The sequence below is a fragment of the Lethenteron reissneri genome, chromosome 67, assembly GCF_015708825.2.
Source record: "Lethenteron reissneri isolate LAM-NWPU_2019-01 chromosome 67, ASM1570882v1, whole genome shotgun sequence".
Classification (NCBI taxonomy): domain Eukaryota; kingdom Metazoa; phylum Chordata; class Hyperoartia; order Petromyzontiformes; family Petromyzontidae; genus Lethenteron; species Lethenteron reissneri.
Genome location: NC_083845.1, coordinates 888,165 through 949,112, shown reverse-complemented (window position 1 = coordinate 949,112; position 60,948 = coordinate 888,165). Strand labels below are relative to the sequence as shown.

The 60,948-nt window shown below is 50.3% G+C and overlaps 3 protein-coding genes across 3 annotated transcripts in view; 2 read left to right on the top strand and 1 right to left on the bottom strand.

The window, feature by feature from the left end:
• Window positions 1–1,390: 1,390 nt before the first annotated feature.
• On the bottom strand, window positions 1,391–19,325 carry LOC133360028 (uncharacterized). Its single transcript, XM_061578596.1, has 8 exons — window positions 19,147–19,325; window positions 15,297–15,447; window positions 12,611–12,678; window positions 9,027–9,764; window positions 8,674–8,762; window positions 7,383–7,583; window positions 5,947–6,016; window positions 1,391–3,967 (listed from the first exon to the last, which is right to left on the bottom strand). The coding sequence occupies exons 1-8, from the start codon at window positions 19,249–19,251 to the stop codon at window positions 3,761–3,763; spliced, it is 1,629 nt and encodes a 542-aa protein (XP_061434580.1). The 5' UTR covers window positions 19,252–19,325; the 3' UTR covers window positions 1,391–3,760.
• Window positions 19,326–34,684: 15,359 nt separating this feature from the next.
• On the top strand, window positions 34,685–42,459 carry LOC133360092 (uncharacterized). The gene is made up of 2 exons (XM_061578681.1): window positions 34,685–34,751; window positions 40,913–42,459. The coding sequence occupies exons 1-2, from the start codon at window positions 34,685–34,687 to the stop codon at window positions 42,361–42,363; spliced, it is 1,518 nt and encodes a 505-aa protein (XP_061434665.1). The 3' UTR covers window positions 42,364–42,459.
• A 10,879-nt stretch (window positions 42,460–53,338) lies between these two features.
• LOC133360091 (uncharacterized) overlaps window positions 53,339–60,948 on the top strand; it is a 13,046-nt gene continuing 5,436 nt past the window's right edge. The window contains exon 1 of the mRNA XM_061578680.1: window positions 53,339–53,468. The gene's annotated coding sequence lies outside the window, so the exon portion shown is untranslated. The remainder of the gene's footprint in view (window positions 53,469–60,948) is intronic.

Here is a 60,948-nt window from a genome sequence, read left to right as displayed (position 1 = left end):
CTCGCCTGGTATACAGGTCGTAGGTTCGATCCCGACCCGACGCCTGCTGCTGTGTATTTGGAATTTGCAGGTCTCTCGCTCTCCCCGTGGTCGTGTGGATTTTTCTCCGGGTCCTCCGGTTGTTCCCTCCACATTCAGAATCAACATCACGCGTTGAGAGTATATTGCTGCTATATATTTCCACGTGATGATGATAAGCCAATTCCTTGAGCTATCATTTCTGACAGCCAGGTCGCTTCTGAAAAAGACCCACATAGCTCAGTAAGGCCTTAACCTGGTAAAAGAAAAACATGTTTTAGTTTTGAACATCTTAACACCTGTCCCGTCAGAAACACTCGGCTGGCTGAACAGTTTACACCACGAACGTTCATGAGCGACGTTCACACGGAGGGCGCTCCACCGCACCGTGCGCCACAGCCCCCACCCACCCGTGTGCATTTATTATTTACAAACGGTACCCCACGTAGCCACAGACAACACTGAACCTCGACACACACACACGCGCTCGTGCTGGGCCTGGCACAACTTCCGATGGCTGCCAAGGAGCTACAACTTAATGCTGTCAGAGCGTAGATCATGGCCAAGTGGCCATCCTGGCGAGACAGCCAGTCAGGTCATCAACTCCGATCTTCTCGGGGATTGTTGGCTCCGTGTATCCGACGTGGCAATGAAGGACCCGATGAGGGAGATCGACCTAACGCTTGGATCACTGGAGTGCTGGGTCAGTATTTCTCTTTCTCTCTCTCTGACACAATCACCGACATGGCCATTGCAAATCTCAAAATAGACACTTTGGATCCCGGGTTTGAACCCAGGATATGTGGTGTCAGTTAAATAATCTGAAACAGAATCACCGACATGGAAATTGCGAATCTCAAGACATAGACAACCACAGGGCCCAAGGGTTAGAACCCTGGATATCAGTGGTGCCAGTTCAATCATCCGATACAGAATCACCGACATGGCCATTGTGAACCCAGCATCTCAAGGCGTCTCCGACCACGGCCGTTAAACGAAGCCCCAGTCCATGATCACGAGGGGACCCCGCGCGTCACTCCCGACAACATTGCCAATGGCTTTAACGTCCATCGCTAAAAAACCACAACACGGTGCAAGTCGCAAAAGGGGCAAAAACAAAATAACACCGCCACGCAACACGCCTGTAAAATAAACGCGCCCTCGCGAGTCAGTTGAGCGTGGCCGGGCTGGTCTTCCTCTCATCACCGAATCGCACGGCTCGCACGCTTCCCTGCGGCCGCTTCGTCGACCTCCAAGCGAACAGAAGGCGGCGGAGGGCTTCATCTCAGTCGCGTCCGGTCCTGGGTCGACCGACTCCAAAAATATTTTACATCCTGCAACCTCCCAACGTCCGGTATTTTTTGTGCGTTTAGTTTGTTGTCCTTTCCCCCGCACCTCCGCTTCGCACGGTGGCTACGTACGTCGGTGCGAAAGAAGTTCAACATCCATACAAACATATCCTGTCTCTGGGGGGTGGGTCACCACCTGCGGTCAAGTGACGCCTGCACTCCCAACTACCATACCAGCAACCCCGAACGCATCTCCACGCCTGGCGTGTACCCCCGGCTGACAAGTCTGAGACCCCACCCCGGGTCCGACCACTCGCCCCCGTCAACTGTCATGATTCCTTGTCGCGATTCGATTCAAGAAGAGCATTGCAGTGAATGCTATGGCGGCCTATAGCGGTTGGAGGGAGGGAGGGGGGGTCACGATGAAAATCGATTACCTACACCTGTGTGCGATACCCTGTGCGCCTTGTGAACTTAATCAATCACTGATTATAATTTATGCATCTACATAAACGTGCGCACACGCACACCTTCGCCTGACCCGGTAAATTGTTGTGGGCCGCAAGCACCAGGTGAAGGGCAGTGGAGTCAGGTGGGTAACGTGGAGGTTGGAAAGAATCGAGACCAAAGGGGGAAATGGGAAAGGGAGAAACTGGAGCATTGGGTCAGGAGAGGTGAGGATGGATCGGAAGGGGCTACACGAAGACCTCGACGCGGCTGATGCCCCACGGAACAGAGGAGCAGCGTCCATTTACACGGCGGACGACGGGGAGAGGGGGACAATTCAGAATGATGTTGACCATTCATAGAAGCCGCGTGGTTTACGGGAGGCTTTAAGCTTGGAGATATATAGATGAGAGGGGATTCAGTGTGGGGGTAACCACACGGAAGCCGCGTGGTTTGCGGGAGGCTTGAGCCGATTTAGATTATAAAGTGACAATGCAAGAGCTGCGCTGCGATTGGCCGTTACCAGGTCACATGGCTTTTGTCGCCTCCCGTCAGGAGCAGCCGTGTCTCTACAGGACATCGGAGCGGTGGGCAGGCGGGCGAGTGGGTAGGTCGAGAGTTTCGAATCCTGGTTGTTGACTCAGCCCATCCCTCACTCTGGGGTGGATAAAATTATCTACAACTTTGTGGAGAAGTCATCGTTTTTTTCTCTCCCCTCCCTGTGAATGGGTTTGCACCCGCCATGAGAATGTGGAATTTTCCACCAAAGCCTCAAAGCTCATTTAAGCAGAAAATCACTTTGCCCCTTTTTAAATTTAGGATCACGACACTGGCAACACTATTTTATCGTTCAAGGAAACTAACTTCACGATTTTACATTCATTCATAAACGTCGGCCTCCCACGACACGTTCAACTTCTTAATTTTCCACGGCTTAAGCAGGCCGCAAATCCTCGCCTCGACATCCTGCTTGGCTCGAGTGAGCTCCCTGGGTTGTGGCATCCAAGCAAGAGGGTAGGGCGGAGGGGGGGGCGACAGGCACCTCGGCCTAAATCAGTCCTGCAACATTAACGGTTAAATAAAAGGTGCACATAGCCTGGCGCTATCGGCTGCGGCTACCAGTGACCCGGCAAATATTCAGTCATAAATAACGTTCTGGTCACAAGTCACTCGTGGCTGCGCCTCAACTCAGCGTATGACGTACACAATTAAGATCCTCAGTTTTAACCTCCATAGTTCTGGAGCAGGTGTTGTTAGTGAGTACCAATTAAGGCGGTCTGCACAGTGCTCAAAGAGTCTGGCTAACACCACCCACCTTCCTTTCACCAGTTCCGATGTTGAAAACCGGTTCCGATGTTGACAACCAATACCATTCAAGAACTGATTCACGTTTTAATATTGTGGTGAATGGTAGTGCCTCTGGTGGCTGCAGGAACCCAAGCGGGCCCACCGTACATGAACTTGTACGATTGGGAAAAATATTTTGACGCATGTGACACGAGGCTGCATACGAGTATATGTGTTGTACTCGTGTGCCAAGTAGATCATTATGGGGAGCGGTAGTGTAGCCGATTCGCTGATAGCGCGCTGCACTATGAACCCGGTGACCTGATTTCGATTCCCACTCACGGCCAATACCAGTGATGATTATCTTTAACCGGTCCTGGGCCTCCCCTAGGTTGACTCAGCTTCAAATGAGTATCCGGTGCGGTGTGTAAATACATTGCGAAACAAAGGCGGTCAGGCGTGGTGTTCATAGGTGCTCTCTAACAGCACTTGCCCCAACAGTCTGTTCAGGCTATATGGGGGTCTTTGTGTGTCACGTGCACATATGTGTGTGCGCGCGTATGTGTGTGCGCGCGTATGTGTGCGCGCGCGTGTATGAGCGAGTGCGCACGTGTGTGTGTGCGCGTATGTGTGCACGTATGTGTGTGTGCACGTGTGCGAGTGTATGAGCGAGTGCGCACGTGTGTGCGCCCGCGAGAGGAAGCCGGTGACCGCTGCGCTCATGAGTGTCCGGCGCTGGCGCAGGATGGCGGTGGAGAGGAGGAGGAGGAACAGCAGACGGAGGGGCAGGAAGGGCCGCGAGTGAGCGGCGCCAGAAGCGGGGTCAGGAAGCTGAGTGCCGGCCGCTCTTCCTGCAGCCCCAGCGCCCCCAGCACCCCCAGGGTGAGCCCAGTCAGCTTGTGCTCCGTGGGGTTCACCGGCATCAGCTGGGGTGCAGGCACACATACGGACATGTCATCGTGGGCAAAGCCTGCGATGCCACCTCCACCACACCTCCTCCACCACCTCTCCAGACTGAGGAAGAGACACTCAGATCTAGATTTTTTACAAGGCCATAGACTTATCGTATAAAGACTCATTGATTCACACGAGACCCACAGATTTGGCTTATCAGTCTCCCACCATCTGCTCTTAGGCCTGCTCTTCCCCTCGGTCGCGGGACCCGTGAAGACTGCTCCTATGATACCAGGGCTCACCAATCGACTCTCATCCATCCTGCTCAATCGCATCACTGCCACTCACCCGCCACACTCTTCCTCAACCTCCAAGTTGCTGACACTATCCTCCCCACCCTGCACGTGTCCCACCCAGCGCAAACAGTGTTTTGCCGGATCATGTCTACAGCCCTCGTCTGCTGTTTGTTTCTTTCGTACTTCTGCAGGGCTTACCCTAATATATATACACACACACGTGCACATGCAAAGACCCCCACAGACCCATAGCCTTCACAGACTGTTGGGGCAAGTAGCACCTAGAGAGGCCAGCACAACACACTAAGTGGTAGGTGGCCATGCTTACTACACACCACACCTGGTTCTCATTTAAGATCGAGTCGACCTAGAGGAGGCCCAGGACCGGTTCAGATAATCATGACTGATATTGGCCGTGAGCGGGATCGAACTCGGGTCCCTGGGTTCGTAGCGCAGCGTGCAAACTAGGCCTCGGCAAGGTAGGGTAATTTACCCTTTTTACCGGGTAAAAGAGTAAAGGTGGCGCCATGCCAAGGGGTAAGGTAAAGGGTAGGGTAAAGGTAGCGCAAAGTATTTACCCGGTAAATACCTTGATTACCGCTCGCTAAAAGCTCCGTGGCGCAGTCCGTGGCCTCCATTTAAAATTGGAATCGAGAGTATTCTAGACTAGCTTGACTACCCGGCTTCGCCCGCGACTTGGATTCTTGTCTTGGATTAACACACGGCCTACGCGGAGGGTGGGGGGGGGGATGCGTGACGTCAGCAGGCACACTGCGTGACGCTGCCGCGTGCGGGTGACATCACAGATGTGACGTCACCGCTCACTTGCCGTGCAAAATATATGCATTATTGCCCCCCCCCCTTCCCCAAAATATAAAAGTCTAATTTTATACTTTTTACATTGTGTACAGTCTGGAAGCTGCCCACGTGTCAAATTTCAAGTTTGTTGCATGTCGGGAAATATGCTAAACATTTCGAACAGACACACATTCACAAATTTCCCTTTTATATCTATAGAGGAATAAAGCGCTCTACCTAACATTTACCTGTTGTAAACCTTTTTCATGTGTAGTACCCCAGTAATTACCCTGTAATCGGGTAATTAGTATGGGGTAAGGGTAAAAGGTAGGGTAGAGTGATTGTATTGTGGTAAGGTAAAAGGTAGGGTAAAGATAGGCTCGTTGTTTTTACCTTTTACCTTACCTTGCCGAGGCCTAATGCTAACCACTACAATACTGCCCCCCACACACACTACTACACAACAGACAAAGACCCCCCTCTATCCTTGAACACTGTTGGGGCAAGTGCTGTTAGCGAGCACTTATGGCCAGAACGGTTTACGAGGGAGTGAGTGGCCAGTACCACGCCAGACCGCCTTTGTCTCCCTAGTGGCGATGTTTACGCATCACACCAGGTACTCATTTGAGGCAGTGTCGACCTAGGGGAGGCCCAGGACCAGTTCAGATAATCATCACTGGTGTTGTGGCCGTGAGCGGGAACCGAACCCGGGTCGTCGGATTCGTAGCGCGGCGCGCGAACCGCTACACTACCGCTCCCCACACACAGACAGACAACTACACAGGGGAGGGAGGGAGGACACGGGGAGAAGACGGGAGGCGTAGGCAGAGGAGGATGGAGGAAATAGGCAGAGCGAGTGAGAGCGAGGGAGAGCGAGTTGGAGCGAGGGAGGCTGGCCATTGCAAACTCGTTCTCACCTTGGCCACCTTGTGGCAGTGTATGAGTCCGTCTGGCCCCACGTAGAAGGTGGAGTGTGCATCATAGTACCTGTGCGCGTCACACAGCAACGGATAAAAAAACAATAAAATGGGAGTACACCGCGAGCGTGGCGAGGGGCGCAATCCTTCCCCTAGCGACGGGCCGACGGTGACGTAGGAAGGCGCCACCGCGGCAGTGAGACGCAGGCTGCGGTGGTTCCGTGGTTAGAGGGCGATGATTGTTGCCCGCTGCTGCTGCTGCGTGCGATCCCAACCGAGTGATTTGCGGAGTCATTTTTACAATTTGGCACGATGGCCAAGCGTTCTTTTAGGATCTGTAACCTATGCGGACTCCTTTGTTGCCACCGGTAACAAGATAATGAATAAAACGTAATCGGCTTTAACTTTTTCTGGCAAGAATACAGGTGTTAAATGTTAAAATACATAGTCCCGTATATTAAACCGCCCTACCCGAGCCATTAATGCTTTGCGTCGTGTTTGTGCCCTTTGGCCTTCTCTGGTCTAACACCGCTGGTGAAACAAGGCCATTAAGGAGGCCGTCTATGGTGTCGGTCAATCGGTTCCGAGGACAATGTGTCCATTATTATCAAAGCACATTTGTTTGCATGTTTTACCAGAAGCATGCAGGCTCGATGCCTTGCGATGGGTGTTTATTTGGCGTCTGAATATCTTAAACACCTCCTTAAACACCTCCTATATTCTTGCCGGGGGCTATATAAAGCTCGTAAATTTTTTATCCTTTCGGGATCCGCTGACGTCCGCTGCAGGGTGAAGCGGGCGGCGTGCGGGCATCTCGCGGTAAACGGCGCGACCGCGGCATGAACCGGGACGGCCTGCCGGAGTCAAACCGTGAAACCTCCGCAACGAGCAGCGAACGCGCCACCGTTGGGGTCATCACCCCAAGCAACGAGAACAACGCAACCGCCGACGTCACGTCGATGTTACGTTGGCGACGCGATGTCGACGTGACGTCGCCAGCACAACCCTCATCGAGTGCGACCTCACGTCACCATCCTCACCCCCTTGCGCCAGCTCGTTAGCTTTGACTATAAACTATTTTTAATTTTACCAAGTAATGCCCACCGAGCTATGTAGCTCTTTTTCAGAAGTGACCTGGACCACAAATGATCGCTCAATGAAGTGGCTCATCATGTGGAAATTTAAAGCAGGAGCCAAATACTCCGAACCTCCGATTACCAAGGTTGGCTCCGTGCGGTGCGAAACAAGTTCAACATGTAGACATACGTAAACGCACGATGATTCTCAATGTGGTGGGAACAACCGGAGGACCTAGAGAGAAACCCACGCGACCACAGGGCGAGAGAGAGAGAGAACACGCAGACTCCAAATAGACGACAGGCATCGTCAGGGTGAGGTTGTTAACATCTCGCCGCCCCGTAACGAGCGTCGAGCACCTGTAGAGCGTGGATTTGTCGCGGCGGTAGAACCGCAGCAGGAAGACGTGGAAGGGCAGCCCCCGCAGGCGCCAGCGCGCCTGCACGCTGGCGCTGTCGTCGTGGCGCGTGAGGCTGAGCACCTCCATTTGGGCGTCCACGAAGTAGAGGGAGTAGAGGAGGTTCAGCAGCGAGAGGGAGAGCTGGTACAGCACCACGCCTCTGCGCAAGGAAGGCACGCACGCAGCACACATAGCCCCATCAATACACACACGGCACCGTCAATACATTCACACAGCGCACACACACGGCACCGTCAATACATTCACACAGCGCACACACACGGTACCGTAAACACACACACACACACAGCGCACACACACGGTACCGTAAACACACACACACACAGCGCACACACACGGCACCGTCACACACACGGCACCGTCACACACACATACGGCGCACACACACGGCACCGTCAAAACACACACACGGCGCACACACACGGTACCGTAAACGCACACACACACAGCGCACACACACGGTACCGTCAACACACACACACACAGCGCACACACACGGCACCGTCAACACACACACAGCGCACACACACGGCACCGTCAATACACACACACAGTGCACAAACGCGGCACCGTCAATACACACACACAGCGCACAAACGCGGCACCGTCAATACACACACACAGCGCACACACACGGTACCGTCAAAACACACACACGGCGCACACACACGGTACCGTCAATACACACACACGGCGCACACACACGATACCGTCAATACACACACACGGCGCACACACGGTACCGTCAATACACACACACGGCGCACACACACGGTACCGTCAATACACACACACACACACAGCGCACACACGGTACCGTCAATACACACACACGGCGCACACACACGGTACCGTCAATACACACACACACGGCGCACACACACGGTACCGTCAATACACACACACACAGCGCACACACGGTACCGTCAATACACACACACGGCGCACACACACGGTACCGTCAATACACACACACAGCGCACACACGGTACCGTCAATACACACACACAGCGCACACACATGGTACCATCAAAAACACACACGGCGTCGTCAACACACACACAGTGCACACACAGCACCGCAAACACACAGGTGCAGTGTTCCTGCATTTTTGAATTCTGCATTTGCGAACGTTTTCAAGAACGGGAACCCCTCGCAGATAGAGACGGGGGTTTAACGTACGCACAGCGCGCACACGACAGAGGGGAGAGATCTGGTGTCACCCCCACCTCGTCTTGAGACGGAGGAACTCGACAATGAAGACGACGTTTGACGAGTAGAGTTTGAAGTTGTGCCTCTTCATGAAGAAGTGGGGCAGCTGCAGGTGACACCAGGGCAATCCACCATTAACCACGGAAAACCATGGGCAACCACTGGCACCCACGGACACCCACGGTTAACCCACGGGCAACCCACAACCGCGGGCAATTGTAGAGCCCTGCCCGAGCGTGTCGCAACATTTACAGCAACACGACTCCCCGCCCCACTGCTTACCCTCCCCCCCCTTCACCCTTGCCCCAACACTACAATCTGGAGAGGACAACGTCGCCCAAGGCTCCTTTTCCCCCTCCCCTTCCCCCACCTCGTGCTGCAGGGCGCTGTGCACGTTGATGAGGTGCTCCTGCATGTCCCCGCCGCGGCCTCCCCCGGCACGGCCGCTCCGTGCCGACGACCCCCGCGGCGCCGTCGCGGCGGCAAAGCTCAGCCGGTGGCGGCCGTGGTCGCCAGCACAGCTCCCGGCGCAGTCGGCAAAGTCGGTGAAGTCGGGGAAACCTGGCTCTACAACGCCGTACGGCGAGGGGCCGTATCCGTTGCCGGCGGCAAGCAAAGCCGAGCGAGAAGAGTCGAGTTCCGAGCCGCTTGGCGTCAGCTCGAGATGGAGAGGGGCGGCTGCCCCCGCGGCCGTGGCCGCCGGCGAGTGCCGGGGGTCGTCGCGAGCGGAGAGCGCCGATCGACGATGCCGCGGGGACGTGGGGGGTGGCGCCACCTCGGCGGGGTTGCCCCCCGAAGGAAATTCCATCCGGGCCACCGGTCCTCGCCGCGGCTCTTCCGGCGTCAATACCACGGGCGGGCACGGCGACACTTTCGACGCCGGGCCGGGCGGTCCGTGCCAGAAGCCGCCCACAGCCTTCAGCGCACCGTCCCGCCGCGGACCGTCGAGGGAACGGGTCATCGGGTGGCCCGGTGGCCCCACGCAGTCGAGGCTGTGGCGCACCGCGATGTCATCCCGCTGGCTCCCGTCGGCGGCCGTGAAGGGGCCCAACAACATCCACTCGAGGGGAGCAGACATGCCGGGCGACATCAAGGCCATCGCCTCCTTCTGTGCGTACACACAGCGTTACACACACACAGCGTTACGCACGCGCACACACAGCGTTACGCACGCACACACACAGCGTTACGCACGCACACACACAGCGTTACGCACGCACACACACAGCGTTACGCACGCACACACACAGCGTTACGCGCGCACGTACACACACACACAGCGTTACACACACAGAGCGTTACACACACAGCGTTACGCACGCGCACACACAGCGTTAAACACAGAGCGTTACACACGCACAGCGTTACGCACGCACGCACACACAGCGTTACGCACGCACGCACACACAGCGTTACGCACGCACACACACACAGCGTTACGCACGCACGCACACACACACAGCGTTACGCACGCACACACACACAGCGTTACGCACGCACGCACACACACACAGCGTTACGCACGCACGCACACACACACAGCGTTACGCACGCACACACACAGCGTTACGCACGCACAGAGCGTTACACACGCACAGAGCGTTACACACACACAGAGCGTTCAACACACACAGAGCGTTCAACACACACAGAGCGTTCAACACACACAGAGCGTTCAACACACACAGCGTTACGCACGCGCACACACAGCGTTACGCACGCACACACACACAGCGTTACGCACGCACACACACACAGCGTTACGCACGCACACACACACACAGCGTTACGTACGCACACACACACAGCGTTACGCACGCACACACACACAGCGTTACGCACGCACACAAACACAGCGTTACGCACGCACACACACACAGCGTTACGCAAGCACACAGACACAGCGTTACGCACGCACACAGACAAAGCGTTACGCACGCACACAGACACAGCGTTACGCAAACACAAAGACAGCGTTACGCAAACACAGCGTTACACACACACACACACAGCGTTACACACACACACAGCGTTACGCACACACACAGACACAGCGTTACGCACACACACAGACACAGCGTTACGCACACACACAGACACAGCGTTACGCACACACACAGACACAGCGTTACACACAGACACAGCGTTACGCACACACCCACACAGCGTTTCACACACACACACAGCGACAACCGCCATTAAATGGCGGTGACGTCACAACGGCGCTTGTGCCAGGCTATGTGGCAGGAGGTCACGGGACAGACCCAGCAGGTGCCATGGGTTGACTGAGATGACTGGCTGATGCACAACCTGTGCCCCCTACTGTGCCAACTTTGTGTTTTAGCCGCCCAGCGCTCCGTTCGTTGTTTTGAGCGTCACTCCTCTCCCCTCCGTTGTTGCACACACGGTTACACACAGCAACACACACAGGACATACAGTTACACACACAGTTACATAAATACTGTTCATACACACGGCACAGACACAGCGCGCGCACACACACAAAGACAAAAAAAATCCCCCGTCCAGCCTTAACAGACTGTTGGGGCAAGTGCTGTTAGCACGAGGCCAGCACGGTACACGAGGGGGTGGATCACTAGCACCATGCCCGGCCACCTTTGTTTCCCCAGTGGCAATGTTTACACATCGCACTTGGCATTCATTCTTTAGGTTAGGTCGACCTAGGGGAGGCACAGGACCGGTTCAGATATTCGTCATTGGTGTTGGATTGTAGTGCAGCGGGCTAACCACTACACTCCCGCTTCCCAATTACACACAAAACAAAGACCCCGGTATAGCCTGAATAGGCTGTTGGGGCAAGTGCTGTTAGCGAGCACCTATGATGGCCTTTACGGCACACGAGGGGATGGGTGGCAACCACCACGCCCGCCTTTGTCTCCCAAGTGGCGACGTTTACACACCGCACCAGGTACCCATTTGAGGCTGAGTCGACGTTGGGGAGGCCCAGGACCAGTTTGAACTTCGTTCGCGGGGTTCGTAGTGCAGTGAACTTCCCACTAACTCCACCACTCCCCACACGCACACACAGCACCGACATATACACGCAGTTACATACGTACACCCCTTCACGCGCACACATACAGATGTGGCTGCGTCCGTAGGGTGGCTGTGTGGGGTGTCTGTCGTGTGGTTTTGTAGCATCTGTGTCGTGTGTCTGCTTGGTTTGTGTGCACTGTGTACCTGAGTGGTTTTTCTGTGGAGTAAGCATAGCGTGCGTATGTGGTGCGTGATGAGTGGTGTGTATGCTTAGTGTGTGGTGTGTGTGTGTTTTTGTGTGCACGAGTGGTGTGTATGGTGTGCGTGCGATTTGTGTGTGTGGTGTACGCGAGTTGGGTGTATGCATCGTGTGTGCGTGTATGGTTTGTGTGGTGTGCATGTATGGTTTGTGTGGTGTGCGTGTATGGTTTGTGTGGTGTGCGTGTATGGTTTGTTTGGTGTGCGTGCGTCGTGTGCCTGAGGGCTGTGTGAGTGGTGTGTATGCGTTATCGTTCCCAGGTATGTGACGTATCTGTTCAGTGTGTGCGAGTGGTGTGCACGAGTGGTATGTTTCTGTGGTGTGTACGCTTCGTGTATGTGTAGTGTTCTTAGTTGTGTGATGTGATGTATCTCTGGTGTGTGCCGTGTCCCCGTGGTGTAGATGTATGTGTGTGGTCTTGTCGTCTGTGTGTGGTGTGTGTGTGCTGTGTGTGGTGTGTGTGTGGTGTGTGCCGTGTCCCTGTGGTGTAGATGTATGCGTAGTGTGGCCTTGAGGATCTGTGTGTGGTGTGTGTGTGTGTGTGGTGTGCGTGTGTGGTGTGCATGCGTGGTGTGCGTGTGGTGTGTGTGTGGTGTGTGTGTGCGTGGTGTGTATGGCATATCTGCATGCTTAGGGTGGTCTTGTTGTCTTTGTATGCGTGTGGTGTGCCCGTTGTTTGGGGCCGGCTGGATCTCACCGGTACGGGCCGGGTGATGAAGTCAGGTGATCGGCTCATTTCTAGGGACCAGCACAGCAGGGGCCTCACTGCAGCAAACACAGGCACACAAACCCTGCTGTGATGATCTCAAACACTCCCTTTGTTCTGGCACAGCAGCCTCCATCTGCAGCTCACTGGAGGGGCTTAACCAGTACCAAGAATAATTAATCAAGATGCACTGATACATTGCCTAATTACTATCCCCCAGACACTTCCATGATAAACAATTAACTCTGGTTAAGGGTCCCTTGCAACTGTGTGTTTACTGTGCGTAATAAACCATTGTGGGCCATGCTGACCACCTCCTATTAGCACGGTTGGCTACATACAGTGCAAAAGAAGTTCAACATACAGATGGGTGGTCTCCGGTCCGATTTAAATTGGTTCCACAACTACGACCTTTGTACAATGTCACCATGGATCCATTTCCGATGCAGAAATTAAATTTACGTTGCGTTTTCCGACACGACATGACTCCGAACGCATTTGAACAGCCGCGCTGGTTTCCGACGTGAATTGCCGTGGAAAAAAAAAACACATCGGCAAGTGATGTTTCTACTGTTTCTCCTGTCTATGGGAAAATGGGGCCCGATTAACAGTGACTTTATGACGAGGTTTCCAGGAATGCATCCATTGTATTTATAATTCCTGCATTGTAATTACTACGACGCCTGTTTACAGATTAAAAGCCTCACGAGTCTTACGACTCTTTATTAGGAGGGTCCTGCCAGGTTTTGGGGGGGGGGCGATGATTGCTCGAGGGGTGCCTCGGTGGCGAGATGTTAACTACCTCGCCTGGCATGCAGGAGGTTGTGGGTTCAACCCCGACCCTGACGCCTTCTGTATAATTGGAGTTTGCGTGTCTCTCTCCTCATGGTCACGTGGATTTTTCTCCGGGTCCTCCGTTTTTTTCCCTCCACATCTAGAAACATGCGTTTCGAGTATTTGGCTGCTATAAATTTCCTCGTCATAAGCCACTTCGTTGGGCAATTGTTTGTGGCCAGGTCGCTTCTGAAAAAGAGCAATATAGCTCAGTGGGCCTTAGCTGTTAAAATTTAAATTACAGTAGACCCCTCTAAAGTACAGGAAGTACATGTTAGAGGCTTAATTCATTCCGATAGCACAAACAAAAATACTTTGATATTTAAACAATGGATATTAATTAAAATATACTAACAACATTAAAAGAAACATGGTTAATCAATGCATTAATTAATATTTACTGTACCTACAACAACCCGTCGTAAACAGGGAAATGGTCGGTAAGCGAACACGTTGTGCTCTATGGAGGCTCGACTTTAAGCAATTAGCCGTTAACAGGGGTGGTCGTTAAGAGGGGTTCTACTGTAGTTAAAATAGTTAGTTATAACTCCGACTTGTAACACGCAGCCCAGCCGCACTCGGGCATTAAGAGGAACCGCAGCACAAGTGGGAACAGGCGGCCACGCGATGAGCCAGCACCAGCAATTTGCCTCAGTTCTGCTGTCCTCTCTATATTAAGGTGTTATCGGCCAAGTGTTTGCATGTTGTGAAAAAACCCTCGCGTGCGAGGGGGAAACACTCGATCCACACAGAGAGATCAGGTGGAGTGCACACTTTTGTTGTACCGCCTTCTCCAGGGTACAGCTACTCCTCCTTGACGTCCACGGGCAGAAGGGAGTTTCGCAACATCTGTGCAGCAATCCACCAAGCCCTAGCTGCCGATGCCTTCACAACTGCTGGATCACAGGCAGCCACGCCACGTGTGGCAGCGTAGCCTCCACACTACTGGATTCCAATGGGAGTATTTTTTCACATGACTGCAACGGCACGATTGTGGTTCGTGATAAAATATAGCATTGAGGACTGTGGGGAGAGCGGATTGGTGGCTCTGCATGTGGCCTGAAATGCGGCACTTTGAAGGCAGCAAGGGTTGGTGGATCGCACACTAACGTCATGAACATTCCTACTCGTGGGCGCTGGGAAGGAGCCATACCCTGGCTCGCCAAGAGAAGGCAGTACAGCAAACATGTGGACTCTGCCCCATCCGAATGGGATATAGTGTTTCCCCCTCGCATGTGTGGGCTTCCAGTTTCTTCCCACACATGTAAACACTCATTGATTGGCCTATAACACCTCAATATATAGAGGACTACAGAGCTTGGACAACTGTTGGTGGCACCACGCTCCCCGCATGGCTGCTGCCTTCCCAGCTCGCCTGCGGTTCCTACCCACTCATCGAATCGTTATCTCTCTCTAAGAGAGCGAGCGAACACTGTGCGGTGCGCCATGGCGGCTAGATGTCAACGTCCTCGCCTGGTATACAGGAGACTGTGGGTTCCATCCCTACCCTGACGCCTGTATATTTGGAGTTTGTATCTCTCTCTCCCCCCGTGGTCACGTGGAGTTTTCTCCAGGTCCTTTGGTTTTACCCTCCAGATTAAGAATCAATTTCACTGCGTTTTCAAGAATATTTCCACACTTCGTTGAGCTATCATTTGTGATGGTCAGGGTCGCTTCTGAAAGAGCGCTATACAGCTCAGTGGGGCCTTACCTGGTGAAATAAAACCTAGTTTATATAAATCGATTCAACTTGGTTGTTCCATGTGGTCGACGCAACTTGGAGGCTGCGTGAGGCTGTGTGGGGCTGCATAGGACTGCCCGTGTCTGTGCGGTGAGCACTCACGCTCGGGTCTCTCGGGAAGGCAGCGGAGGCCCCGAGGGCAGCCATGGGGGAAGCTGGGCAGGGCAATGGGGGCAGCAAGACGTCGGGGGGGTGGGCCCAGTTGACGCCCCCCCCACGGCCCAGCGCCAAACCATCGCACCGAGACAAACGCCTGCGGGAACACGATGATAGGTTACACACCTCTGATTAGCGCGCTTGGCTACGTATGGTACGAAAGAAGTTCAACATACATACACGTAGCAGCCCTACACCCTTGGCCAGCCACCGTTGTTTCCCGAGTGGCGATGTTTACCCATCGCACCAGGTACTCATTTGAGGCCGAGTAGACCTAGTGGAGGCCCAGGACTGGTTCAGATAATCGTCACTGGCATTGGCCATGAGTGGGAGTTAAACACGGGCCACCGGGTTCATAGCGCAGAACGCTAACTGCTACAACTACCTCTAGCCCACCCTATCACACACAAATATATATGGTTAATTTTTATTAGCTATTTGCTTTTGTTATATAATATATACAAAGCAATATAAAACAAGTACAGTACAGTAAGCACAAATGAAACCACCAAAAACACAATCCAATTCTGGATTGCACGTCCAATCCCGCAGAACTTCAGCAGTAGTCACTGTGCAGCGCAGGACGAGACGGGGACTGCCCTGGCCCGTGTGGCATTTCTGCGCGGTGTGGAAACTCCGCAGCCAACCGTTAGGGGCCATCCATTTAGTACGTACGCATGGAGGGGGGAGGGTTAACCAAAATGTGTACGCTTGCGTATGGGGGGGGTCTACTGACAATGTACGTGGGCCACTGGGTTCACGCATAGGAAACGGAGGGGGGGGGGGGCGTGAAGCCTTGATCATAATTTGCCTACATTGGCCTTCAAATTCGTTAGATAGTCCGCCGGTGGACTATCTGATTGCTTAAACACGTTAATATTATGAATCCTTGACCGCTTCTGCGTGGATTAAATATTGGCCGTTCTATAGGATTGGGGGGGGGGGGTGCGTCAAACGTGCGGGGGGGGGGGGGATCAAGTTGTGACAGATTTTTGCGTTCCTACTAAGTAGATGGCCCCTTAACAGTCATTAAATCAAAAAACACTGCGCTCTTAAAAAAGCACACATTATATTCTTGGCTCTTTTGGTAAAGTCACGGAGATAGGTTAAAAGAAAGTAATCAAAAATAATAGAAAACTACGATGTTTCGATCACAACGCGAGCGGTCGTCTTCAGGGAAAAGGTTTTTTCCTGAAAAAGGTTTTTTCCTTCAGGGAAAAGGTTTTTTCCTGAAAAAGGTTTTTTCCTGAAGGTTCAAAGTTTTTTCCCTGAAGACGACCACTTGCGTTACGATCGAAACATTTTGTTATTTTTTATTTTATTTGAACCTATCTACGTAAGAATAGGTTTTCCCCTTTTTTCTGGCAACAAAACTGGTGTTAAGATGTTAAAACACCAAACTGAAATCTTTGACAAGGAATCATGTCTGCATTAACCACAATACTTGTGGTCAGAATGCAAACCATAAAAACTTACTCTGATAATATATGCATTGTCTTTGAAACTGTTTCAAAGACAATGCATATATTATCAGAGTACATTTTTTGTTTGCAAAAAAACCTATTCTTATATTTTGGTACTGGCAGAGGAGAGCCCATGATTTTACACGTGACTTTACTGAAAGACCCACGAATATTAATTCCTGCAGTCACGAAAGCTTTCAGTCAAGATTTAAGCATTAGTCGACGTTTCGGAGGAATGGCCCTCATTCAAAGCACAAACATAGCACAGGGCACACACCGAGAGTGGATAACAAAAGTTGGAGGGTTGCACAGGGCTATACCTAAGAAATGAAACTGAACAGTCATCACGCCTCTGCATGCGGCTCCTTTCTCGAGTTTGTTTAAATGTTTTACATTGTTAGGGCCCCAAAAAAGCCCGATGTACATCCGCCCACGTGGTCTTAAGGATGAACTGGAACTGGACTCTGGGCGTGACTCTCAGATGCCCCCCCTAGACTCCCCCCCCACTGTGCAACCTCTTACGTGTTTTATCCGCCCTGTGGCTTTGCATTTAAATGAGCATTCACATTCCCAACGCCACGTGTTGTGCGTGCCATTGTCTATGCGTTCATTCAAATAACCTCACTCTTCCACGTACTATTCACGTGTGCATATCCTCTATATGCGTGCACGCTCTTTTCTCCACCCGAGAAACCTGACCCGCATTCAGATGAACAATTTGCGCTGGCCTTTAACATTCAGGCCGGCTAAGATACCATGATCCATTCCGGGTTTAACCAAACTGGATCGTGTGAGGAAATCGCACAACCTTGAAACATCCGGACAGTGTCTACGATAAACGATGTATTTGTATTATACCAGGTAAGGCCCAACTGAACTATTTAGCTCTTTTTCAGAAGCGACCAGGCCACAAATGATACTTCGACGAAGCGGCTTCTCATCACTTGTAAACGTGTAGCAGCCAAACTCTAAACGCGTGATGTTGATTCTAAATATGTGGAGGGAAAAACGGGAGCTCATTACACAGTGAGATAATCACCCAAGTCACGTGCATTATACATGCATGCCTGTCTCTTGCTTGTGAAAACGTGGACCCTCTTGTTACATTCAGCTTAGCAGGTCTATCCTGGTCTCTTGAGTTATCTGGTTAAATAAAATACTTGGATGCCTGAGTTCAAAGGTTGTCTGGTTTCCTTTCACAAGAGGCCAGACCAGCAGCATCCATCACTCATCGAATGCAATGCCAAAATTCCCCACTGCGGTTAATAAACCAGCCAGGGTCACCTGTATCTTTGGAGTCATGTAGCTGAGAGACATTTCCACGCGATGATGAAGCCACTTCTCGTCGCGCTATCATTTGTGATATAACCAGGTCGCGTCTGAAAAATATCTATATAGCTCGCTGAGCCTTTACAGGTAAAATAAAAAAAATCGCATCTGCTCCGTACAGAATACATTGTCTCTGCGCTGTGAAGGCCATTGCATTTCAGGGCATTGCTAACGTATCGATTTTGTTTCATGCTCGTGATTAAAATAATAATTATGGTAAATAACGTTAACAATTCACGTTATTTACCCAGCAAAGCCTCGCTTAGTCTCAAGGCTGTTGTGCTCATGAGGGTGCTGCTAACACTGCGATATCTGTCCAAGGTGCACGTCGGGGTCTGTAGGCCGTTGGGGGCTGTTCGCGAGCTGATACAGCGCCACACGTGGCCGCCTTTGTATCTCCAGTAACAGGAAACCGTTTAAGGTTGAGCCAGCCGGTGGGAGACCCAGGACCACGTTAAATATTCTCCACGTCAGATGCTAACCGTGAACGGGAATCAAACTCGGGCCCGTTGAGCCCGTTGAGCTCCGAGAGCAGTGAGCTAACTACCCACAGCGCAATAGCCCGAGCCTATAACACCTCCTTCCCAAGCATCAACCACGATATATCCACTGCTGGCTCAAGGCCTGCCCACCCCGCCACCAGTCTTCACGGTCCAGCGCTGTTATCACGATACCCCCCCCCCCACCAGCACCAACACTGACCTCACCGCTCCGTCTCAGCGGCTTCCGTCCCTGTCGGTCGCATTTACCCGAGCACTTAGCCAGGCTCAACCCCGCTTAGCTTGCGAGATCGTGGCGAGATCAAATTTTAATTCACTCGGAAATAATTCGAGCTCCGAGCCCGTGACCTCGTTCACCTTCCCCGGCAGCCAAGGCCTAACCAAGAGCCGAGGCGTCGACCTCGCCTGGATTCCCTACCGGGATCGGGGCACCTAAGCCCGTGGGGAGGTGAGGGTGATGGGGGGTTTGAGTGATACGGGGGTCGGGGTGGTGGTCATCCTCACCGGCGTCTGATCGCGGTCCTGCTTGGCCAGGGCGCGCAGCTTTAGCCTTCTTCCCGCGGCCAGGCAGGGCGAGGCGAGGAGGCGCTCGTAGACGTAGGGCGACATGCTCGGCGGCTGCGTCCCGCGAACTCACGCACGCGATGCCGCCGCCTTCATCGCGGTCTCTGCACTTTAGAGGCAACGTGCCACGCGATTGGCTGGGAGACTCCCCCGCAGTGAGCCGTGACGTTGCTTCTTTAGCCCCGCCCCCCCGCGCGCCATCTTAGGTAGGGACGAGGGGGGGTCACGGAGTGAAAGAATGGGGGCGGGTGGCCATCTTAGGTAAGGACAGACGCGATTGGCTGTGAGACCTCCGTCAAGGCGGAGAGACGCGCGCTTGCAATAAGATAAAATCCGCGACGGAATTCATGATAAATTATGTTAATGTAGAAAAGAAAGCCAATCAGCGGGCGCGTGTGGCTTGATGCGCCATCTTGGGTGAGTGGCAGTGCGAAGGGAACGTTGGGTAGCCATTTTAGGTAGGGGTGAGTTTGATGTGGTTCGTGGAGCGATTCTCAACTGGGGGGTTAACGACGCGGACCCCCTCTGGGGGTCACGTGGCAACGTCCCAGGGCTACGTGGGGGTCACGTGGCAACGTCCCAGGGCTACGTGGGGGTCACGTGGCAACGTCCCAGGGGTACGTGGGGGTCACGTGGCAACGTTCCAGGGGTACGTGGGGGTCACGTGGCAACGTCCCAGGGGTACGTGGGGGTCACGTGGCAACGTTCCAGGGGTACGTGGGGGTCACGTGGCAACGTCCCAGGGGTACGTGGGGGTCACGTGGCAACGTCCCAGGGGTACGTGGGGGTCACGTGGCAACGTCCCAGGGGTACGTGGGGGTCACGTGGCAACGTCCCAGGGGTACGTGGGGGTCACGTGGCAACGTCCCAGGGGTACGTGGGGGTCACGTGGCAACGTCCCAGGGGGTATGTGGGGGTCACGTGGCAACGTCCCAGGGGTACGTGGGGGTCACGTGGCAATGTCCCAGGGGTACGTGGGGGTCACGTGGCAACGTCCCAGGGGTACGTGGGGGTCACGTGGCAATGTCCCAGGGGTACGTGGGGGTCACGTGGCAACGTCCCAGGGGGTATGTGGGGGTCACGTGGCAACGTCCCAGGGGTACGTGGGGGTCACGTGGCAATGTTCCAGGGGTACGTGGGGGTCACGTGGCAACGTCCCAGGGGTACGTGGGGGTCACGTGGCAATGTTCCAGGGGGTATGTGGGGGTCACGTGGCAACGTCCCAGGGGGTATGTGGGGGTCACGTGGCAATGTTCCAGGGGTATGTGGGGGTCACGTGGCAACGTCCCAGGGGTACGTGGGGGTCACGTGGCAACGTCCCAGTGGTACGTGGGGGTCACGTGGCAATGTTCCAGGGGTATGTGGGGGTCACGTGGCAACGTCCCAGGGGTACGTGGGGGTCACGTGGCAACGTCCCAGGGGTACGTGGGGGTCACGTGGCAACGTCCCAGGGGTACGTGGGGGTCACGTGGCAACGTCCCAGGGGGTATGTGGGGGTCACGTGGCAATGTCCCAGGGGGTGTATGACGAGGTGATTTATACATTTTAAATTATATCGTACGTGGAAGTCATTGGTGACGATTCATACATGTATGAATCTGGCAATATAAAATAACTACGATAAAGTGTAAATCCATAAGGTAATCTAGATCGACGTAAAAAGGACCTTTCTAAATTCGTTTATCGTAAACAATTGGTTTCCAAGCGGAACCAGCGAGCACGAACAAATTACTCCGCGCGATGTATTCGCTAGTTCAGGATATCTCACAACCAAATGGACAATTGGTTAAAATATTGACTGAAGTTAATTAATTCATACATTTATTTCTCAGAACCGTGTTGGGTGAGGCAAGGGGCAAGGGGGGGATACGGGGCCGTTCATAAATGACGTCACGCACCTAGGGGGGGGGGTCAGACATTTGTGACGATGTGTGACGAGGGGGGGGGGGGTTGAGAAATGTAACGTCACATCAAAATGGGAAACTTTAAATAAATATAGAAAACACGTTTTACTTAATTAAATAGACTTTTTAATAAATGTTTTCTCCTACAACATCAGAATGCAGCGCCACATTAAATACGCACTACAATGACAATAGTTTAAAGCGATTTGAAGCATTTTTTTTGGGGGGGGGGGGGGGCAGAGCTTTGTGACGTCATATTTGAGGGGGGGTCTGACTTTTTGTGACGCTGTGTGACGAGGGGGGGCGGGGGTCAAATATCGTCCTGAATCGCGTGACGTCAATTATGGACGGTCCTTAGTCATCTCGGTGATCCATCATCATGGATAGCCGTGATCAATCCCCTGCTCGATAGAGGCCTCCTCTCCACGTAAACACCCTCCCGCGCACGACCATCCACCCGAAAGAATCCACGGCCTCTGCGCAAGGGGCCAGAATTCGTGGCTTCGTCTCCTCAGTCGACGTGTCCCCTCCGTTCTGGAGTCTCGACCAGTGACGAGACTGGGACTATAAATAATATAAAAAAAAAAAATTTAAACACGCTTTTGTAATAAAGGTCGTGGAAGTGACTTCTGGAATCCGGTCTTTATTTGTCTTTCGTTCACAACACTCCCATCTTACTCCTTCACGCTGCTGACAGACAGCGTGAGAGGGAGAGAGAGAGACGCGCGCGGCCACGTGGCAGCCTGGACCCCGCTCCAGCGTGGCCTCACCCTCCGTTCCAGATCTGACCACGTGTTGTTCGTCTCCACCCCTTTTAATACCTGGGTCACGTGGTACCTTTCCACCAATCCTGGTTAGCCTCTATGGAATCTTCTAGACTCCATGGTACACTCCCAGGACCGCGCCCCTGACTCGTCCCCCCATTGGCTGTGGCTAAAGCCAGCAGAACCAATCCTCTACTTACAGATGTCACCTTCCAATTACGTCAGGGCCACGCCCCTAGACTTCTCCCCATTGGCTATGGGCCAGGACCGGCAGAGCCAATCATCGTACGAGGTGTAATCCAACAGCGACCCGGATATGTCCTCATATTACACTTTTATGAAATGTACCGTACTCGTAATGGCAAAACTCCACGACTGCAAGAAGTGGCCCCGAAGCTTGCCATAACATAAGGGGCCGTGGTGATTTACAGCTAACGTCAGTTGAGTGTGGACAATTAGACCCAAGCCGAAACATAACATAGAAAAATAACGTTTCAAAATATATATATTGATAGAATATAGTATTGTCATTAGTATGACATAAGTATACCAATTTTTTTGTCGATACCACATTGGGAAGTGGGTTAAAATTGAGTTACAAGATTTGAGGATACGATAACAACAACAGACAGATGGAGTTAAATAAAAGCGTGTAAAAAGTAGTCTATTCTCCTATAACGTGGCGGTAGTAGTTGCGTTCCTGAAGAACATAGGGGTAAAGCACAGTCTGCGATAACACGTGAGATGAGTACGCAGGCTGAACAAAGACCGAGGCGCGTGGGTAGCATCTAGAAGCATCCAGCAGCATCCCGCTGCCTCGTGTGACGATGCTTCGCCGACCCAGGCGTTATAAAAAAATGTGTTCCCGAATATATTCATCGCGTTGTATCCAATTCGCGTTATAAAAACACGCGGCGGTACAAGAGAGCCGACTGTAACTTGTTCACAGTGACACGTGACCGATGGCAGTCGTCACTGACCACACCACACTGAGCTCACTCAATCGGCATTGATGCCTCTGTAGCTCAGCACTTCGAACGGTTTTGAAAAGTAATTTGTCCGAACCCCTTACGGACGACCTTTGTCCGCGAAGGGGCTAAACCACCAAAGAGCGGCTCTACACCAATAGAGCGAGACCAGCTGCGCTTGGCCCGCGACTGGAAAATGCTAGCTGACATTGGCCGGCAACTTGTGTTTCCTCTGGAGATCGCAACCACCACCCTAAGACCTGACATGGTGCTCTGGTCCCGTTCGCTCAAGAAGGTCTTCATCATTGAGCTCACAGTACCCTGGGAGGACTCAGTAGATGAGGCTTATGAGCGAAAACATCTGCGCTATGCCGATCTAGCTGCCGAAGCACGGCATCATGGCTGGAACACAGAAGTCCGACCAGTGGAGGTGGGCTGCAGAGGTTTTGTGGCAACATCTACAACCAGACTGCTTAGAGACCTGGGAATTAAGGGCCAGAGCCAGCATTCGGCAATCAAAGCTGTATCGGAGGCGGCAGAAGGCAGCAGTCAGTGGCTCTGGATGAAGAGGAAAGACCCCAGCTGGGCCCCAAAGTGAGAGGGCCAGGAGGTATGCAGTCAACAATGCTTGACTCAGGGAGGAGGACGCCCCTGCCATGCATAGTCCCATGGGATGTTGGCTACCAACAACAAGGCAACTCCTATGACTAATTGGGAATGGGACGCAAGCGTAGGATTGATCACCCTGTCGCTGGCCGCCTTTGGGGAGGGTGTATAGTATGAAAGGCCGAAACACCCTAGGAACCAAAGGGTCACTACTGACGATGCGCTCCCCAAATTTCACCAGGCTCACTGTTCATGAACTCTTGGAAGTGCTTGCACAAAGGATAGTAACATCTCATCCTGTGTTCTTTGGAATCACAGTGACACGTGACCGATGGCAGCCGTCACTGACCACACCACACTGAGCTCACTCAATCGGCATTGATGCCTCTGTAGCTCAGCACTTCGAACGGTTTTGAAAAGTAATTTGTCCGAACCAACATTTGTTCATGGAATGATATGTTATCTACGATTTTTTTACTTTTTCTGTAATGCAGTTGTTTTTGCTCCCATTTCTTTTTGGTGAGATGTTATCTCGCTCGCCTGGGTTTGAGCCTGACCCTGACGCCTACAGTATATATTTGAAGTTTGCACGTTTAACTTCTTTCGCACCGTAAGTAGCCAACCACGCTAATCGGAGGTGCAGGAGAAGGACAACAAACTAAATAGAAAAAGCAGTTTTAAAGAAATAAGTGGTCAATCTACTGTATATGTAAAAGTGCATTGCTCCAGTGGCTTTCTAATATCGGAAGGAAGAGCGTTCCGGACGGTTGTAGGAGCGCATCTGAAAGCACGTGATGTGGTGACCATCTTTGTCCGATGGCTAGCCAAAAGCTGCTGCTGCGAGTAGTTAGCATGATGGTTTAGTAAAGTATTGTTGTTTATTTCTGGCACGCATTCTGTGTGTAATGAGTGCGACCTTGTAAAGTATTCGTTAGGCGACCGGAAGCCAATGCAGCGCTGGATGTGGTCGTGCGGATTTTTCTCTGGGGTCCTTGGTTCTTTTTTCTCCACATTTAGAATCAAGATCACGCGTTCGGAGTATTTGGCTGCTATAAATGTCCACATGATAAGCCACTTCATTGAGCTATGATTTGCGGCCAGGTCGCTTCTATAAAAGAGCTCATAGCTCAGTGGGATTTACCTGGTAAAATTAAAATAGTAATAAAAAGTATGCTGTTTTGCTCCGGTTCCTATTTGCTTTCATTATTGCTCTCGTCTTTGTGTTGTTTCTTTTGTCACTGTGATGACGCAGATCACCAACTATTGCGACTGAGACTCCAATTACCCTGCTCTCTCTCTCTCGAGAGAGAGACTTGTCAACAAGTACGAACTGCAGACGTGGGTGGCTGGCTCGTTGGAGGGTTCAAGACACCGAGGCAGCCCTGCTGAGATCCTGGCTCCGAACGACGTCAGTCCAGGGTTATGGCGACCTGGGATCGAGCTGGACTCGTCGGTAAACGAGCAGTCCCGGTGACTTTTATACTCTTGAGACATTGTGGAACGGTGACAGATTTGTTGCCAGAAATGCGACACTGTAAGAAAAAATCAAATTGACTTGACATGGGTGGGTAGAACGGCCTTCAACAGCTCCACATCAGCCATCATCACCATCATCGTCATCATCATCAGAATAATCGTGGAACGTTGACAGATTTGTGCCAGAATCACGGCACTGTGTATGTGAGTAGAAATGAAACTGATTTGACTTGACGTGGGTGGTTTGGGTGGGTAGAACGGCCTTATACAACTCCGTGCCGGCCATTGTCAACATCGTCATCATCAGAATCGTGAAGGCGGCGAGATCCCAGCGGGGCAAGTGGCCTCTTGCAGGCCACAAGGGGGGCCGATTTGGAAACCCTCCCAATAGTGGGGGTGGAGGGGGCCCAGTCCATCGGCTTTTTGAAGTAGGCCCCAGCAGAATCGTTAACATCACGTGGTGGAGCTGGCTGCAGTGCGTTGGAGTGCGTGGGGAGACTCTACACAAGCCCTCTTTAGTTGCGTGCAACTTGAGAGAATGAGACTCAAGCCCGGACATGATAACAACACACACCTTAATCTGCACCCAAAAACTTTGCGCGTAACAATTCAGTTTACAACCTCTTTACAGCGTCCACCACGCACAGCTGGGCATCAACACAAAGGCCCCTTTCAAAAACTCGGAAGTTATTCATCGGCTTAAGCCCTCGGTATTCAGTTTGTAAGACCCAGGAGCTGTGGAGGGTGAGGAACGGGGAGGAGGTTTGTTCGCTGTGCGCATCCCAAAGACGAACAGCAATAGGGATGTCACTTGCAGTGAAGGATGGACGCCTCCGAGGCAACTTAAGTGCTGGATACAACTTCATTTGCAAATTTGATCCGTGCATTTGATCGTTCATTCATTCGTCACACATAGTCAGCGAAGGACCCTTGCGCCAAATGTGTGACCCTCTTGCGATGGCATTCACATACATTGCTCTTGCTGCCGTACACCGGTGTCCACTGATATGTTTGATCCACACATCGAGAGTTCACTGTTAATGTGCAACTTTAGTGAGAAGACTACTGTGTGTTGTCTTGGCGTGGTCTGGGACTGTTGTTGTTGCTGTTGTTTTGCTGCCTCACCCAATATTGCATTTTGTATTGAAACATGGGGAAGTACATACTTGTGAAATTTGTACTGATATACTTTATATATGTTAGTGACTTGCTTACCTTTGATCTACTTTGCACTCCTGTTGTGTTTTTGTATTGTGTGTTATTGAATCTTGCTGACCCTATGCCTGTCCTGGACATCTTTGAAAAAGAGCTTCATTGCTTATCGGATTCCTCCTCCTCCAGTCTAACCAAATATTCTGATTAATACAGACTAGTGCCCATCGAGACCATTCCTCGTTAAAATCAGTCTTAATTAGGACCAGTTACCTTCATAACCAGGCTTAATTAGAACCAGTTAACTTCATAACTAGTCTTAATTAGGACAATTTAATTCCATGTATACATCTTAATTGGAACCAGGAATTTATGTACATATGCACACACATTCCACCACCTCCCAGCCTCTCGATGATAACAACAATACAAAACGTTCATTGTATTTGCTCTGGGGATACGATGTTATGAACGTTATTTATTTTATAGACTTGTACCAGCTGTAGCCTAAGAACACATGCAGAATCGAAATGTTTATTTACATTGGAGGAGGAATCTGATGCGCTGTGAAGCCCTCATTTCACAGCTGTCCAGTTGGGGCGTGGGGTCGGCGAGTTACACTGACAACAATCGATACAAAACATGAGAGCAAGATAAAAAAAGGTACGCAAGTCGCTAAAAATAAATATAAATAAAGTAGAGTCTGTGTTCTCCTATAACGTGGCGGTAGTAGTTACGTTCCTGAAGAACACCGCTTTATGAAATAATCGCCTCGTAATAAATAATATATAAGGTAAAGCACAGTCCGCGATAACACGTGAGATGTGTAACGCAGGCCGAACAAACACAAAGGCACCTGGGTAGCATCTAGAAGCATCCAGCAGCATCCCAATGCCTTGTGTGGTAATGCTACCTCGAGGCAGCCGTACGAACACTTATTCCTGCTCACGCTGCTGCGTAGTTTGGCTTGCTCGATCGCGTTCTATCCAATTTCCATCCGCCTTATAAAAAAAAATTCCCTATAATACATTGCTCGCTTTATATATCCAATCACGCGTTACGAGAACACGCGGCGTTACAGGAGAACAGACTGTAAGAATTGCACAAGTAAATAAGCTCCTGCCGATTGATCCCCGGTCACACCCATAGCCCACCGAGACCACGACGAACGGCGGGGAGCGCTCAGAGGGCTGAACCTCCTCCTCCTCCTCCCCGGCACCGCAAGTCTTGTTTGCTTCATGCGCACGGAGGGACAGCTGGACCGGGTCATAACGGAGTGGTTTACGGACCCATTTATGGAGCCCGAGCGTGGCCCAGCGGTCTCCCACGCGTCACCAACCATCATCACCACCACCACCACAATAACGAGCACCGTCATAGCCATCACAATAATGATCATCGTCATTACCATCATCATTATAACCATAATTAATTATCATCATCATCATTGTAATAATCATCACCACCATCATCATGACAGCCATCATGAATGATCATCATCATCATTATAGCCATAATAATGATCATCTTCATCGTTATAGCCATCCACAGAGGCCAATCTGGATACTGCTGGTACTCGTCGTCTGCAGCCCATCTCTTGTCTAGTCCATGCGCACCTTTTTAACCTCCTCTATCTGGCGAAACAGAAGCTGCTTGGTCATGTGGTGGCTGGGCATGCGGAATACGTGACCCAGCCAAAATGGCCTCGCCTGCCGGAGGAGTTCACTGATGATGGGACTGTGTCCAGATCATTGAAGCATCTGTGAGCTCCTCACACTGTGATCCAGTCTCTTCTTTGGCAAGTTCACTCATTTCCATGACTTCCTGAATGCGCACACAATGAAGGCAAAGCTCACCCGTATAATATAGGGGCAAGTTCCGCTGTTAGCGAGCATCTACGAAGGCCGGCACGGCGCACAAGTTGGTGGTGTGACCGCCAGTACCTCGCCTGGCTGCCTTCCTTTCCTAAGTCCTGACGTTTACGCACCACACCAGGCAGTCATTTGAGGCCGAGTCAACTTAGGGGAGACCCAGGGGCCCGGTTCAGACGTTCGCCGCTGCTGCCCACGACGAACAAAACCGTCGCACGCGCCTCGATCTCACACCACCCTCCAGCCCAAGGGGCCCTCCCCTTCCACCACCGCCACGAAAACAAAAGCCAAGGTAGTTTCATGGCGCCGTGTAATTAAGCGGTGCCGTTTGACAGGACCCGGTGGGAGGTGGTTAATAGCGGGACAGGTGGAGGTGCGCTCCTGTTGACACAGAGGATGCTCTAAGGTTCGCGGAGCAATTGTGGTGTGGGGCGGCGGGGGGGTCTGGCTGGACCTTAGCCCCAAGGCCACCCACGCGGCCACTTCACTCACGCGCGGACGCACCGCCGCAGCCACCGCTGTTGCCACCACCGCCGCTGCTCCTGCTGGCTCCAGAGAGTCCCTGCGACTGGTACGCTCTTGGACCAGCCTCCTTTGTTCCGGCATTCACATCAGTCTCGAGCAGGACCGGGTCATTGTTAGAATCGGTTTTTAATGATCACCGGTCATCCTGGTCACTGACCAGTAGTCATTCAGAACTGGTCACTGACCAGTACTCATCCCTGTTCAGTGCTGGCTTGGATCAGTCACTGACCAGTACTCGTTTAGAGTGGTACCAGTTCAATTTGGTTATTGACCATTACTCATCCAGACCGGCGCGTGCCCAAGACTCTCTTTGATGGGTCGCTGACCGGCGCTACTACTCATTTGTTGATTTGTGTTTACTTTTATGAAAGGCAAGTCCCTTCATGGTCCATCCTGGTCGCTGCTCACCTTGGTACCAGTGTTAGGGCCGCTATTTATTGAGACCAGTCTCGATGGGGCTTGGCCCTCTTTGGAACTCGCCCTAATTTGCCGTATCTAACTTAAGAACCGGTCAACAATTTAGAACCAATTAACATTAAAATAGACTCTTACCTTAGGACCGGTACATTTTTCGAGCCTGTCCTCATTAGGCCAGTGTGTGTGTGTGAGGGGTCCCTGCCATCCAGGTGTTGCCTTATTCCGGAGGAGCCCGGAACGAGTCAACACAAAGACCGAACTTCAGTCAGGCGAGTTCCTCGCTACTATCGGCAGTCGCCTCTCCCTCCACATCAGAGACCTTTACCTGGGTCGGTTCTTTTAAATTAAGCCTAAACACGTGATTTTGTCTCCGACTGATTCTAATTCATGGGTAACGTGATATATATTGTAACCAGCTTTTTTTTATAGCAGTAGCTTCCCTGAGCACCAATGTTAGTTGCCTACGTTTCCATATTGGTTTATCTTCGGTTGTTATTGTGATTGGGGTTTTACTGGTGTGTCGGTGTTTTATTTTTATATATATTTTTACCTCTGAGATTATCAATTTGAAAGGCGCTGTATGAAACTGAGTTTATTATAACATTTTTATTATTCATCCACTCTACTCCTCCTAGAATCCTCCTCCTCCTCACACTGTCATCCACTCACCCTGTTCCTCAATAACGTTTCTCCTCTTCCTCACCCTGCTCCTCCTCCGTTCTGTTTCTCCGATGTCACTTACTCACCCTCCTCACTCACCACCTACTCTCTTACTCGGCTGCCTCTGTCACTCACCCTCATCCTCATTCCTCACCCTCCTACTCACTCTGTTCCTCCTCACTCCTCATCCTCCTACTCACTCTGTTTCTCACCCCCTTCCTCACCCTGTTCCTCAACGTCTTCCCCCATCTCTCCCAATACGTTTACCAAATCACTCGGTCAGAGTTGTGATTTGTACAATGACGAAGATCATGATCCTAACGAAGAATGGTTGTAGAGTTTACTGGTATGAATTAAGACCAGCTATGAAGTTAACTGGTCCTAATTCAGGTGGGAACGCTTTCCCACCTGATGACGGACGCTTGTGTTGTGCCCGAAACGTGATTTATTTAATTTTATACCGACATTAATTGGTCATCATGAAGACGCGGCGGTGGCTTGATATTAACTACCTCACTTGGTATGCAGCAGGTCGTGGATTCTTCCCCGATCCTTACACTTGTACATTTGGAGTTTGCACGTTCTCCCTGTGGTCGCGTGGATTTTTCTCCAGGTCCTCCGGTTCTAAACACGCGTTTAGAGCATTTGGCTGCCGCTATAAATTGTCCACATGATAATGAGAAACCACTTAATTGGCCAGGTCGGTTTTGAAAAAGAGCTGTAAAGCTTAGTGGACCTTTCCTCGTAAAATAGAAGCAGTTTTTCTATATATATATTTTAAGACTGGTTATGAAGTTAACTGGTCCTTAACAGGACCCTGCGGGGTGGGCTGGTAGGAATAATACTTAGTACCGGTACAAGGATATCGACCGGGTATAGAGGAGTTAAAGACAAAATTACTGTATTCTAGTGTAACGTTAATTAAAAGTGTTTTTTTGACAAGAAACGCTGTGAGATTTAAAGACCCCTCACCACCAGCCCTCACCACCAGCCCTCACCACCAGCCCCCACCACCAGCCCCCACCACCAGCCCTCACCACCACCCCCCACCACCAGCCCTCACCACCACCCCACCACCAGCCCTCACCACCACCCCCCACCACCACCCCCCACCACCAGCCCTCACCACCACCCCCCACCACCAGCCCCCACCACCACCCCCCACCACCAGCCCCCACCACCACCCCCTACCACCAGCCCCCACCACCACCCCCCACCACCAGCCCCCACCACCAGCCCTCACCACCAGCCCTCACCACCACCCCCCACCACCAGCCCTCACCACCAGCCCTCACCACCAGCCCTCACCACCAGCCCTCACCACCAGCCCTCACCACCAGCCCTCACCACCAGCCCCCACCACCACCCCCCACCACCAGCCCTCACCACCACCCCCCACCACCAGCCCTCACCACCACCCCACCACCAGCCCTCACCACCACCCCCCACCACCACCCCCCACCACCAGCCCTCACCACCACCCCCCACCACCAGCCCCCACCACCACCCCCCACCACCAGCCCCCACCACCACCCCCTACCACCAGCCCCCACCACCACCCCCCACCACCAGCCCCCACCACCACCCCCCACCACCAGCCCCCACAACCACCCCCCACCACCAGCCCCCACCACCAGCCCCCACCACCACCTTCTGCACTAGGCCTCGCGAAGCCTGCCGCACTAGGCCTCGCGCCGTGCTTTTCGTGCACAAATAAGGTGATTAAATGTATCTCGTCTCTGTGTTAATAAATGTTTCTTGTCTCTGTGTTAAAAAAACGTGCTGCGTTTCAGTAAAGTAATTTTGAAGCGAAGTTTAAAGTTTCGCCGCGAGGCGCCGGAAGCGACGGCCATCTTGTTTAATTCACATTGCAGGGGGAGCGGGCGGCCATCTTGTCGGACAGGGTCATGCCAAGTGTTTGCAGTAGGGGGCGATGTTGATACACGGACGGACGGACGGACGGACACATTAATCTATTGGTGGTCTGGTCCACTTCGTTCCTACCAGTATTAAGACTGATATATCACATGAACTGGTTATAATTAAGACTGGTCACATAATTGATTGGTTAGCATTAAGGCTGCTTATACAGTTAACTGGTTCCAATTAATATTTATATATTAAATTAACTGCTTACAATTAAGATTGGTTATAAAGTTAACTGGTTCTAATTAAGATTTATCTATGAAATTAACTGCTTATAATTAAGACTTGTTATAAAGTTAACGGCTCATTATGCCTGGTTCGAAAGTTAACAGCTCCCAATGAAGACTGCTTCTAACGAGGAATGGTCTCGATGGATACTGGTCTGGATTAATCAGAATATTTATGTAGACTGGAGGAGAATTCCGATGAGATCTGAGGCTCTTTTTAGCAGATGTCCAGTAAGGGCACAGGGTCAGAAAGTTACATAAAGTTACAACAACAAACTCCAAAATAACGCTAGGAGTGCAAAGGTAAGCAAGTCACTAAAATCTAATTAAATAAAGACCTTCATCTGTATGTATATATGTACGTCTCAAATATATGTAGGGTATTTCTTGACGAGGTAGGAAACTGAAAATTTGAACAAATGAACCTTTTGGCGGGACCCCCGTTACCCATAAGCCCCCGGCTCTCGCATAAACATTATATTATAATGCGAACAATAACTTTCCTTTTTTCACCAATGGGTTTGAAGGATGGTGGCAAGTGTTGTCTTGTTAAACTATGCCTTTACAACTGAAAACTACTTACCTGCAGTACCTCTATTTAAATATGTAGTGAGTTCAGGGAGACGACGTCGGAGTTGAGGCACACTCTTTTTATTAACGCAGGGACAGACACAATAGTTGAAGGGGTAACGGCCCATTCACCCGTACTATGTGGGAAACCACCCTAGTACTAAGCCCTCTGTCCTGCTCCCCAGTCCTCCTCTAATGGGCTACGGGAGGCTGTCTGATCTGGCCCTGGCAAGCACAGATCTCGGCACCAGCTAAGCCGGCCCTGCCCTTACAAGGGCAGAGGTCCGGGAGCTCTTGGGCCGCGCCGCTGGCTTACCCAGCTCGGCCCTGACAAGGGCAGCGAGACAGGGGAGTCCCAGTGCCTAATCTCAGAGTCTTTAGTCTTCACTGGTCAGCTTCGTGTCGAACTGGCCCCGAGCTCTCTGGCTCCCCGCCTTTTATAGAGATCCCCTCGGAGGGGCGGGGTTATGGGGGATCACAGAGCACCCATGGCTCCCCAGTGGTTAACGGATGCGGACGTCGGTGTGGCCACCCGTGTGTGCGGGTGCAGACACCCCTGTGTTTCTCGTCCGCCTTTTCTCCCGTAATAACCCCTACAAATACACTGTCGAAAAAAAATTTGCACCCCTCTGTCAATCATCGTGTTTCTCAGTGTGGATTTGTGAACACAATTTGTAAACAGTACTTAAAATAGCATGCGTTGTTCAGATTGTAACAAGCGTTTATACCAATGTTACTCTACAGAGTAGTGGGTCTCCGCTGCTCTTATCTGCATTGATACGAACGGTACGTGGGGACTATGGCTTAACCACAAAAAAAAACCTATCTGCACAGATGCATACGGACAAGAGAAGTATTATCAAACAGGAGGAATTAACGGTGCAATGCATCTCATCTGTTAAATATCTGCAGGTAATAGGATTGTCATCGATTGATCCTGGCGGCAGACATTGTTAGGTCACAAATAACAATGAAGATAAGAGAGCAGTTTCACTGTTTTGTGCATGCCGTGATGACTAATAGAGGACTTAAGTCGTGTAGGCAGCTTGAGCAGCTTTGGGTAAGACTTGTAATCCTGCCCATACCCAAGCATGCAGTGCATTCGCTTGTTTAGCTGCTCTGCGCATTCGTCCTCGCTGCTGCGCTTGGACACGACACGACAACAGAATGATCTGCGTCAGGTGGGTCGCGGCGTTTATGTGCGCGGAGTCGCCAAAAATAAATAAGTTAATTACGATTTTGACTTCCGTTTATTCGGGACCCCGGGGTCCCGCCATAAGGTTCATTTGTAGCTTTTCGGACACAAACATCAGGAACAATCTGAAAATCCGCGATTTTTCATTTGAAGGCCCCCAACTCTCGATTTTCATTGCCCCATAAACATGTGTGTGCGTATCATTCAGAAACCGTTCAAAATATAAGATTGAGTTTTTTTTCGTTTGATGGAGCGTTCGACGGCAAATACAATTAAAGCGACATCCACTGTTCTCTCTTTTATTGTTTTTGAGATATTACGGATTAAATCGGTTTTGTACAAAAAATATGCATTGTATGATGTTCAAATCTGAATAATTGGAAAACGGTAAAAGATAGAAGCTTCCCCTCATAGAGTATTAAGTTCATAGAGTTTTGTTCTTTCTAATAAAATAACAATATTTAAATTTAACGTTTTCCGATGGGTACGTCTTTAAATATGAGAAGTTGAATCAAGTTGTCAACAATTTTTTTACGGAAAAACACCAATGTTTGGGTTAGTTGTTAGTGTCTGATCGTAGATAAAAATGGTAAAAAATCATATCAGGTTAATTATTATATTTGAAAACTTTTGCCTGGCGAAGACAATCTTTATGAACCATTATATATAAAGTATATCAGTACAAATTGCATAAGTACATAAATTCCTGCATATTTTTCAACACTAAATGCAAGCTTGGACAAGGCAGCAAAACAACAGCAACAACAACAGTCCCACACCACACCAAGACAAGAACACACAGTAGTCCCTCACTAAAGTTGCACATTAACATTGAACTATTGATACCACGTGGTTAAATACTGGCCCTGACTTCTATTTGCTTTGTCGCTGTACTTTTATCACAATGCAATTTCATACAGCCTCATTCACACAGTTGTATCGCATACAACGCAATGTACGATATTGGGCAGCCTATACACATTAGAACGGGCCACAAAACCTTATACCCAACGACCCCGTGAACATGATTAGGGTTAGGGTAGGGGAATAAATACAATTGAAGATGTCAGTCTGATGATGTAGCCAGCTCGTTACGACGGCCTGAGTCACCGTCTCGTCCTCGTTCTGTCTGCAGGTCGCCCCCCACCACCTCCTCCAGCTCCTCCTGCTCGCTCCTCACTATCCCCATCAGCGTCTCCACTATGACTGAGGCTACAATGGGCCACCCGTTCGCCGTGGTGCAGAGAATCTACTACCCGTGCGTGTGCGCAATCGGCATTCCCGGTGAGGATTGTGCTGCCGCTTCATTGTCCTAGAATCTCAGCCAGATCCACAGCAACGCTGCTGCTGCTATCACTATCCTAGAGTATCAACTAGATCTGCAGTAGCGCTGCTGCTATCACCATCCTAGAATCTCAGCCAGATCCGGAAGAACGCTGCTGCTGCTATCACTATCCTAGAGTCTCAGCAATATCTGCAGGAATGCTGCTGCTACTGCTGCTATCACCATCCTAGAATCTCAGCCAGATCCGGAAGAACGCTGCTGCTGCTATCACTATCCTAGAGTCTCAGCAATATCTGCAGGAATGCTGCTGCTACTGCTGCTATCACCATCCTAGAATCTCAGCCAGATCCGGAAGAACGCTGCTGCTGCTATCACTATCCTAGAGTCTCAGCAATATCTGCAGGAATGCTGCTGCTACTGCTGCTATCACCATCCTAGAATCTCAGCCAGATCCGCAGGGACGCTGCTGCTGCTGCTATTACCATACTCAAATCTCCGGAATAATGCTACTGCCTTGCTGTACAGAGTGGAACAACGCGGCGGACGTCCAGAATAATGAACACCTCATTCGAGACCCAAACATCGTTGCACCTTCGCACCTCCTCCTGGATTTGAAATCCGCTGGTGGAACCATCAACCGCATCACGACATTAACAGGGCGATGCGCAGCTGTCCTTCATTAATGGGACATTAAAGGCACAGTCACAGTGGTGCGTGCGATCGTGGCCTTGCAACTCACACTATTAGACCGTATAGTAAACCCCTATAGACCCACAAGGACACATAGACTTACAGGGATACGTAGAGGCGCCCATCGTGGGTGGGTGTGATCTTTATTCCTCACTAGCGGAAGTACCCGGCGTTGCTCGGGCGAAAAAGGCAGACACACACATGGACTTACACACAGACATTGATCCACACACATAGAAACACATCGACTTAGACGCACACACATATATGGTTAAACCCAGGATGGATCGTTAGCAGGCCAGCCTAAATGTTTCTAACCGGCGAAGATGTTCCATTAGGGGGGTGCACGTTTCGCAAGCGTAGAGAAGGGAGGGAATTACCGTGGCCGAGAAGACGTGGTGCTTCATGCGGAGCGAGAGATCAGGTAGCTTCCACAGCGTAACGCAGCCGATGAAAAGATAATGGCGCTCGACTGATTTGGAGTGAGACCTCTACTTTTAAACCGGAGCCGGTCATGAGCAGACTGGCCAGGTATGGGAATTCTAGATTTGAAGCTTTCGTGACTGCAAAGATTCATATTCTTAGGTTTTTTCGGTTAAGTCACGTAAGTAAAACATCAAAATAAAAATAAAATAAAAATAAAAATCACGACGTTTCGGAGGCAACACAAGTCTCCGTTACTTACGTGACTTAACCGAAAAAACCTAAGAATAGGTATGGGAATCTCGGCAATCTCGGCAATCTTACCACAACTGCCGCATCACCAATTGTGAGTTGTGGGGGTGGATTGTTCGATGGTACAAAATACCCAGGCAGGTGCTTAGTTTTGGTGGGGCTGATGGTAAGGCCCCACCTCTTAGTGACAAGCTCCAGGTTCAGCAGCAATGAGCAGCAATCATCAAAGCATCAGCATACATAACATGGTTGAGAAATAGAGAGCCATCCCTTGACCGCACCCGGGCATCGATCAGCCTCCCATTGTATCTGTACCATACGGTAATTCCTCCGGTACAGCCATCTAAGGCTTCACGAACTACGTGGTCAAAAGATATGTTAAATAATGTGGGAGCCAGAGGACATCCCTGTCACACCCGAAGGTGTAGAGGGAATGGCTCTGACTGACGGCCACGTAGTTTGACGTGGGGCCGCTCACCAGCAGGAAGGTCCTTAAGGATCGTGAGCAAAGGGTGAGGGACTCCGAAAGCACGAAGAACAACCCAGAGCCCAGGCCTACTGATGGTGTCATAGGCCTAGAGCAGGTCAATAAAGCACACAGATGGACTAAGACACACACATGGACTTACAGACACGCGAAAAAATTGACTTACACTGACTAACATGGAGGCATGCACACACAGCGACTAACACACACGCACATGGACTGAGACACACACACACATATCGACTCACACACAAACACATCGACTCACACACACATATGCACTCACACACACATAGACATCCACTTGAGATACACACACATGGAGTTACACACACATATCGATGTACACACATATAGCGACTCACACACATACATCGGCTCACATACAGACATACTTGGACTCACACACATTGACGTAAACACACATGTACTTACACACACACACATCGACTAAGACACACACACATGGACTTACACACACATACATAGACTGACCCACACATTGCCCTACACACACATACACATATGGACTGTGACACACAGACATGTACTTTAGATACACATAGATTAACAGGCACATAGACTCACACACACGCATTGACTTACACACACACATCGAGTGACACACACACATGTATGGACTTACACACACATGTGGACTAACACACACACAGCGACTGATAGGCATACAAATGGACTGACACACACACACTTGTACGTACACACACACATGGGGCATTGTCCGTTTGAAAAAGACAGACACACATATGGACTTACACACAGACATGGACCCACACACGTAGAAACCCATCGACTTACACGTACACAAACACATGGACTCACACACACAACACATCCACTTTAGGGACACACATGTAGTTTCTGCACAAGAACATTATAATTTTAATATTAGGCAACGTATTAGTTTCATAATAATAAACGAAGCAGAGTTGTTATGTGCACACAAACATTATCATTGTAATATTTGTAAGCTTATTTGTTTAATAATAGTGAACAATAAACCTCAGTTCTTAGCGAAAGATGCAATAAAATTGTACTTTACATTGGCGTGGTTACACCTCGTCCCGTGCAGAGCCCGCGGCCTCGCCTAGATTGGCAAACCGGAGGAAGTGAGACATTGCCAGGCTGCTGGCTGGGCCGCTACCCCCCCACCATCCCCCGCCCGAGGCAGAATAATACTATGTAAGCGCTTTAAGAATATTAAGTTAATATCTAAGAACTTTATAGCAGTAACTGCACGCATTGGGGTGGTGGGGGGGGGCATCACACTGTGAAGAGAAATCGGCAGCGTGACGTGTATATTTATTTTATGTTAAACGCGTGAAATAAAATGTCCCCGTGAGCTGGAGCGAACGCGCAGTACTTGGTAGGGTCCGCCCCCCCCACGCAATTGGCGTCACTTGGTACGGTCGACGGCGCGCAATAAGTAAATAATTAATAATAGAAACGGCACAAATTTGTTAATTAAACTACTTTAACGTTTTCGGATGGGGAAACGGAATAGCCTATTCCCACCGCGGGGCTTAGGGCTTGTCGCCCAGCAAAACATTTTCTACGTGAAGGCCACTGTCCGAGAGCCAAATCCCCCACAAGCGCGAGCGCGCGGAGACTTTTATATATAAAAGAAGATTAGGAGAGGTTTAAGAATTTGTATTTATCTGTAGGTTTTCACGACTAACATCTCGATTCATAATTAGTTTCCTGTTGGGTTAGATTGTAGTGGAGGTATTATGCCAATTTATAACTGCAGTCCATTCTCCTGTAACGCTGCTTGTAGTTTTTAGAACACGAATTAGATATAAATCGATTAATGTATTAGGGAACACATTTTTTTATAACGCGGATGCGAATTGGATATAATGCGATAGAGCAAGCGGAACTACGTCACGCGAGTCGGAATAAGGGGTCGTACAGCGTAGCATCACACAAAGCATTGGGATACTGCTGGATGCTTTGAGATGACATCCACCTGCCTCAGTCTTCGTTCAGCTTGCGTACGCATCTCGCGTGTTATCGTGGACTGTGCTTTAGCCCTTTATTATAGACTAGCTTTACTACCAGGCTTCACCCGGGACTTGGATTCTTGTCTTGGATTAATACACGGCCTATGCGGAGGGTGGGGGGGGGGGGCGTGACGTCAGCAGGCACAATGCATGACGCGGCCGCGTGCGGGTGACATCACACATGTGACGTCACCGCTCACTTGCCGTGCAAAATATATCCATTATTGCCCCCCCCCCCCCCCCCAAATACAAAGTCTATTTTTATACTTTTTACATTGTGTACAGTCTGGAAGCTACCCACATGCCAAGTTTCAAATTTGTTGCATGTCGGGAAGTATGCTAAACATTTCGAACAGACACACATATTCACAAATTTCCATTATATATAGATTAATAATTATAACGTTATTTCTTTAAACGTGGTGTTCTTTAGGAACGCAACTACTACCGCCATGTTATAGGAAAACACGACTCCGGTTTTGCTGGTGAACCAAACCAATTGGTATATTTAGAATCGTGCGTTTAGAGTATTTGGCTGCTATAAATTTCCACACGTTGAAAAGCCACGTCGTTGAGCTATCATTTGTGGACAGGTCGCTTCTGAAAAAAGAGCTACATAGCTCAGTGGGCCTTATCTGGTAAAATAAAAAAACATCGTTTAGCATAGAAAATAGAAAATACAGTAGACTCTTGATTATCCGCATGCAGTTTATCCGATTTGTGGATTATCCTGGCACCTCAGATTTTTGACATGAAGCAATAATTGGTATAGAGATCCGTGGAAAATGGATATTTATTTTTTATTTTTCGCGATTTTTAATTATCCGCGGCTGTCCTCCCCATCAAGCACGGATAATGGAGAGTCTACTGCAGTTTAGTTCTTAGTTTAAATATTTTCTAAAAGGAATTTATATAGCTCCTTATCTAAGGCGCTTTACAAAGAATTAACAATGGTACAACATATTAATGTAATGGTGGAGATGAGGCGAATGAAATAGATTAGAGGAAGAAATGGGGGAAAATCTGTGATGCGTGAATTGGGTGAAAGCAAAATCGATGACAGTAAATGATGGATTGAATGAATGAATGAATGGGGAATGAGTGATAGCCACATATATACACAGTAAAACCTCGTTATTTCGGTACTTGATCATTCGTAATTGGGGATAATTCAGCATGGCTCCGCCTTCGGCTTATATATACAGAATATGTCATTCGCCGTGAGCCGAATTTCCTTACCGAATGGTCCAATTTCGACATAAACGTGGAGTGATGCTGCACGCCACAACCAAAACAATGACTCGTTCTGGTGGCGGCGTGCGTGGTGAGCATTAGTGCAGACCTGTTGCTTTGGACTTTACCTTGTTTGTGCACTCTGTCCAAGCCAACCCTCTCAGAATTGCAGTCTCCACCTACATCAAGAAGTAATAGAAAGGGACTGAAGTATAAATCCCTTAGTCTGCGAGACAAAGCCAAAGATTTGCATATAATTGATGCAGGTGTGTCAATGCGTATGGTGTGTGATGAGTTTGACATAAAATAGAGCACCTTTTACCACATCAAGAAAGGCCGGGAGAAGATTAGGAAGCATGCCTTAACCTTGGAGGTTAAGTGCATACTAAGTGCAGTAAGCCCCACTCCACAACCTCTGTCACCTACCACATCCTCCTTCACTGGTAGTGCTGGTTACTTATGGTAAGTGTAACTTTTTTTGGAAAACAAATTTTGAAAAAAAATAATTTTGGGACGGGAATCACTGGGGAGTACCATTGTACATAATTCGGAATATTGGATAATTCGGCAAGGCCAGAGCCCCATATGTGTAACATTTACAAGGGTTTACTGTAATAGATATTTGCCCACGATGTGACAACGTGATTTGAGTGGCCCTGTAGCTGGGTAGTTACAAATCGGCATGACGCCCATACGATGACGATCTAATCCAACGGGAGAAACTCAGTCATGAATCAGGTTTCAGAACCCATTTCCATGACCGGCCATTTTCTCAAACCTGGCGCCGTGCAAACGTAAACATCTTCGCAAACAAAATAGAAAAAACGGGGTTAATTTGTGGGAACTGTTCCCGCGGGAAATGGCCAAGGGGAAGGCGGGGTTCTGGAGACCTAGGGGAGGGGCTGTGGGGAAAAAAGATGTGAGGGGCGCGGGGCCACAGGTGCAGAAGAGGCGGGGCTAAGGGGAGGGCATGATCCTCGTGTAGGTGGAGAGAACGCTGACCATCTCACTCCCACTGAACCCGCACCTCCCCCCCCGCCCTTCTCCCCAGCCAACCTGCTCACCACGCTTACCCTCGCCCGGCGCTCCTGCGGCCTGTCCAAGGTGACGCGCACGTACCTCGTAGCCCTGTCGGTGGCTGACAGCCTGACTCTCGCCTGGCTGGGTGTGGTGGACCTCACGCTGCTGTGGCTGCAGCCCGAGCCCTTCTGGGGCGCCTACCCGTGGTGCGGCCTCGTCACGGTGCTCGAGTATGGCGCCATGTTCTCCTCCATCTGGATTATCGTGGCCTTCACCATCGAGCGCTTCCTCTCCGTGGCCCGGCCTGCAGGGTCGGGTCCCAGGCCCACGGCGGCGGCGAGTAGGGGTGGTGGCGGCGCCGGTGGCTTCTGCGGCGGCGCCACGACTCGGAGCCGCTCGCGGGCGGCGCTCTACGTGACGCTGGCCGTGTTCGCCGCTTCCTACGCCTTCGCTGTGCCGGGGTTCTGGCTCAATATCACCGAGGTCCAGAACGTCACGGCGGTGCGCGGCAACGTCACGGGGGTGCACGACGACAACGTCACGGAGGCGGGAAACAACTTGACTGATGTTCGAAACGTCACCACCTTCCGGGACTTTGCGGAGGTTCACAATGTGATGGAGGTCTGGAGTGACGTCACCGAGGTCCAGAACGTCACAGAGGTGAGAAAAGGTGGCGCCACGGAGGCCTGGAACGATGTACCGGAAGTCCAGGGAAACCTCAAGTCAGTCCGGACCAACGTCAGGGAGGTCTGGAATGGCGTCCTGAAGGTCCGCAATGCCACGGAGGTTCAAAACAATGTCACAAAGGTCCAAAAGGGCATCGCAGAGGTCCAGAACATCACAGAGGTCTGGGGCAACATCACACAAGTCTGGAACGACGGAACGCCAGAGATCATAGCAAGAGGCGGGAAGAAAATGTTGGAATCTTCTCTCCCGACACGGTCGATGTCATCATCCTCATCGTCATGGCCACCACCGCCGCCAGAAACGAGGCAGTCTCAGCGCTGCCACCACAACGTCAGCCCCTACGCGGAGGCCATCGTGTGGGCCCACACGCTGGCTTCGGGCGCCGTGCCCTTTGCGCTGGTGCTGATCCTGAATGGCACAGTGGTGTGGCGCCTGCGCTCCCAGGCGTTCTCGGGGCCCCAGGGCCCCCTGCGGGCCAAGACGCGCCGCTCCGTGGCCATCCTCCTGGCCGTGTCGCTGGCCTTCGTGGGTCTCTCACTGCCACGCTTCGTCACCTACTGCCTCCTCCGCACGATGGGGCCCGAGTGGGCACGGGACCGCAACGACTTCACACGGCCGCTCAATGTGGCGGCCGACGTTGCCATCATGTTGCATCTGGCCAACTCGGCTGTCAACTGCTTCCTGTACTGCCTGGCGAGCGCGGCCTTCCGCGCCGAGCTCGTGGCCTTGTTGGCCTGCAGGGGCTGCGCGAGGGGGAGCGGCAGGAAGGCCGTGGGGGCGCGTGCGCTCCGCTGAGTGGGGGCGCGTGTGTGCGTGTGTTTGTGTGTGCGTGTGTCCGTGCGTGTGTGTGTAATAGGCAGAGAGAGTGTAATGGTTAGCGTGCTGCGCTTACGGACCCAGCGACTCGAGTTCGATTCCCGCTCACAGCCATGAACACCGGTGATGATTATCTGAACCGGTACTTGGTGCGGTGTGTAAACATCGCCACTGGGGAGACAAAGGCAGTCGGGCGTGGTGGTGGCCACCCACCCCCTCGTGTGCCGTGCCGGCCTTCATAGGTGCTCGCTAACAGCACTTGACCCAACAGTTTGTTAAGGCTTATTACCAGCTCCGATTTGACAGTGGAGGTCTCACTTTGAATCAGTTGGGTAGCATGTGTGGTAGCTACCCCGCCTGACGCTCCGCACGAAGCTCCGGGTCTTCTCAGCCACAGTTATGCCCTTCCTTCTCTATGCTTGCGAAATGTGGACCCCTCTGATTGGACATCTGTGACGGTTTAAGACATTCAGCCTGACCCTGCCTACAATCCATCCTGGGTTTAACCAGACTGGATTGCGTGAGCTCACAGATCCTTGACAGATCTGGATACAGTACCGTTCGTGAGCTGCTCCAGCAGGCGAGGCTGCATTGGCTGGGTAATATAGCCCGCATGGCCAGCCACCGCATACCTAAGCAGCTTCTGTTTTACCGGAAAGAGGAGTGATGTGGTTCAGGAGGATGTGGAGCTGTGTGGACTTGCCGATGACTGCTACCTGCGGTATCAAGATCGGCCTCTATGGTGGAGGCTCGTGCATGATGCTACTGGGTAGTTGGAGGAAGTCGCCCTCCAGCAACAGCGAAGGGCAGAGGAGCGATGCTCACAACAACTAGCGGAGCGCCCGGCGACTAAAACGTAGCAAGATGACACAGTGGGGAGCATAGTTGGTGCATCTGCCAGTCATTTCAGTCATCTTATACCACCTGGGTCTCTCTCATGTTCTGCCAGCGAGCCTTCCACACTTAATGTGACGACCTCGAAGTGCACCTAGCCTGGCACATGCGCTGTGGTGAAATCACCTTCACTCTGTCCATCCATCCATCAATGCATCTGTATTTGGCTCTGTCCGTCTGCCAATGTATCTGTCGGTTCATGCATTTGTCCGTGCTGTCCATCTGGTTGACCGAGGTCTTCATATGCCTGTCTGTCTGTCTTTCAGTCTGTCTGTCTGTGTCGATCTGTCCATGTATCTGTCATTTAAACCATATGTCTGTGTGTCGATCTGTCTGAACGAGTCTCTGTCTCTGTCCATCTGTTAGTGCTGTCTGCCTGTCCACTGCTTTATCCGATCTGTCTATCCTGATGCTCATTGGGTTGTGTCTTATAAGGGTAGATCTTAAAATTAGTTTTTTGTCATTAAACATCTTCTTTTGTCAAGAAGAGATGTTTTGTTAGTTGCAGTGTGAACGTGTTCGCCAGAGGGCACGATATTTGTTGTCTAGAGGGAGACACTTGAAAGACGAGAGGGGAGGCACAGGGAGCAGGAGGAGGGAGACACGTGGTTCTCGCGCCGTGCTGCGAGCGAGCGCTGTGGGGGCAATGCCGCTCGACCTCTCCAGGATCTACGCACGCGGCATCATCACTGCCGAGCTGTTCCCTGCTGTCCCCTTACCCACCGTGGGTGCTGCTCCACACTCCGACCGGCAACGGGGTGGCGCTATTACGCCTCTAACAAAACACAGAGATCCCCCGTATCTTCCCTATAAACGTAATGTTTCGTCTGTCTGTTTGTCTGTGTGTGGACGAAACTTGCGAAAGATTTGGCTCGCCATAAGCCCCTTGGTGAGCCAGCGCCATTCCATTTTTGCACCCGTCAACTTTAAAGTAGTTAAATTAAGAATTTTGTGCTATTTATTATTATTATTTCCTTACGCCGCTCAGCGCACGCCAAAGCACGCATTTGCACATTCGCGACAAAGCTGACAGGGGTTGCCCCCAGTAACGCACACGCTTTCATTGGGAGGGGGGTAAAAATTATCTTTCGAGTAAAAAATGCAAAACAAATCAACACAACGCTGACGTAAATTCTTCGAAGTGTCATGTCCTCTTCTCCTCACCCTAATGTGTGCACTTACTACTATAGGGTCGGTAGATACTAATATTATAGCGCTTAGATACTATTATTGTAGAGCGGATGGGGGGATGGTGGGGGGGGGGTAGCGGCCCAGCCCCCAGCCTGCCAAGGTGCCACCTCGGCCGGCTGGGCAATTTAGGCGAGGCCGGGGCTCTGCACGCGACTAGGCCTCACGACGGCACTGTGTCAAGTTCATAGTTTGTGCTATAGAGTCGATATATACTGTGATGGAGTCAGCATGTACTACTTTAGTGACAGCAGATACAACCACAGTCGGTATGCACTGCTGTAGTGAAAGCAGGTACCACCACAGTCGGTATGCACTGCTGTAGTCATAACAGGTACCACCACAGTCGGTATGCACTGCTGTAGTGATAGCAGGTACCACCACAGTCGGTATGCACTGTTGTATAGATAGTAGACAATGCTATCGAGTTGGTAGATACTACTATAGAGTTAGTAGATACTGAAACAGTCAGTATATACCACTACAGTCAGTAAATACTGCTACAGTCAGTATATATTACTACGGTGAGTAGCTACTAGAGTCAGTGGATACCACTATAGAGTGAGTAGATACTGCTATAGAGTTAGTAGTTACTGCTATAGTCAGTAGATACTACTATAGAGTCAGCAGATACTACTATACAGTTAGTAGTTACTACTATAGAGTCGGTAGACACTACTGTAGTCAGTAGATACTACTATAGAGTCAGTTGATACAATAGAGTCGGTAGATACTACTGTAGAGTCAGCAGATACTACTACGGTTAGTAGTTGCTACCGCCAGTAAATACTACTACACAGTCAGTAGCTACTACTGGCTCAGTAGATACTACTGTACAGTCAATAGATACAACTACAGAGTCAATAGATACTACTTACTCTGTTGTATGTAGGATGTGTAGGTATATATACCTACGCGGGGGTAAAGATATTTTTTGAGGAGGTGGGTCGACAATTTTCGGAAACCTTTTATATTAACTATTTACCCCACACTCTCTATAACTTTTTGGACTTCTGTAAGCTTCTTATAATTCTGTTGGTGGAGAAATGGACAAACGGCCCACCGGGCATTCACAATAGCTTTGTATCTGTGTATGTATATGTAAGGTTTTTAAGATAAGTTTGGAAATATATATTTTCGCCCGGGCAACGCCGGGTACTTCCCGCTAGTAAGCTTTTAGTTTACCTGTCATTAACTTATTTCGCTCCGCACGTAGCCAACCGTGCTAATTGGGGGTGCGAAACAGGCTGTTGGGGCAAGTGCTGTTCGCGAGTCGTACCTATGAACGGCACACGAGGGGGTGGGTGGCCAGCACCACGCCGGGCCGCCTTTGTCTCCCCAGCGGCGATGTTTACTACACCGCGCCAGGTACTCATTTGCGGCTGAGTCGACCTAGGGGAGGCCCAGGACCGGTTCAGATAATTGTTACTGGTGTTGGCCGTGAGCGGGAATCGAACTCGGGTCACACCCACACCAACCGAGAACATCGCGACCCGAACATTGATGAACACACCCACACAAAGACAAAGATCCCCTGTATAGCCTGAACAGATTGTTGGGGCAAGTTCCGTTCACAAAACGCCATCAAGGCCGGCACGACACACGAGTGGTGGGTGGCCAGCACCACGCCCGGCCGTCTTTGTCTCCCTGTTACCCACCGCACTCGGTACTCATTTGAGGCTGAGTCGACCTAGAGGAGGCACAGGACACACCCACACACGGAGAACATCCCGACCCGAACACTGATGAACACACAACAACAACGGCCATTCGCCACTAAGTGGTGGTGACGTCACCACGACGCTTGTGCCAGGCTAGGTGCAGTTTTAGTGGTAGGAGGCAGAGCCGGCCCAGCCACTAAGCGACCCTTGCAATTGCAAAGGGCCCCGTGGCCAGCAGAGGGCCCCCTAGAGTCACTGCTAGCTCGTGGGTGAAAAAAATCATACATCAAAGGGGCCTCCAACCAAATTTTGCTTAGGGCCCCCAAAGGTCGTGGGGCCGGTTCTGGTAGGAGGAGTAGAGTTGGGCCAATTGGAAGGGGAGAGGGAGGGATTTATGAACGGGGGGAGTCGGTTACAGGTGGCGAGATGTTAACTACCTCGCCTGGTATGTAGGAGGTTGTGGGTTCGATCCCGACCCTGACGCCTGTTGCTGTGTATTTGTAGTTTGTGGTGTCTCTCTCTCTCCTCGTGAATCGCGTGGATTTTTCTCTGGGTCATCCGGGGTTCCCTCCACATTTAGAAAAACAGCACTCGTTTAGAGTATTTGGCTGCTACTATACATTGGTGAGTTAATCCTCTTCATCCCCTATGGGACATCAGGTCCACGTGATGGTAAGCCGCTGCGTCGAGCTGTCATTTATTATCGCCAGGTGCTCAGTGAGGCCTCAACTTGGTAAAATAAAAAAGTTTTTTTTTATACTCTTTGGTTCTTTCGGTAAAAGTATAAAATAAATCACGACGTTTCGGGCGCAACACAGCAGACCATGCTTTCCCACCTGATGACGGACGCTTGTATTGTGCCCGAAACGTCGTGATCTATTTTATTTTCTACCTACGTGACTTTACCGAAAGAACCAAAGAGTATGGATTCCTGCAGTCACGAAAGCTTCAAATCAAGATTTTAAAAAAATTAGTTTTAAAATTTGAGCGGTGGACAGAGCGCGTCGTCTGGTGGACTAAAGGTGGAGGAGGCTTTTGCTCTTTTCAACCTCGACAGCGGTGGCGATGTCTCAAACTTTGTTTGGGCTCGCAGACCACTCAGCAGAGGCAAGCACAGCACACCACTACCCCTGGCGACAAAACGCATTCACTTATCTCTCTCTAAACGGCGGTACAATAATATAATACAAAGTGATGCATGTTAACCGGGACACACACCTTTGTGCTTATTATCTATGCTGTGTTTTTTTTGGCGGAGTTTGGGGGAGGGAGGGGCGGGCGAGCTTGGACGGCACATTTATTAATTTACTTTTGGTCGTTTACAATGAAGATTAAATTTAAATTAATTATATGCACCAGCGATTCATAATTTCGTAATGTGAGCGAACCCCTCCCTGCCCCTCCCCCGAACGTCGTCGCTAACCCCCGCCTATGGCTTTAGGGGCGAGCTGCATTTCGATGTTAGGTTTACGGGTAAGTTAATCGGGTTAGTTTACCTCACTTGGCACTGTTTAAATGTGATATCACGAGTGAAAACCAATAAACGTCGGAAACTAAAGATGTAATCAATATTGTCATTATTAGACCTCCTTTGTCAGTACCAAAATATAATAATAGGGGTTTCCCCCCCTTTTTCCTGGCAACAAAACTGAAACCTTTTTTTGCAAGGGATCATGTGTGCATTAACCACAATACTTGTGGTCACAATGCTTGCAGTTAATGCACACACATATTTACAACTTGTCAAAATGCTGTTAATGCACACACATATTTACAACTTGTCAAAATGCTGTTAATGCACACACATATTTACAACTTGTCAAAATGCTGTTAATGCACACACATATTTACAACTTGTCAAAATGCTGTTAATGCACACACATCCCTTGTAAAAAGGTTTCAGTTTTGTTTCCAGAAAACAGGGGGAAAACCCTCTATGTATTAATATTGTCATTGTTTCCGGATCAACCCGAGTTTGCATATCAGCAGCCCTTGCAGGCGACCCTCGTGAGGAGCGTCGCCATCCGGGACTCCGCTCTGACAGGCACCGCTGGGCAGGGCGGTCCAGAACTCTTGTGACCACCACGGCGGCTATGAGATGTTCACTCCCTCGCCTGGTATACAGGAGGTCGTGGGTTCGACCCCGACCCTGACGCCCGCTGCTGTGTATTTGGAGTTTGCGTGTCTCTCTCTCATCTCTCCCCGTGGTCGCATGGATTTTTCTCCGGGACTTCGGGGTTTTCCCTCTCTGTTTAGAATCGACGCGTTTTGGTTGTTTGGCTGCTGCTGTCCACCTCCACGTGGTGGTGATGGTGGTGGTGACGTTAAGCCGCCAATTCGTAGAGCTGTCAACTTTAAAATATGCCTGTTATATTTGGTCAAACATTTAATTAACTCATCTTCTTGGTTCTTTCGGTAAAGTCACGTAGAAGGGAAGTAATAAAATAATAAAAATAAAACATAATAAAACAATTCTCACGACGTTTCGGCCACAACGCAAGCAGCCGTCCTCAGGTGAAAACCAGGTCCGTCGAGGCGACAGAGTCTGAATGAAACAGCACACGAGCTTGGAGCATATATATAAGCTGGGCGCATTGACAAAGGAATTTGCATATCAAAAGGAATTTAGCATATTTATGGGAAATGCAGGAATGTGATTAGTACTGCATATGCATGTGCATTATGCAGGATTAACAGCATCAAAGGGAGCTGCAGTTACTGCTGCTGCAGCAGTTGCTGCTGCTGCTGCAGTTTCTGCTGCTGCTGCAGTTGCTGCTGCAGTTGCTGCTGCTGCTGCACTTGCTGCTGCTGCTGCACTTGCTGCTGCTGCTGCACTTGCTGCTGCTGCTGCACTTGCTGCTGCTGCTGCACTTGCTGCTGCTGCTGCACTTGCTGCTGCTGCTGCAGTTGCTGCCTTATCCATTTTAATATAACACTATGTATTATTCTACCCACCCTAATGTGTATCATACTGCTATATGTTTACTGTACAATTACGACACCATACATTACTCTGCACACTGCACCATGCCAGTGAGTGGAACGTGGTCTGAAAGTCACCGTAAACGTGAACACAATCAGTTAAGATCCGAAATGGTTTATTACGTCCTTCCAATGATTGCTAAGCCAGAATCCATCTTCTCGGTTGAAATTGTCTCTGTGTTTGTATATGTGGATCGCCTCATGAACGAATCTCTCATGATAGCCAGATGGCTTGCAGAGAACCTCTGTCTTGGAGAAGTCAATGTCATGTGAGCCCACTGAATTGTAACAGTGATCTGCCACGGCTGAGATGTTTGTCCTACCGTGTTTCAGGTCTGCCTTATGTTCACGGATGCGGTCCGAGACATGTCGTTTGGTTTCTCCAATGTAACTGCTACCACAGAGGCAACTTAGTTTGTAGACGCCAGGGTACTGTATGTCTGGAACCACATCTTTTACAGACGGGACCAGATCACGGATTTTATGTACTGTGTTGAATCGGACCTGGATCTTGTGTTTAATCAGGATTTTGGAGATCTTTTTTGTGACCCCAGCAATGTAGGGTAAGGTGATGGTCTTGAAAGGCTCCTCAACAGGATCCTTCTTGATGGTTGGAGTGATGGCTTTGCGGATTGTGTAGTCGGAGTAACCATTAGCCTTAAGAGCTTGGCGTACGTGTTTGAGTTCACTGGAAATGTGTTCATGGTCGGAGATGCATTGGGCTCTATGATATAGAGTCTTGATGAGGGAATTCTTCTGGGATGGATGGTGGTGGGAATCCGGTTTTAGATAAGCATCCGTGTGGGTGGCTTTCCTGTAGACAGAGTGGCTCATTGAACCATCAGGTCTCCTTTTGATTAGGACATCCAAAAAGGGTAGCTTGCCATCATTTTCGACTTCCATGGTGAATCTGATGGCTGGGTGTATGGAATTGATGTGGTCGAGAAATTGGTCTAGAGCAGGCCGGCCATGTGGCCAGATGACAAAAGTGTCGTCTACGTACCTCTTCCATAAGGTCGGGCGTAGAGTGGCAGTCTAGATGGCGTCCGTCTCAAATTTCTCCATGAAGATGTTGGCTACAACCGGAGATAGGGGAGAGCCCATTGGGGTGCCCTCAATTTGCTTGTAGAAGGTTCCATTCCAGGTGAAGTATGTATTGGTTAAGCAGTGTCTCACCAGGGGGGGTACCCCAGCATTCAGTCCTTGATGAACCAAGTCTTCAATGATTGCGATGGTGTCAGGCACAGGCACCTTGGTGAACAAGGAAACCACATCAAAACTGACAAGCAGGTCGTCTGGGGACAGGGCAATCCCCTTGATTGTCGATACCAGGTCAGTAGAGTTTAGTACTGCAGAGGTGGTTTTTCCAGTGAAAGGCCGTAGGATTTCGGACAAAAAACGAGCCAGTTTGTAAGTGGGGGAGTTGATAGTAGAGACAATGGGACGAAGAGGTGTATCTTCTTTATGTATCTTTGGCAAGCCGTACATTCTTGGTGGCCTGGCTGCAGAAGGTTTCAACGAGAACTGTTTGGTCTGATCAATTAATGCGGTTGAAGCAGAAATGATGTTGTTGGTTTTGGAGACGAGGCTGTTGGTGGGGTCTCTTTTTATTTTTGTATAGCTGCCATCGTTGAGTAGTTCTTGAATTTTGTTGTTGTATTCTATTTTGTCCATGATGACAGTGGCATTGCCTTTGTCGGCTGAGAGGATGACAATGTCATCCCTCTTTTTTAATTGAGCTAATTCTTTTTTAATTGAGCTAACTGCAGCTCCCTTTGATGCTGTTAATCCTGCATAATGCACATGCATATGCAGTACTAATCACATTCCTGCATTTGCCACAAATATGCTAAATTCCTTTTGATATGCAAATTCCTTTGTCAATGCGCCCAGCTTATATATATGCTCCAAGCTCGTGTGCTGTTTCATTCAGACTCTGTCGCCTCGACGGACCTGGTTTTCACCTGAGGACGGCTGCTTGCGTTGTGGCCGAAACGTCGTGAGAATTGTTTTATTATGTTTTATTTTTATTATTTTATTACTTCCCTTCTACGTGACTTTACCGAAAGAACCAAGAAGATGAATCCCTGCAGTCACGAAAGCTTTAAATCGAAATTTAATTAACTCGCCACTAATGTGATGGACTGGAACTGCTTCTCTTTGGCGAGGTGTATGATGTTAGCTGGTGTTGATGATGTTGCTGCTAATGGAAATTGCTTTTCAAGGTTTGCTCCGAGATTGATTGAATTTCGAGTCCCACCTGCGGTTGCCTTGGCAGGGCCACACCAAATGATTTCGCGGGCCTTGTACGGCCCGCGGGCCGGACGTTCCCCACCCCTAATCTAGACGATGATTTAAAAGTGCACAGCTCCCAGGGGCCTCTAATATCGGAAGGAAGAGCGTTCCAGACGGCCGCAGAAGCGCATCTGAACGTGCGCGAACCGTCTCTTGCTCAAGGGATGGATTCCTCGGCAAACCCGTCCGAGGGTCTCCCATCGACGACACTGCTGGGTTGGACTGCAAACGTCAACAATCGCAAACCCGGTAAACGAACCGCAGCGGTGAAGTCCCACGAGGGTTCAAGCTGCCACGTAAAATATTGGACGACCCTCAACCGCTCAAGGGACAAGAGGGTCAGGCAAGGCCGTAGCCATGGAGTCAACATAGGGGTGTCTGAGGGTCCCAACCCCCAAAAAATTTAAACTAATTTCCTGCCTAAAATATTAAAAAATTCACTAACACATGGGATGGACTATTTTTTTTACAATAATGTCTAATGGTGTATTGTATTACAGTGCTCTGTTTTTACTTTGTTTTACCATTTCTTGTTTCATTGTATGTAATGGAAGAGATTAGGGATTCATAAAGTAAAACCATAACCACAATCATATAAACAGAAATATACGCATTGATTTATATGAAGACAAGTCCAGATATTGGGGCCAAGGTTTAGCAAATTGTTGTTTTTATTTACATAGCATAGCAATTTTTTATAGAAATATATTGGGGGGGGGGGGGGGGTGACATTTTGAGTGTGGCTGCGTGAAGCTGGGTGAGTGTGGGTGAGTGTGGCTGGGTGCGTGTGGGTGAGTGAGGCTGGGTGAGTGTGTGTGAGTGTGGGTGAGTGAGGCTGGGTGAGTGAGGCTGGGTGAGTGTGGGTGAGGCTGGGTGAGTGTGGGTGAGTGTGGGTGCGTGTGGCTGGGTGAGTGTGGGTGAGTGTGGCTGAGTGAGGCTGGGTGACTGTGGGTGAGTGTGGGGTGAGTGAGGCTGGGTGAGTGTGGGTGAGTGTGGGTGCGTGTGGGTGAGTGTGGGTGCGTGAGGCTGGGTGAGGCTGGGTGAGTGTGGGTGAGTGTGGGTGCGTGAGGCTGGGTGAGTGTGGGTGGGTGAGGCTGGGTGAGTGTGGGTGAGTGTGGGTGCGTGAGGGTGAGTGTGGGTGCGTGAGGCTGGGTGAGTGTGGGTGGGTGAGTGTGGCTGAGTGAGGCTGGGTGAGTGTGGGTGGGTGAGGCTGGGTGAGTGTGGGTGAGTGTGGGTGCGTGAGGCTGAGTGAGGCTGGGTGAGGCTGGGGGAGTGTGGGTGAGTGTGGGTGGGTGAGTGTGGCTGAGTGAGGCTGGGTGAGGCTGGGGGAGTGTGGGTGAGTGTGGGTGGGTGAGTGTGGCTGAGTGAGGCTGGGTGAGTGTGGCTGCGTGGGTCTGGGTGAGTAGGCGGACAAATGCATCACCACAGCTCTCGGCAATGATCTCGAGGTGTGGCGACGGACACGCAGCGAGTCGAACCGGTTTCAGAGACAGCAGCTCGACGCACAGGCGACTGCGCATCGAGTGGACGCGACCCACCCCGTTGCTGGCAGCGTGGGGGGAATACAAAATACAATGCACACGCACTCATCCAGCAGTGGAGTTGCCTGAGGGCTTGTGCACCTATAAATCCCGCAGGTGCGTGGTGAGCAGTGGTGAGCGGTGGTGAGCGTGTGGGTGAGTGATGTGGGTGAGCGTGTGGTGAGTGATGTGGTGAATGATGGAAAGTGGTGAGTAACGTGGTGAGCGATAGTAAGTGATGGTGGTGGGTAGCGGTGATAAGGTGAGTTGGTGGTGAGTGATGGTAAGTGATGTGGGGTGAGTCATGGCGAGTGGTGGGGGGGTGAGCATTCCTCACCAACCCGTCGTGACATCACGTACCTGCGTCACGTGACCCAGTGCTGCCACACCTGTGGTGGATGTGACGTCACTCGAGTTCCCAGGTAGGTGCCGTGTGTGTGTGTTCATGTCCGTGTGGCGCGTAAACATCGCCACTGGGGAGACAAAGGCGGCCGGGCGTGCTGCTGGTCGCTCACCTCCTCGTGCGCCGTGCCGCCCTTCATAGGTGATACTCGCTAACAGCACTTTCCCCAACAGTCTGTTAGGGCTACACGGGGGGTCTTTGTCTTTGTGCCTGTATACGTGTGCGTATGAATATTTGCATAGGGGTAAGTGCGTGTGTCTACAGGTGTGTGTGTGTGTGTCTACAGGTGTGTGTGTGTGTTACAGGTGTGTGTGTGTTACAGGTGTGTGTGTCTTTGCATGGAGTAGGGAGCGGTGACGTTGCGGTTAGCACACAGCGCTACGAACTAGGCGATTCCCGCTCACGGCCACCAACATCAGTGACTATTAACTGAACCGGTCCTGGGCCTCCCCTAGGTCGACTCAGCCGCAAATTAGTACCTGGCGCGGTGTTAAGTAAACATCGCCACTGGGGAGACAAAGGCGGTCCGGCGTGGTGCTGGCCACCCACCCCCTCGTGTGCCGTTCATAGGTGCGACTCGCGAACAGCACTTGCCCCAACAGTCTGTTAAGGCTATACGGGTGATCTTTGTCTTTGTTTATAGCTGTATGTGTGTTTACAATGTGTGTGTGTGTTTACGTTCTGTGTGTTTACGTCTGTGTTTATAGCTGTGTGTGTGTTTGTGTTTACAATGTGTGTGTGTTTACAGTCTGTGTGTTTATGTATTTACAATCTGTGTGTGTGTTTACAATGTATGTGTTTACAATCTGTGCGTGTTTACAGTCTGTCTGTGTGTAGCTGTATGTGTGTGTGTGTTTAGAAGGCGTGTGTTTGTCTGTTTATAGCTACGTGTGTATGTTTACAATCTGTGTTGATGTGTGTGTTTACATGTCTGTGTGTAAAGTTGTATGTGTTTCGGGTTATCTCTGATTTATAGTGGGAAGCAGTCGTGTAGTTGTGATTTATTATTTTTTGTTTTATTTTATTTTTCTACCTTCGTGACTTTATCGAAAGAACCAAAGAGCACAGTAGTGTAGTTGTTCGCGTTGCTATTCCCACTCACGGTCCCCTAGGTCGACTCTGCTTCAAATGAGTACCTGGTGCGATGTGTAAACATCGGCACGAGGGAGACAAAGGCGGTCGGGCGTGGTGCTGGCCACCCACCCCCTCGTGTGCTCGCTAATAGCACTGGTCCCAAAAGTATGTTACGGCTGTACGGGGCATCTTTATATTTTGTATGTTTATGTACGTATGTATGTCTTTGTATGTTAATGTATTTGTGTGTGAACAAGTATGTGTGTGTTTGGTTACGTGTCTGTGTTTACAGGTGTTGTTACAGGAGTGTGCGTTGTGTATCTGTGTGATGGTGCCTGTGCGTCTAGGTGTGTATGTGGAAAGCTCTGTACATGTGTGTGGGTGTGTATGTGTGTATGTATATGTAGGTCTGTATGTGTCTGTATGTGTATGTATGTGTGTGTATGTGTGTATGTGTGTGTGTATGCGTGTATGGGGAGCGGTAGTGCAGTGGTTAGCGCTACGCTGCGCTATGAACCCGGCGATCCGGATTCGATTCCCGCTCACGGCCCACACTAGTGACTATTATCTGAACCGGTCCAGGGCCTCCCCTCGATCGACTCAGCCTCAAATGAGTACCTGGTGTGGTGTGTAAACATCGCTACTGGGGAGATAAAGGCGGTCAGGCGTGGTTCTGGCCACCCATCCCCTCGTGTGCCGTTCCGGCCTTCATAGGTGCTCTTTCCCCTACAGTCTGTTAAGGCTATACGGGGGATCTTTGTCTTTGTGTATGTGTGTGTATATATGTATATGTGTGTATGTGTATAGGTGTGTAGGTCTGTATCTGTGTGTATATGTATATGTGTGTTATTGTGTTTGTATGTGTGTAGGTCTATATGTGTATGTGTGTATGTGTGTGTGTAGGTGTGTGAGTGTGTATGTGTGCGTGTATGGATGTGTAACTATGCGCGTGCGTCCGTGTGTTGATGTCGTCAGTCACGGAAGAGATTTGTGGTTTAGGCATTTGGTTCGTGACAACCACAGGTGTATGCAGGTGAGTGAGTGTACAGGTGAGTGTACAGGTCCGTGTGTGATACAGGTATGTGTGTGTGGTACAGGTTTGTGTGTGTGTATGTTGGGAGTGGTGGCGCAAAGGTTAGCGTGCTGCGCTACGAACCGGGTAAGCCGAGTTCGATTCCTGCTCACAGTCAACACCAGTGACGATTATTTGAATAGGTCCTGGGCCTCCCCGAGGGAGACAAAGGCAGTCGGGCGTGGTGCTGGCCCAGCCACCTTCTCGTGTGCCTTTCCAGCCTTCATAGGTGCTCGCTTACAGCACTTGCCCCAACGGTCTGTTTAGATTATACGGTGGGGGTCTTTATTTCGCGTGTGTATTGTTGTCTCACTGATTTATTTACTTTTAAACGTTGTATAATTATTTATATTATGTTCAAGTGGCTGAAGTGTAAAGGTGACGTAAGTACTTCCAGGAGATGCGTTGGTCTTTGTAGTAGTGTCCGTACACCTAGCCTGGCACGGGTGATGTGGGTTAAAAAAAACCCATATAATTCGCATTAAGTGGTTAGGGGCCGTACATAAATGACGTCACGCACCTAAGGGGGGGTCATACATTTGTGACGATGTGTGACGAGGGGGGGGGGGGGGTCAAAAATCATCCAAAATTGCGTGACGTCATTTATGGACGGCCCCTTAAAATGTATTTATTGTGCCCGCTATATGTGTGTGTTTCAGTCATGTGTGTAGTCAGTGTACGTATATGGGTGTGTGTGTGTCTTTGTATGGGAAAGCGCTGGTCGAGTGGTTAGAACGCTGCGCTACGAATCTGGCGAGCTGAGTTCGATTCCTGTTCGCGGTTAACACCAGTGACGATTATCTGAACTGGTCACGGGCCTCCCGTAGGTTGAATCAGCCTCAAATGAGTACCTGGTGCGGTGTGTAGTAAGCATCGCCACGAGGGAGACAAAGGCGGTCGAGCGTGGTGCTGGGCACCCACCCCCTCGCGTGCCGTTCTAGCCTTAATAGGTGCTCGCTAACAGCACTTGCCCCTACAGTCTGTGACGGCTACACGGGGGGTCTTTGTGTATCAACCCATGGCACCTGGGGTCTGTCCCGTGACCTCTGGTGAGAGCCCTCGACACTTCACGTGGCTTCAGAGTGCACCTAGCCTGGCGCTGTGATGACGTCACAGCCACTGAGTGACGATCGTGGCTGTGTTAGTTCATGTATCTATTGTATGTACAGTAGTTTGTGGTAACAGTGTCGTGCATAGCATATAGTAGTGTGTAATGTTGTAAATATAGCAGTGTGTTGTGAAATATGGTGTGTATTCGTGTAGTATATAGTGTAATATGTGGTGTATCGTGTGTTGTAAGTGTGAGACGTAGTGTCGTGTGAGGGTGAAGGCAGTGAGGTTGGCCTGAGTGTGGCGAGTATGGGGTGAGTGTGGTGAGTATGGGGTGAGTGTGGTGAGTATGGGGTGAGTGTGGCGAGTATGGGGTGAGTGTGGTGAGTATGGGGTGAGTGTGGTGAGTATGGGGTGAGTGTGGTGAGTATGGGGTGAGTGTGGCGAGTATGGGGTGAGTGTGGTGAGGCTGAGGTGAGGCTGAAGTGAGCGTGAGCAGGGGGTGTGTAAGACTGTGTGTATGTCGCGAGATTAGTGTTTAGTGTGAGGAGCTGGTACTATTTTCCAGAGGTGTGGACTCGAGTCATGTGACTTGGACTCGAGTCAGACTCGAGTCATGAATTTGATGACTTCAGACTCGACTTGGACTTGCATAACAATGACTTTGTCCCACCTCTGAGGTGTGGACTCGAGTCATGTGACTTGGACTCGAGTCAGACTCGAGTCATGAATTTGATGACTTCAGACTCGACTTGGACTTGCATAACAATGACTTTGTCCCACCTCTGAGGTGTGGACTCGAGTCATGTGACTTGGACTCGAGTCAGACTCGAGTCATGAATTTGATGACTTCAGACTCGACTTGGACTTGCATAACAATGACTTTGTCCCACCTCTGCTATTTTCTATCAAATACCACGGTGGAAACACCCAACCTATCTTGTGCAGGAGGCCCCAGAGGGATGGGCGTTCATGACGCCCCATTGCCAAACCCCACATGGCGAAACGAGACTGTTGAAAAATAGAACGTATACAGAGTAGACTCGATTATCCACTTATGGTTTATCCGATTTGCGGATTTACCGTGCACCTGAGATTTTGACATAAATTAAGAACTTGTAGATTTTCCCTTAAGCCCAAATCAATAATCTAAAAACAGTTATACCTTGTTATACTTGGAAATGTTTATTACAAGTTACGTGCTTAAACCAAACAAATATCTGCTCCAGTTATTCCGAAATCAAGGTGATCTCCTCTACAGTACAGTAGTTGCATGTTTTTACAGGAGCGGGTGGAGTTTGATTGTTGTTGATTGGCGTGGCTCTGCTCGTGTCCACTTAGTGGGCCGAATCTTCTGCACGGGAGCAGGAAAAGTGTTATTGTTGAGCACGCGCATCGATCAGATCGTTAGTATTCGTTCTAAATCGAAAGAGTACCAATCAAACTCGTCAGTTGTGCTTCATTTTGAGTGATTCATCTGATCAGTTATTTTGTGAGTTTTCATTGACGAAGCTGTGTGATGGCATAGAAACTTAAACATAATTGACACCTATATTATTGTTTTTTGGCATCGATATCCGCAGAAAATTGGTATTTATGAGTTATCCGTGATTTAGAATCATCTGCTTCCATCCTCCCCATCGAGAAGCTACTGTACTTCATATTTATTTCTTATTTCGTGACTTTCATTCCTTTTTTCTCTATTTCGAATTATTATCGTGTTTTTGTATTGTTTGTTGTTGCAACGTTCTGACCCCATGCCCCAACTGGACATCTGTGAAAAAAGAGCTTCATAAGCTCATAGGATTCCTCCTCCAATCGTCTAAACATAGATTCTGGTTGGGACTCTGAACCACCCCCTCCTCGGAGTTCCTCGAAAAACAAAAAGCCACTGTGGTTGGCCACGTGGAATGTGCGAATGCCTCCTGTGGACGAATGGCTGTCACTCCTCTGTCGGGAACTGGACCCGTGCCTGGATTTGTGTGGAGCACAGGAGGTCCTGTGGACTGGTTATGGCTCCAGTCATCGTGAGGGGTGGACAGTCTTCCACTCGGGGCAGGAAGCTGCCCAACAAGGAGTGGCTCTGCTTTTGAACAAGAGCATGAAAGGGGGTATGGAAGCGGGGTGTAGGAAGCCGTGAGTCCCAGGCTGCTGTGAGCTCGCCTCCCCATCAACGGGAAGCGAGGAATGGGGGTGGTGGCTTGCGCCCCAACCAAAGATGAACATCAGTGGAGGGATGCAGACAAGGCCGTTGAGTCGGATACCTTCTACAGCCTGCTGTCTCATGTGCTGGCTAAAGTGGCCCCTTGGGATAGAGTCATCCTGTTGGGTGACTTTAATGTCTGAATGGGTCAAGATGCCTGCACCTAGGCTGGAGTGATCGGAAGGCATGGGCCAGACCAGCTCAATAACAGCGATAAGGATGCTGCTAAACTTCTGTGCAAACCATGGGCTTGTCATTACAAACACATTGTTCTGGTATCGGAACATCCACATAACATCATGGATGCATGCTGGGTCCAAGCAAGAACATCTGCTGGACTACATAGTGATGGAACTACAAATGCGGGCCCTCGTCCTTAACATCAGGCCAGGGCTCTAACCCCCAGAAACGGGTTTTCAGGTTTGCTCAGGACTTTGGGGAGGGGGAAATCCTGAGCTTATATAACATGGGTAATTTGGGATTGACCCTGCTGGGATTGCAATACCTCAAATATTGTAGGAAGTAGGAAACCCTGAGAGTGACTGGCTGACGTTGCCATCTGTTGAGGAAGTGTGAAAGGCGATCCAGAGCGTGAGACCACATAGAGCCCTGGGCGGAGACGATCTCTGAAGTGAACTCCTTTTGGGAGGGTGGTATTTGTGTGCAGGCTGCCCTATATGACATCACTGCTATTTTCTGGTCCATCGGATGGCTTCCGCAGGATTGGAAGGATGCCCTGATGCTTCCCTTCTTTAAGAAAGGGGACCACACAAATTGTAACAACTGCAGGGGCATCTCCCTCCCCAGTATACTGGGAAAAGTCCTGGCAAGGATTCTCATCGCCTTGCCAGGCACACTGAGGAGAGGCTTGCAGACTGGGGCGGTCCTGCACTGACACCATATTCTGTCTATCTGCTACAGCAGAGGTATAGGGAATTTCAACGTGACCTCCATCTCTACACTATTGACCTCGTCAAGGCCTATGGTACACTACTAGGCCAGGGCTCTGGGTTATTCTAAATGCTTTTGGGGTCCATGACCCTCTTCTCACAACCATGCAGGACCTTCATGATGGTGGGCAGGCCCAGGTAAAGTTGCATGGTTGGGAGACAGACCCATTCCCTGTTCACATTGGAATGGGACAGGGATGTGCTCAGGCCTCTACATAATTGAACGCAATTTTTTACACTATGTAGTTCATGATGCTTTATATGGCTGTACCGGAGGAATTTCCATCTGGTATAGATACAAAGGGAGGCTGATCGATGCCTGGGTGCAGTAAAGGGATGGCTCCCTATTGGTCAACCATGTTGCATATGCTGATGATCTGGGAGTTGCCGCTGACTCATTAGTTGGATACTTTGATGCAGAACTTACTAAGAGATGGGACCTTAGCATCAGTCTCGCAAATTAAAGCACTTTCCTGGGATTTGATCTCTACCCCCTCCACTCCCTATTGGTGGAGTCTTCTTGGCCACGTTCATGCCCCCCCCCCCCCGTTCTTTGCTTGCGAAACATGGAGTCCTTTGGATAAACATCTGCGCAGGTTAAAAACATTCAGGTTGGCCTACCTACGATCAATCCAGGGTTTAGCTAGGATGGATTGTGTGAGGAGCTCACAAATCCTTGAAAGATTTGGACACATTCCCTTTGGTGAACTCCTGCGTTGGTTGGGTCATGTTGCCTGCATGCCCAGCCACCGCATGTCCAAGCAGTTTCTGCTTGGCTAGATAGTGGGGGCTTAACGGGCGTGGGACGGGCTAGAGAAAAGATGGAATGATGTGGAACAGGAGAATGTAGATCTGAGTGGACTTGCCAATGACAGGCTTCAGTTTCAGTTTAATTTATTAGGTATAACCCTGTGAGCCATGCCGCTCTTGACTCGGGTGCAACCGCAACAAAACAAAGACATGAACAAGAAACATCTTAAAGTGACTACACACACCAGAAAAATCCTGGAAAAAACAGCAAAGTCTTCCAGAAAAAACTAAATCAGCCTCTGTAGAGGAGGCTCGTGAAGGATGCTACTGGGCAGTGTTGGAAGTAGTTACCCTCTAAAGTGCATGTGGGCAGCGGTGACGCAGTATTGTGACTCATATATAGTGACTGTGGTGTCTATGAACCAATCGCAACCAATATCCACAATCCTCACCTCTTCCCCTCATTCCTGAACCCTGACCCCTCAAACCCTTACCTCAATCTCTCACCCTTGAACCCTGAAC

Coding starts and splice junctions, on each gene's coding strand:
- LOC133360028 (XM_061578596.1), bottom strand. CDS start 19,251: ATGTCGCCCTACGTCTACGAGCGCCTCCTCGCCTCGCCCTGCCTGGCC. Junction 6,017..7,382: donor GACAAATCCACGCTCTACAG/GTGCTCGACGCT, acceptor TGACGCGCACAG/GTACTATGATGCACACTCCA. Junction 3,968..5,946: donor ACTGCCACAAGGTGGCCAAG/GTGAGAACGAGT, acceptor CCTGCACCCCAG/CTGATGCCGGTGAACCCCAC.
- LOC133360092 (XM_061578681.1), top strand. CDS start 34,685: ATGGGCCACCCGTTCGCCGTGGTGCAGAGAATCTACTACCCGTGCGTG. Junction 34,752..40,912: donor GTGCGCAATCGGCATTCCCG/GTGAGGATTGTG, acceptor CCTTCTCCCCAG/CCAACCTGCTCACCACGCTT.